Source organism: Mastigoproctus giganteus, chromosome 8 (genome assembly GCF_048544385.1).
Source record: "Mastigoproctus giganteus isolate SK-2022 chromosome 8, ASM4854438v1, whole genome shotgun sequence".
In the NCBI taxonomy this organism is placed as follows: Eukaryota; Metazoa; Arthropoda; class Arachnida; order Uropygi; family Thelyphonidae; genus Mastigoproctus; species Mastigoproctus giganteus.
Genome location: NC_143582.1, coordinates 79,803,785 through 79,875,873, shown reverse-complemented (window position 1 = coordinate 79,875,873; position 72,089 = coordinate 79,803,785). Strand labels below are relative to the sequence as shown.

At 38.2% G+C, this 72,089-nt stretch overlaps 1 protein-coding gene across 1 annotated transcript; it reads right to left on the bottom strand.

The window, feature by feature from the left end:
* Positions 1-35,505: 35,505 nt before the first annotated feature.
* Positions 35,506-71,325, bottom strand: LOC150081663 (UPAR/Ly6 domain-containing protein crok-like). Its single transcript, XM_090378797.1, has 3 exons — positions 71,081-71,325; positions 42,705-42,863; positions 35,506-38,925 (listed from the first exon to the last, which is right to left on the bottom strand). Exons 1-3 carry the CDS (start codon positions 71,148-71,150, stop codon positions 38,714-38,716), a joined length of 441 nt encoding a protein of 146 aa, XP_090234923.1. The 5' UTR covers positions 71,151-71,325; the 3' UTR covers positions 35,506-38,713.
* Positions 71,326-72,089: the final 764 nt, after the last annotated feature.

Genomic DNA, 72,089 nt, shown 5'->3' with positions numbered 1-72,089 from the left:
GCGCTTCAATTTGGTAACGTCAGATGGTCTCCTTACCTCCCTAGTTATCGATATTCTCCACTGACAAATTAAATGATTTTTTATGACATTGTCATTAATTGCTTTGAAGTCTGTAATAATTCCGGGTAACTTGTGGCATCCCAAAATATGAAGACCTACCTGATAAATAAGTTCCATTGCAGTCTGGGAACCCTCTTTTCATGCGTCCGACTCGTTCGAATCAAGTTGGTGTCGCAGAGAGAATAAGATGCACGTGTCCCTTGCAAGATGCTGCTTTCACTGTCCGCAGCCTGTTACATTTCGATTGACCTGTTTCAGATAGATTTGAAGTCTCAGTTGATATCGCACGCTTTTCGTCAGCCTGTATCAAATGGTTAACCACGCGTTACACGACAGAATGTCATTATAATTAGCGTGAATTCTTTGGGCATCCCATCGCTGTTGGTGTTATGGGCGACTGCCGATGTTTTATAATAAGGCAATTTCCAAGTTGCGAATAAATTTCATAATTTTCATTCTAGAGATGAATAACGGCATCGTTTTCAGCCAAAATATTTCTCTTTTCTTTAATCTCTTCAATTTCTCTTTCCTTTATTCTTAGACGGCTGCTAAGACAGCTTATGAAGGATGTCAATGATATACAGGAATTTTGCAACAATAAGAAGGTGATTAACCCATTGTGCAAAAGGAACAGTCATGCTACATCTTGGGTACTGCATATAGGTGTCTGGAAGCTTCATCCATCCTAAAATGAAGGATATGGATCTGTTAGAGCGGGTGCAGAGAAGAGCAACGAGATTAGTGAGAGAAACAAAAGGGTGTTCTTACCAAGAAAGGTCCCAGTTCTGCAAATTGCAGCGTCTGGAGACTAGGCACCTGCGAGAACTTCTGATTGAAGTGTTTAAGGCTTGAATGGATTGAATAAGCTCAATGCTGATGGGATCCTTCCTAAATTCAAATTAAGGAAGGATGGTTGCAGAAAGAGATATGCGGAAACTTGTCTTCAGCCAAAGGTGATTGACTGTTGGAACAAACGTACATCTGTTGTGGAAGTTTCAATAAACTTCCACAACAGATGTATTATTATCCTGTTGTGGAAGTTTATTCAAACTTCCACAACAGGATAATAATTCCTAATTTCGTTTAGGCACACCCAAAAAAATATAACTATATATCGTTATGATAAAGGTACCCAAGTAATAGCAACTAGTCAATTCTGTTTCTGATTGAGGCGTAAATTTCTCATAGAACTGTTCATTTTGGTCATCAATGCCGACCAAATAAGCAGCGCATATAAGAAATTTGATTTCATAAAACGGCCTTCTTCTTCTTCTTCTTCTTCTTCTTCTTTAAATAACCCTAATTTCACCAAAATTTTATTCACTGCTTTTGCCCCACATGGAATTTGTCAAGTCTGGTTCGTATACTTACATAGTTTAGTAAAATGGAAATAATACAGGTACGGATTATCAAATATCCCTTACAAGATGGCATCATACGGAACTGGAGAAGTAATCCAAATCCTGTGCAGATTTCTAAATCATTTGCTTAATATCTGTTATGGTGCAGATCTGAATTCATTGGGAATTTAAAAGTTCTCATTGTTCTATTTATAATGGTGTTAAAGTTTCTGTTAAATTCTTTCGTTTTTCTGGAGTAGTATTATTTTCAGTGCCATGGGAATATAAACTGGAAGTTTTGGCCGATAAGGTCTGAGTAATTTTATATGGTGAATTTTAAGACACTATCGAGAAGACGGTGGGTGGTGTTAACTTATCCGATAGCATTTGATAAAAATGAGTGAACCTGATGGTCGGCCATGCGTGCTATTTAATTTATGTGATATTTACAAAGGATAATGTGAGTTCAAAGGCTACTCGCATGGCAGCTGCTTGATCGTTTTTTATGAAGCAAGAAAATAATATTTTGATTTTGCGGAAGCGTCAGCTTTTCGAATATGTAGACCGTTGCCATCTCTCGCAGCTGCTTCAGCTTGATGCCTCTTGTAGCCAGTTTAACTAGGGCACGGTCTCATAAAGGGAAGTTTGGTAAGGTAATCGTCCGTGGCAAAACAGTAATATTTGATGCAGCAAGTACAGGACAAGATCTTATCGACTGTGATTGAATTCTGACGGAAGATGGTGCTGGTCGACTACCAGAACGTAGATTGATAATACACACACCTCTCTAGCTGTTTGTCTTATCGTGAAATTGAAATTCGACGCGTAGTGGGAAATATCTTAAAAGAGAAATTACATTAGATAAACATTTTTCTTTGCCCTTCTGCTGATCCAGGTCATCTTGGAATAATTATGCTTGTACTTGAAAAGTGAGCAGGTTGGTTTCCTTCTGCTTTCATTTGTTATTCTTAATTCATAATGAATTGTCTCTTTTACCGAAAACAATTGAATATGAATACGAACTGACTAGAATTATGACTACAAATGTTAATGCAGAAACGTGAAGAAAAGTCTAGTTACTTTAAAGATACTTCCAGAGCTATGGTAAGAATTAAGAAGCCCAAAGAAAGGGAAAAGAGGATCTCTTTTTGTTCAGTTTTTCCTTTCTTTTCTGTTTCAAAAGTTGCCATTGTAATAACCTATTCAGTTTCATGGCGTGAAGTGTTCTTGGTAAAAGAGACAATCCTGTCTGGATCTTACCAAGATGGATGAGAGTTGTGAAACGAGTAATGGAGAAGTGATGGAGCATGTAGCCTGCAACTTAACTACACTTAAATTAACCGCCACTACAATCAAAGTACTTGTGTTGTTGTTATTGTTGTTGTTGTTGTGTGTGCGTGTTTTAAGTCCAAGACGGCTAAGGCTATGAGGCCATGTCTTCTTCGTTCATTTTGCCTCCTTCCTGTACAAATAACCAGTGTTTCCCGGATATAAACGCATACACCTTCGCCGAGAACCAACCCATAAAAATTGCTGCCGTAATTTTTTATGGGCTTTCTCCACACGGTTTGGAAGAATGGAGATCGTAACTACCCCAAGCATTGGTAATACAATCACTCTTTCCAATTGGCAAGCATTGGAAAGAGTGATTGTTCCTTGAGCACCGCAGTCAAGGTCAGCGGAAATTGCTGCCATTTGAGAACGTAGTGCGAGCTGAACTGCACGTCTCTCATGTGTCTGTTGTGGAGGAACAATGGAACAAAGAGCAAACATCAAATTTTGTGTTCAGCTGATCAAAAGTGTGTAAGTGGCATGCTGCTCGATATGATACTGAAAGCTGCTCGTGGTGGCAACCAGCTGAAATTTTCATTTTCATTCACTAAAGTCGCAGCCTTCAAAGCTCAAGCTTTTAAAGCTAGACATTGAAGCCAAACTTTTGGTGATTACAGTAGTCATTTTCAAAATAACACCTGAAGAAGGAAGTCTGTTTTCCGCATCGTACTGATATGCAGCTATTCTAATTGTAGATATTTTATAACTAGAGAACCCAGCATGATACTCAGGCAAACGAACTGCGGCTGGCGATAAGCATATTCCCAAATAGCTGTGTCTGGTTGGGTAATGTCCACATAAACTGTTAATGTCCACGCAAACGATGTTAAATCTCAAAAATTTAGGAGGCGCTGGTATTCTGGGTATACAGAGAGATTTAAACAAAAATATTTTTATTCTGTCGTGCGTATTTAAAATTGCTAATTATGCGCATACTATAATTTTAATTCTGAAGGTACTTTTCCATGTGTATGAAAAGTATCATTGGTTGATGTTTTCAGTATATTTGAGAGACTCTTGAAACGTCATACCTTGTCCTTGGAATCGTCCACGGTGTCCGATGAACTTGCAGCTCTGATCTGGTCTAATCTGTTTCACCTCCCCCCCCTCTCCAAGGTTGGACTGGAGGTAGGGGGATACAGACCTGGTTTATTTCGGTCCAGTCCAGTCTCGCTAAGATTCTCAATAGACGCACCTTTCTAGTCCGACCCTACAACCACCATCTCTGACTCACATGTAGTTACTTGCAGAAAAATTCAACAGTATGCTATAAAATGGTGACACTGGATGATGAAATTTCTTTTTATTAGGAACATAATTATGAATATTTACACTGATGTGCGAAGATGGTCTAATTTTCAGTTCCATTTTGTAAAGGCCAAGACCTACTTCTCAGTATGGATTGTAAGACGGAAGTTGGTAGTATCGCTGTAAGCTTGGATTGGCCCCTAATTGTCATACTCTGGCTTGCGTACTTAAAGTAAGTTGACAGGTGATAGGTAATATTAGTAGAAAAGCAATGCTCAAAGCATACAACAGGTTAACGGGTTTTATTCACTAATGTTAGGATTGTTTGACGTGTCACTGTTATGGAAGGATTCCTGTGAAGACTCTAAATCTAGTTTATTGAAGCATTCAAATGTTTTACTCTTGTGGTACTCAGAGACGTTTGAACTCCACAGCTATCGTACTCTAAGGAAGCTAATGTACTTGTGTAACAGGTGACATAGAACAAACTGGGAAGAAATAAGGAAACAGTAAAATAATGGGAAATGTTTTCTATTACCCTCAGCGGTAGCACGGTGGGCATAAACACCGTTCTTCTCACACCGGGTGGAAAAGGAATGGGTTCGAATCCCATTAGTGACGCGAGGAACTTTTATGCGCTCTTTCACAACGTGGCTGAGTTAGTTAGGCTCAGCCAAAAGAGTTGAATGATTTCATCTTGTGCAACCAAGATTATGGTTGCACAATAGATGTGAGGAAGTTTGTCTTCAGCCAACTGATTGTTGATTGCTAATACTAACTCGAGTTTTTCGTCCAGCGAAGCGATCACGGTATACACTCAATTTACAGACACAATATACTGATGCCTCATAGCCTTAGTTGCTTTTGCGCTTAACACACACACACACACTCCTGTGTTGTGTGATTTGTTGAAATTGTGTTTCGTTATGGAATATAACGCCCACCCTGTTAGATAAGAAACAGTATTGTCGTTCATTAGAAAATAAACTGATTTTAATAATAAAATACAAAACCTTCAACATCTACTCGTAGCTAAAAAGTTTCTCAACGTTGCTCTTCGTGTTTCATATTTGATTCTCCTTAAGGAGATGCCCAGCTCAGAGTTACTTGCCTCATGTTCATATTCCAATTAGCCATGCTGCCACTATAATTACTTTGCTTTCAGCTTTATGTCTGTCAAGGGTGGGCGGATTAATTCCCCCATTTTTTAACGTTTAAATATTAGATACAGTTGTCGACCTAAATTCGTTTATAATAGCATTTAATAGTTAATACCGCATCTGATTGTGCTTTTAATGTTTCGTCATTTTGTATTGTTTATGTTTTACATTAAGCGTACACTATTGTCCAAAAGTTAAACCATAAGCATGTTTCTTTTTTTTTTATGTAGATGAGTGAGTAAATTTTTACATGACCTTTTATGGGTACACCTTGATGTTATTTAAAATAACATCAAGTTGCTATTCCGAATTAGGTCTTCTCTTCTGTAGAATGGATCAATAAATATTTGGAAGATTTGGAGCGTTAGGTGGTTATTGGTAGGATGATAGCAGAGCTTTAAACGTGTCAGGAACAGTAATTTCTGCTGGCTAGGGAACAGGAGAGTTGACTCGAAGGCTAGTTCAAGTGGACCAAGAGTTATAACGCCATTGGATGACCACTCCTATATGACCCATAAAGGTGAGACGCCATTGGGACATGCCAGTTAGCCAGATCCAACTGGTCTGGGGAGGCACCATGATCAATGATCGCACCTACCTCCACATGTTTGAGAGAGGCACCTTGAGTATTTAAAGGTATAATGAAATCGTTAAGCCAAGTGTGAAGCTTTTCAGAAAATCCTAAATTTATTTCCATGGGAACTCAGTTGGGCGATGAATGCCTTAAAAATGAGAATATTCTTCGGATGGAGTGCCCAACTTGATCTCTGAATCTGACTGAGCTGGAATCCTTCGTGCGCTACTCTTTTAAAGAAGTAGGGTTTCTTACCACGACGTAGTAACATCCGCCTTGTAAACAGCCCAAGAACTCGTTATGGAGATTGTTTGACTGTTGGGTCATAAATAGATAATACTTTCATTAACAAAATACTTTCATTTAAGTATTTACATACTTTTTTTGATATCTAGATTTTATGGTTGTAGTTTAACTTTTGGCACACTGTATATCTGTATTTTTATATTGTACTCTCCCTGTCTTATGTGGTGGGTTGGCAATAAAATAAAATATAAACACGAAATTGTAAACTATTTCCTAACAGTAAAATTTAGATATTGAAATAAAAATCTCATAAACTGCCGTTATGCGGAATTATAGAACGATTTTATCAAATGGGATTTTTAAACTTTCAGGAGGGGAGAGAATTTGCAAAGGATTAAATGTTTACTTTTGGGCTGTTTTTGTGTTAATGAACTAATGGAATAGAAAATGCCTTGGTTTTACATAGAAGGAAAGTTTTTTGAGTTTCTACGCATCAAATTATTTATGCTTTTCGTTCTTCTAACCTTGAAATAGGAGCATTACGCTTTGATGCAGTCAAATCACTAAGTGGCATATTTTTACATCTTTCTTTTGTCACGTAAGAAGTTAGGAATCAGACATTTGAGGACTTTTCGCTTGAGCTCATGAGCAATCCGAAAGATTGCGCATTGCTGTAGTTCGGGCACGTATTTCATCTATATACCATCCCTTTTTGTGGAATCAACGTGTGCCAAGTTATTTTTCAATCTCCCAAAAAACGTAAAAATTGCAAGACAAGTCTGGTGGATTGAAGTGGAAATCACTATTAGTCGCTTTTTTATCATCGACATACGTCTAGAACCCCCAATTGCTGTTGCCATAATCAGGGCAGCCGCAGTTGTCCCTTATTGAAGAACTCACTCGCCCCCAACGGTCTACGTCCCCCTCGTCCAGACATCCCACGATATTATTTGTTAACTCCAGCACCCCGTTTGCCCAAACTTCCTACAGCCCATGCATAATGAATAATGGACGTCGTCAGGGGGAGAGGGAAGGGATATTGTGGCCACTCAGTCCCTCCACAAAAAATTATCACTCGCATATCAGATATACGTACTTATTTCCTTTAACTTTCTCGACTCCTTCAGTGAAACTTCCTGGCGATGTGTCCTGCTGAATAGCGAGATATAGTGTACCACATTTTGCAAATTAAAACCAGCGGGGCGTTTAATTTGCGTCTACGGCAAATCAAAAGTTCCGCTAAACTATATACTTCAAAGCGCACCCTTAGTTTGAAGCTGCAAATGCGCATAGCAAGAGACAGGAGTAATTAAAGCAGCGCACTAATTATTCACTGAACGTGAGCTAAAAACAAGCGAAAGTTTCGCTTCAGTAACTGAATGAAGTAAAAATAAAGTCAGCCAGAGTGTGGGGGAGGCTGTCTATGAATTCCCCCACTCACGTGGCACTCCGTACGAAAATGAAAATAAAAGAATGGCAACTTCTATTATTTTCACTTATTTTTTCTTGTGCAGGATGCTGTCAGGACCAAAAGCCACCCAAACTGCGTGGTTACTTTTGATATACCGTGTGTGTCTGCTGTTAAGAAATGGGTTACACGGGTTTGTAACCTTTGATATCAACGTGTAATGAGCCTGGTGACGTACATTGTTTTCTTCTAGGGCTAAAGCATTGGGCATCAGATTCAGAAGGATATTCATTTACTCCCAAGGATACATAAAATCGTAACACTTGGAGAGTTCAGACCAAACAATTCCATGCTTAAATACTCCATTTTTATTTGATATTCAAATAATGTCGGATGTTTACAAGATGTGTACAAAATTAAAATGTTATTGTGTGAATAGGATATAAGATACACACCTGAAACCACGTCCAGGTGATAGAAGATATATTCGAGCTTTAATTGGAGGTTTTCGATGTGGGCATCTTCAAGTATTCTGCAGATGTCCCACCTAGAATCCAGTTTCTCCCATATTAGGCACAACAAATAATCTCTATCAACGTGGCCGATTGCTTCACAAATGGGTTGTTTAATTTCGATAATGGTTATTGGCGTGGGTGGAACATACACTTGGCCTTTCACAAGTCCCCACAGAGTAAAATCTAAAGGAGACGTTAGATCAGGGGATCGTGGAGGGAGGAGGACGACTCAAAATCGTTCCTCCTCTTTTAATCCACTTCCCAGGAAACACTGTGTCCATGTGTGCACTGACTTCTTTGTGGATATGCAACAGAGCTCTGTCTTGTTGGAAAATCAAGTCGCCATCATTACCATCCCGCTGCTGGGACATAAGTAAATTCTGTAATAGGTTCAGATGCTTGTGACGGTAGCTTCTCCAAAGAAGAATGGTCCGTATACTTTGTTGGGGTGAGTAAATTCTGCCATGTTAAAGATACCATGGACAGCAAGAGTGATCAATGAGAGAGTCCTGCAGAGAATTGGAAAAACCCGTGAATTGCTGAAGGAAATAAAGAAAAGAAAAACGGCATATCTTGAATACCTAATGAGGAACAACAAATTCTCAATTCCACGGCTAATTATTGAGGGGAGAATGGAAGGAAGAAGAAAGCCTGGGAGAAGACGTACATCATGGCTTGATAACATCAAGAATTGGAAAGGACTGAACACAGAGCAGCTGTTCAGAGCTACCAGAGACAGACATTTGCCGTGGTGGTCGCCGACATCCATTAGGAGATGGCACACAGAGAAGAAGATTATGCTTCCATCTACTGCGGTGCACACATTTTCGATTGGTGAATAAAAACTTGAAGATATCCCCTATCACTTGGAAGTGATATCAGGTTTGTATCGTATATGCTATTCACACGATAACATTAGTTTTGTGAAGCAAGTTTAGGGACATCTTGTATTTCGACTTTCATTAATTATTAGTTTAATTAATGTTACTGCATATTTTTCTGGTAACTTAAAAGTTTTTCAACGAAGACGTATTCTCATACGATGGCGTATCTTGCGCAATTGCGCAATACCTTTCCTACTCTTCAACAGCCTACTAAAAACCTAACATTAGGTAGCTTTATACAAATCTCAGTGACCTTGATCTCGTAGCCAGTCCGTACCATTTCGATTTGCTTTCACTGATTACTTTCTTTCCATTTCACATTACTTTTCGTTTTCTCGCTGTCAGTAAACAGCTGACATTGCCGAATGTATTTCTAAAAGAACTGAGCTCTGAAGCGAAAAACTCGATGCACGCGGAAATAGAGTATATCCTTGGAACTGGATCACAACTTTTGCTAGAATTTCTCTCCTTCCCACTTCTGGGCGGGGTAGAAGTTTGCCCAGTCTTAATAAAACTGGACCACGTGATGCGCTTCTTGTAAATGCTGAGTGATAACGCTGTGATTTTACAGTTGAAAGAGTTCGAATGAGTACTAATGTAAGACTGGTGTATTATTTTAAAATGCTTCGGTGAGTTTCTAAAATAGTATTTTATCTATTGAGAATGGTGCTAAATCCTGCTGAATTCAATAGGTGCCAGATTCACTTAGCTGAAAGAAAAGAACCCTAAGAAACAAAAACAGCCTTAAAGGAACTTGAAACGTGATCTTGATACATAATAAATTAACAACTGCTGATATTTTATTTGTCCAAAGAATCTCTACCAAATCTTAAGCACTTATCCCAGCTGTTGGCCAGTTTTTTATACCACTCTCATAAGTCTCTTTTGTTGCTCCTGGCTCCACTGTTTGATGGCTTACTGCACTTCGGCGTCCTGATGAATGATGGTATAAGCAGCCCTTGGTTGATATTCAGCACTCTGACCTCATCATCAACTGCCTTTCACCTATCTGGCCTGGAGACAGATGCGTGAACTTTTTCTGGGCGAGGGCAATTCTCCAGAATTTTTCTTCCTTCGCAATATCCGACTCACCTGTTCGTACAGTAGTATGTGTGACATACAATTATCAACATTGACCTTTTCCAAACCGGAGAGTTTCTGTTGCCCCACGTTGTAAGAAACTGAATAACACTGCGTTAGATTAGCACAGACGTGTGTGTATGTGTGTGTGTGTGTGTGTGTGTGTGTGTAAGCACAGAATGAACAGAAATATCCAATAATTATTTCTGTGAATAGGAAAGAACAATGGATAAAAAAACTTGGGCTTTTCATCCAGCAATCAAAAAATCGACCACAGAACACGCAATTTACAGACACTGACCGAGCAATACGGCCTTGGTCACTGATGCTCCTAACCGGCTCGTGGAGTCTCAGAAAAATCCCCAGTTTGGCCCTTCGACATAGAAGATTGAGTACCACTGCACCAGAGAAAGGTGTCTACTGTTAAGGGATTATTTTGATTCTGAATTCAAATATTTTACTGATGGTTAAAATATAGAAATTTAATGGTCGTAATCATTTTTAATTCACAATAGCTCTCTAACACAGTTGCTTAGCTAAGGGAATGATGCAATTGAAGGCCATTGTTGTGATTCCATAATGGTTGATCCGTGGAAGATGAATATTGTTGGGAAAGTTATTGTGGTTGCATACACATTGTCACATCACTATTCTTTCGGATAGTCCTGACTTAGTCCAGCACAGGAGATCGCCTTGGGAAGCTGTTAATTTTGTACAGCGCTTTAAAGAATTCTTCTGTTCAGTAAAACCCAACAGTGAAAATGCCAATCTGCCCAGGTTGCGACAAGCCAGTTTATTGGGGTAAGTTCGTTTGCTAGAGAGAAACCAAGATTCATTTCGCTTCGTTAATTATCCCCAAAATTGAATTACAAGGGAATATCTGTGGATAACCATTGAGACGTTTTTATTTTAAATAAGGATAATAACTATAAAAGGTGCTTCTGGACAAGCACGCGATAGTTTGTTTCGATTGTTTATTAATTTTTTAAACGATTAGTAATTTTTAATTTTATTTGGGAATGGATCTGTTTATATGTTGTTTAGACAATTTTCTATTCATCTTAAGATCCAGCACCACAGGTGTGAATTTCTTCATGTTGTTTGTGAAGACATTGGCCGCATATCAGAACTGTACATTAAAATAAGGTAGATACAACGTTTGATGTGGTTTATGATTCTGATTATGTTTATGGATGCTGTTTTCTCTTAGATTATTTATTTTATGTTTTAAATTAAATGAATTTATTCATTTTTTAAATTAAATTCTTTTATTTATGTAGTAATTTTTAGGATTTGTATGGCACCTGGGCGTAGCAGTGATTGAGCGATAAGTTTGAGCCAAGGATGATTACTAGTATGAATAAAATAAATAAATTCTGACACTAGTATGAATAAAATAAATAAATAAGTTATTATTTTAACTGCTCACAGACTTAACTTATATACCCGTAAGTGTATAATTTAAGTCTTAAAACCCGGAACTCAAGAAGGAAAAACCTTACTCCCTCGTCTGAGATCGGCTAACTGCAGCCTGGATTGAAGAAGACTTTAGGAATTTCTGAACGCAGACCTCTCCAAACGAGTGAAAAGTGGCGAAAGCACTATAGTTATCACGAAGGACACTCGTATGAGTACACACGAAACTCTAGAAAATGGGTAACCTTGAATTAAGATAGCTTAATTCAGAGTTACCCAATTCAGAAACAGAACAGCAAACTTTGGGTTCACCCTGCGAGATTTTATATCCGTTCCCTCTGTATTTAAACAACCACATCACACCATACCAACCGCCGGTCCTATTTGACTTTTTGCCTTCTTTACCACACTTAGTGGTGGCTACTTGACCACCATTAAGCGCTCCTATCAAAGCACGTAAGACCACGATGCAGTACACTTGGCGTCTGATCTATGCAATCTTAAAAGAGCTGCTGAAATATGAATGAGTTTTGGAACAGATAGTCACAAGCAACTTTCAAGCCAAAAAACAGCACATCCACTTGGGCCCTATTATCCATTGAATTCCGAATAGCATGTTGTTGGTACTGTACTGGTTGATCTTTTCTTGATAACTATATGTAAGTTGGTGGGGGGGGAGGTATTCTGGAAACAACGTTAACTGAGATTTGAGAGTATAGTGATTAAATTCTTCCAGATACTTGATTTTTGAAAAGCTTTCATCCAATATGCGGTATATTCTTCTTTTAGAATTCGTTGGAATTTTATGAAAATTAGGACTTCTCTGCATTGTTTGGTCTGATAGATTTGTCATCATGCTCACCGATTACCTTGAGGTTATCAGGGTACAGGTCACTTTGAATGAAGTATACGCCCGATGTCTTGTTGTTTTTAATTGCTTAATCGATAATCTGATTCCAAAAGCCTTCAATGAACATGGCCTTAATTTTATGCATGCACTGTTTGGACGTGCTCAACTGGGACACAAATAAATGCTTTCTCGCTTGTACTGTAGAAGTGTCTTAATTTTCTTGTAGTGTTATGGTTGCAGATTTCGAATTATCTTGCCCATTAGGATCATCTGTTCGAAGTGCTGGTGTTTTCCCTCTTACAGAAATGGGCTACACTTTTGCTTCTATGGTTCTCCTTGTTTCTAGGTTCGAGCGGTGTATTTTCAATATGCATATCTTTATCAACTAATTATATCCCTCCTTGCCTGGATTCCACCTAGCTCGTAATAGCTCATTCCTGGAACGTAATTTTCTTATTATTAACTCAGTCCTGGAACTTAATTGTCAAACTTTGTATAATGGAATATCTATAGGGCGTTCCGAAAGTTGTTGCTCACTTTACAATTCTTTAAATGTCGTGAGTAATGATATTTTAGTCTTATTTCACAAAACTCTAAATGGATGGATGGATGGTTCTTGCACTCAGAGATGTCATCATATTTCTAGAGAGCGGATAGCTATAAAACTCACAGAATACTCCAATTCCCTTACAACTATTATAAATTTGGGTTTGATCAGACTGCAGGAATATGACCAGGTGTCACTTATAATTTTAATGGGTGTGCCGCCTTTTTTTGGATGGTTTTTTCTCCTGTAAACTCAGATTTTTCATCCAGCAAACAGAAAATCCACAACAGAACACTCAATTTACAGACAGTAGCAATGTCCTTAGTCGCTGATGCTCCTAAAACACTCCAATACTGCATTGTACGTTATTCCCCATTTATATTATTTTATTTAATGTATTTTTATAAATGATATTTTATCCAATGTAATAGCACGAATGTTTGTTGTTATTTACTGACTCTGACAGTTATTTTCCGTGTTGAGCATGTTCTTGTAAACTGAATCGTTGTAAACTCTTCTGGCTCTGTTTTTAATCCCTAAACAAAGAAACTGGTGCTGCTATTTATTTATTTATTAACTCTGTTTCTTTTACAGCGGAAAGAGTAATGTCAATGGGCAAAGAGTGGCATCGTAGCTGCTTGCGTTGTGCAAAATGTAACAAAGTGTTAGCCCCCTGGGCAGTATGTGAGGTAAGACATTTCTGTTCTATCGCATACATCTTAAAAGGCAGGAAAGTGTATATCCGATTTTTTAAGATGCCAAGCAACTTAAATATTCATGCAGATCTTGTTGCATTTTTACATTTTTTTCTAGCATCGAGGAAGACCGTATTGCCACGTGCCGTGCTATAACTCCCTGTTTGGACCTAAAGGTAAGGTACTGAGTATAATAAAATAAAAGAGCATGTTCTTTTAAGTACATGCACTCTCTGAGTGCATCTACTTAAAATGCAGTACATTTTACTGCAATCAAAACCTTATCAGTGTTCCTAGACACCAACAGATTTCTTATTTCTTTGTTTCAGGATACATCAGGGTATTTTACAAATAGTCAGATAGAAGAATTAGGAAATTTCCAAAATTTTTGAATGGAGAATCTTCAGGACGTATTGTAAATAGCGCAAACTACGTTTAATGTATATAGGAAAGAATTTATAGGGAAGAAGAAACCATTTGTGAAGGACCATTTCCGATATTATGGGCATTGTGGAATCATTGCCTATTTCTGCTGATCTCTTGTGATGTTTAAATTTTCTGTTGTTCTTCTGAGCGTTAGTCATTGTTCAAATATAAATCTCACCCTTTTTTTAATAAAGATTTCCATTATACATCGTTTTATTTTCTTAATCACTATTTAAACCAAAACATCGTACTCAGTCACCTTTTATTTTGGACCAATTGTATTTCAACTTGTTTTAGTACCTTTACGAGCAACTCAAAGAATACAGATTAGCCAGATAAAGGACACGGACTTTATTCGAACTTTATATTTATGTAGTCAGTAAAGATTTTACGATTTCTGCGCGGGGCTATATTGAACCCAAAATATCTCAAGCAATCCTATCCGTTTGCGAACTGTCTTATTGATTCGTAAGGAGGTTGCCCCGCGGAGATTGTAAAAGAAATATACTGCCACCTTGGGAAAATGCTTTTGCCCAGGAAGACAATATTTAAACATGCCAGACTTAAGATAACTGAAATAGAATTATAAAAATAACGGCGAGGAGACTGTAAATTCCGGCAGAACCAGTCAGTTAAAATTTAAGATAAGAGCTGTTCAACAACCCCCACGCCCAAAGAATAATCTTTGATTCGTTTCAGCCAAACACTATTACACTGCTCGACAAAATTAACAGAACAAAATGTTTTAAATGAATATTTTATTGTGCACAGTGTCACCAAAGGCATATTTGATAAAATAGGCACCCCGGCATGCAAATTTCGAATATGCAATAGACATCGACCAACCTTACAGAGCTGCGCATCATGCAAATCATTCATGCCTGTAAAAATACGAGTTGTGATCGCATCACTTCCTCCCATTTTTGGCTTCCTCGATGGAATAGCCACATCTTCAATACTCAGGATGGCAAGTCATTGCCATTTAGAAGATTTTTTTTGAGATAGCTGGCCGTTGGACGACTTGAAGCCAGGCACTCGTAGGCGGAGGTGTCACGTTGCTTAATGTGTCACGCAGTGTCCTCTCGGAACGATGGAAGCAGTTTCAGCAGACAGGAACCAATACACGAAGACCTGCCAAGGTTGCCCTAAGGACTACGTCGACCAGAACAAACCATTATGTGGCTCTAACAGCAAAACGGAACCGTACGATCTCCTGTCATCAACTGTCTCTTGAGATTGCTGCGGCCACAGGTGAAAACATTTCCAACCGGACTGCGTTAGGAAGGCTCAATTCAAGTGGACTCTACGCAAGGAACCCAGTAGTTAGTTTGTATCCCATTAACCCCTCGGCGTATAGGGGAAACCCTGGAGGCCGCAGCAAAGTACAAAAATCACATTAACCCCAAACCACCTGAGAGCTCATCGAAACTGGTGACATGAATATGTGACTTGGAGCCTTGACAAATGGGATACAGTTCTGTGCTCTGATTAGTCCCGTTTTAGTCTACAAACAGATGCTAGACTTTATTTCATCTGAAAACAACGAGAAATGCACTACCATCCCTCTAACATCAGAAAAAGGGACACTTATGGTGAAGGCGGAATAATGAACAACGGTCTCACCCCTGTTCATGTTTTTGATAGGGGTACTGTAACTGCGCAGACGTACCTAGAACAGATCCTCGAACTCTATGTGCGACTTTTTAGGAGTGCGGCTAGTCCAGGTTTTCTTTTCATGCCCGACTACGCCACTGCATATAGAATTCAAGTGGTGGAGAAATATCTTGAAACTGAAGATATGCAACGACTGCCGTGGCCAACACGATCAGCAGACTTAAATCTGATCGACCATATGTATGACGCCTTTGGGCGTCGCATTGTACTCCGACAGCCAACTCCTCGGTCACTTGGTGAATTAAGGTTTGCGCTGGTGGAAAAAATGGGATTTGTTGCCACAGAATATTATAGGTACCCTTATATCGAGCATGCTTCACCGCTATCAGGCCTATTTAGCCAGGGGATTATACAGTACGCCGTACTGATGCCATGTAATCATATTTTCCAGCATGTACATGCTCGAAATATGATTATATGGAAAGTTCATCTTCTTATTATGGAAATGGGACTGCCACTTTCATTATTTACCCATCGTATACCCCTCCTCCAGATGCTGTGTTTGTAAATTACTTGTATTTATGGTTTATTCGTCAGTTTCAGGGATAAAAAGCCGAGTTTCTGACTTTTTTATCCCTGAAACCCAGAAAAAAGTATGAGAATCCAACTAAATATTTGTACCTTTTTCCAAGAAATCTGAATGACTGATAACCATATAGCGCAAGTTCAGAAGGACAGTGGATGAGACAGAACGTTTCTTTCAAGTAAAAGTTTCTATTTGCGATACAGAGTTGGGCGCTGTCGTGTCGGTAGGGGCGTGCCTTTCAAGTTCACAAATGCAAACCATTTTGTAATTAGAGCTTAGCAGAACATGAATTTTCGGAAGAGCTGTAACCAGAAAGTCTTTGATAAGGAAAAGCAAATGTACATCGTCGATTGGGGTGGTGCAAAGCACACCAAACCTGGACTGTTTAGAGTGTGTGTTTAGTGTGAAACGGCACCAGGGGTTTCCCTCATCTCCGCGAAGACAGCTTAGCGAAAGTTAACGCTACACGCTTGTCCATTCTGATGAATATCTTTGGGTAGGGTGAATGCCAGGAAAACACTGACTAGTTGAGTGTATTGTTCCAACCGTGAAGCGCAGGAGGTCGTATAAAGTCTGGAGGTATTTTTCGTTGTGTGGACTAGATCCACTGGTCGTAATTAATAGAAATATAAATTCTGTGTCCTACATTAATTTGGACAATTCTGTGTTGCCGTTCATCCTGGAAATTTTATGGAAGCGGCCCTTGTACCTTCCAACACGACAACATCTGGGTCGCATAGCATGGATTGAATCTAAGGGTCGAAGAAAATATCATCGGAACACTGCAATGGTTGGCACGGAGTCATGCCTTCAACCAATTGAACACATCTGGGGCGAAATGGAATGCAAAATTACAGTAAGGCCAAGACATTATTAATATTTTGAATAAATATATGTTTTGTTTATAACTACAGTGTCCCGTGCCTTGGTAAGAGCTGGTACGTTTCCGAGTCCAATGGTCGCAGTAGAACTTTCATCCATTCGTTCTTTGAAAATGTTCTGCTAGTCAGTCAGGATAATAAAAATTTAAGCAAATCAATTTTAACGAATAAAAAAGTGAAGAATCGTTCTCCGCGATATTTTCTTTGCCTGTAATTATGTTTGTGGTACAGTTTCAAAGAAGATATTTGGTTTTCTTGCTTTAACATTATAGATATTTGTTTCTCTCATTTTCTAAACTTCATCATCATTATCAGCAGCAGCAGTTTTCAATCGATTGCACGCTGAAGGCCTCTCCAGCAACTTTCCAGTTCCTTCTGTTTTGTGCAATGGCCATCCATTTACTACTCATGAACTCGTGAATTTCATCTGTCCATCTCCGTTATTGTCTTCTAGGTTTTCTTCTAGCTCCTCTTGGGTAATATTCTGTTATTTTCTTAGTCCATCTGTCATCATGTCTTCGAGCTATGTATCCTGCCCAAGTCCATTTCAGTTCTTTAGTTTTGATAAGAATGTCCTGTCCTTTACTTGAGTTTGCTACCTAATCCATGTGTTTCTCTTCTTATCTAACAGTCTGATTCCCAATATAATTCGTTCCATTCTTCGCTGTGTAGTTCTCAGCTTCTCTTCCATTCTTTTGGTGAGTGCCCAAGTTTCACTTCCATAAGTCATGGTGGGGAGTATACATTGGTTCATTATTTTACGTTTCAGACAAACTGGGATATTGCTCTTCAGTATGTGACTATATTTCCTGAATGCTATCCATCCAAAATTTATTCTTCTCTTTACTGCCAGCCATTTATCATTATTTCAGCTAATGACTTGTCCCAGATAAGTATATGACTCCACCTTTTCAATTACTGCTCCTTCAGTCATTATATCCCTTTCTGTGTCATACTTGTTCATCATTACTTTTGTTTTAGCCATATTCATCTTTAGTCCAAAATCCTTACTAACTCTGCATAACTGATTAAGATTTTCCTCTAATTCTTTGGAGTCATGGCTTATGATCACGATGTCATCTGCAAGTCGTAAATGGTTTAGGTACTCTCCATTCACATTGACTCCTTTCTGCGACCAGTCTAATCTTCTGAAAGCTTCCTCAGGGGCAGCAATAAACAGCTTCGGAGATATTGTGTCTCCTTGTCGAACTCTTTTCTCAATTTTAAATTTTCTACTGTCTTTGTCTAGCGTAATAAAGGAGCTAGCGTTCTCATATATTTTCTTCAAAATCATAATATATGGAGTATCTATGCCTTGTCTTTCCAGTGCCCGGAACATTGCCTTATGCTGTGTGGAGTCAAATGCCTTTTCATAATCCACAAATGCAGGGCATAATGGTGTTTTATATTCATTTGCTTTCTCCATTAGCTGTGATATTACGTGAAGGTGATCCATAGTTGAGAATCATGTCCTAAAGCTAGCTTGCTCTTTCGGTTGATTCTCATCAAGTGTTCTTTCTAATCTGTTAGTAATGACCCATGTGAACAACTTGTAGATGTGGGATAACAAACTAATTGGTGTATAATTTCCAATTTCTGATTTATCTCCTTTCTTATTCAGTAAAACTATGATTACATTATTCCGCTCCTTAGGCGTCATGCCTTTCCTAATGTATTTTGTGAAGAGTCTTGTCAGTTTCTGTATTATGTCTTTTCTTCCCAATTTTAACAACTCTACAGTAACTTCATCTTTGCCCGTGGCTTTCTGATTCTTCATTTTCTTCAATGCATGTTCTACCTCATCAGGAAGAATATAGGGTATGTCGTATGTGTTGCTACTTTGCAATCTATCTTCCCCACTGCTGGTATCATTCCCTCGCTCCTTGTATAATTCTCTATAGTAGTCTTCTGCTATTTGAATTATGCCTTTTCTGCTGTTTATAAGTACACCATCGCTATTCTTCAGTTTCAGTATCATTTGTCTTTCTGTATTACTGCTCATGGCTGCCGATTTAAATCCTTTGTTTTCCCTTAATGCTTGTTCTACTTTTCTTGTGTTAAATCTTCTTATGTCCTCTCTGAATCTCTTTCTAATGGCTTTGCATAACTGAGTATACTCAATTTTCTCCCTGTCAGTGTTTTTCTTGCTCTTCATTTGTCGTCTTCGGTTCATCATGACAAGTGTTTCTTGACTAATTTTTCTTCTTTGGATTTCTTTTTACCTATAGGTTTCGCGGATTTTATCACTTTCAGAAAATCGTTGTATTTCTCCTCGATATCTTGGTCGTGAAAGGTCTGCAGAAGCTCAAACTTGTTAAGTTCCAGTACATACTGCTTTTTCTTCTCTTCTGTTATTGCAAAGACCTTTGTATTATTTATTCGAATCAGTTTTTTCATTTCTTTCTTACATCTATATGGTGTACATCTTACTATTCTGTGATCACTTCCAATATTTACTTTGTTCAGTACGATAACATCGTTCACAATATCTTCTGTTAGTGAGGATGAAGTTGATTTCATTAGTTGTTAATCCATTTGAGCTCTTCCATGTCCACTTTCTGTTCACTTTCTTGAAAAAAGTGGTCATTATTGACATTCCTCGAGATACTGAAAATTCCACAAGGCAGAGTGTCTGATAACACACAGAATGCCTATTCCCGTCTAAGCCTCTTTCTATGCTTTAAGTTCTAAACTTATCGCCAAGTAAATGTCATCGCAGGATCATCAGACCAAACATGTTTCACAGTGTGATCACTTAAAGATAAAACCTTTTCAATTACTACAAACAAATCGGATAAATCACTGAATCGATGGAACCAGCTCAATTATTTATAAATTCGTTTTATAATAATTTTTCGATAATTTCTATTATATACAATAAATTCGTTTTATTCGTGATTTTTTTTCACCACAAGGGGGCCATCTGGTGTGAAAATTTACTGAGCTATTTGAAGTTTAGTTATGGCCGCATGTGGAAGTTTCTGTGCGTGTGATTTAAAATGTACGTGACTTTAGAAATGCAGTGTAAATACTTTTGTTTGTTAACTTATCAGTTTTACAAGATGTTGAGAGTCGAAGAAAATTGTCATTCATTGCATAATTGAGTATTTGCCACGAACTATGGGACTCATGCAGAATTCGTCCACTTCTGTATTTGTGGTATGATTAAAACAGCGGGGGGTGGGCTGCTCGCATTAGTACTGAAAGGTTAGATTCATTTCCACCGGTGCCGTTTTAAATGCGCTGCTGTTGGCAAAACCATTTTGTCGTATGTTCAGGTAGGTTGATGGATTCTTGTGAACTTGACATCTTTAAATATTAACCCTTAATTATATTAATAGATAGTATTTAATTATTAAGTTGTTTTACGAAGCGCGTGGACCAGTTGAAAGGGGTGTGGTATTTCAAACCACATTTTTCACACGTAATGTAGGGGATGGAATGTCTGCCTAGTTTTATTTTCTGCATTTGATACGCAAGCGCTAATTACGAATAATTTTGATTATCCCTGTTGTACTTTAAAACATCTGTCATATTTAGGATTTCTATTATGATGGCATCATGATCTAAAGATTAATAATTAACAATAGCTTGACAATTTTACTATATTATATTTGTCTCCCACTAGTTCTGTTAATCATGATTGACAACTGTTGGCAATCAAATCATCCTTACTGACAACTACCTGAAATCAAACTTTACCGGACAAACCTTTTTCTTTAATTTTAGATACCTAACCATATTTAAGAGCATAAAGTTTCTTAAACGTATTATTAAAAAATAACCAGCAATTATCCTGTTTTAGGTAACTTAATTAATTATTTAATATTCTTTAACTTTAAGATACTTTAATAAGGTTTGGTATTTAACAGATCATAAACAGGGCCGGTTGAAGGTGTGTGTGGTACGTGCGTTGCACACGAGTCGAATTTAATATGGGGGGGGGGGTGCGCTAGACCTAGTCCTCGGCTGCAGCCCTTAGCTGATAATACATGTATGGTGTTCATTTTCAAGTAATTTAATAAATAATTTAAGTGCTGTATATGGTTTGTAGTAAAAATGTAATTTTAATCTTCTTCCTTACACACAAACGTGAAAGAAGTATACAAATTTTTAGTTGGAGAATTGGGGAGCTTAAAAATGTCTTTGTTTATTAAATAGCAAACTTAGTTTGCTCATTGCTAAGTACAGAAATAGACTGACCGACATGTACAATAACTTTGTTAATGGTTCCTTAAATCTAAAATAGATGGCAGCACTATGTAGAAAAATTTGAAAATGCAAACGCTTGCTTTTCCCTTTGGCGATTAGTTTTCCTTCAGTTTTAATGGCTGAAAGCGAATATCACTTTTAATTACGCACCGCATTATACTATTATCTTTTTATGAGCAGTAGTAGTTTGAGCATGCGCCTTAGTTTAATCTATCATTTGCTTATTTTCTTGGCTCACTTCGAATTCGTATTAGTATTGGCAAAATTGTGCAGAGAAGCAAAGCTTTTCAGCATCAGCTAAAAATAAAAATGAATGAAATTTTGCCCATTTCTTCTAACAATTTGACCATTAAATATGAGGGGAGTTTGAAAAGTCTGTGGCCCGAGTATGAAGGGTTTATTTCAGGAGTCTAATAACATGTTAATTTTCAACATAGGCCCCTTTGGAGTCGGTACAGTTTTGTCACCGATGCTGCAATGCGTTGATTCCAGGTGCGAAGAAAGTTTTCTCTTTGGCCTCCAGGAATGCATCCACTACAGCAATGACGTCACGTTAGGTGGGGAAGTGGATGCCAGCCAGGTTTTATTATTATTATTTTTTTTTTTTTCAAATTAGGAAATGTGTTAAAGTACGCTGATGCTAGACTGGTGAATAGAGGTTTGACTTAAGATTTACAGACTTGAGGGGTGCGTTGACCTGGTCGAACACGACTCCTCTGTTGAGTTTCCTCCGCGTTCGTCTAATGTTTTCACACAAACGCCTCACAAGGACTACGCAATATACACTGTGACTGTCTGGTCTTTCTGAGTAGCAACACTCCGTATCTCAAAAAACCGATGCCATCACCTTGGCAGCAGAATCAATCGACTTGGCTTATTTTTGAGCAGAGAAGGGCTGCGTTTCCACTCGTTGGATTGTTCATGTTTCTCTGACTGAGAGTGATGGACCCACATGTTATCAATGATCACAAACTTTGCTGGATCTGCTTAAAAACGATGCAAATATTCACTTGACTTGGCAATTCCCGTGCGTTTTTGAACAACTGATTCAGATGAGCTATCCAAATGAACTGGACCGTCACTCTTCGATTACTAATCACTAGTGATTAGTTGGGCATTGCAAGTCTTCCACAGTGTGGGTCATCTTCCAGGCTCTCGTTTAAAATGTATTGCACACTTTACATTAAGTAGAGAAAATTTTAACACAGTTTCCACTACTCTTTCATACTCAGGCCACGAAGTTTTCAATTCCCTCTCTTATATTCAAATTGTAGACTTCCGCAACACTGGGTGGAAGTTTATTCAGTCAGTCATAACTCTGCCTGAAGGCATATTCCTGCACATCTGCTCTGCAACTTTTACAATTGAAATATTTATCGCCTTGTGTGTGTCAGTCATGAAGACAATTCTTGAACAGCTTTACTAATCTGTTTCTCTTTATTACACCCTTTCCAATATATCTTCCCTAAGATGAGGGGTTCAAAACCTGTGTTCCAGATGTTGCCCTAACCGTTGCTTTATACCCTGGGATTATCTCTTTGTTTCTATATGTCATTAGAGTCCCATGCGATGTTCTAGCAGCTTGTCGACAATGCTCTAAAAAAACTTTATGTCGGATTATACAATGGCAGCTATCTCCTTTTCCTTATCAATTACCTTAAATTCACCCATAATCCAAATGGCATTTTTCCGGGATTATTCAATCTAAATGCAGCACTTTACATTGATCTTCGTTAAGCCTTAATTGCCATTTTCAGTCCATCTTCTTAGTTTATCTGGATATCCTGGAAACGGCATGCGCTGATTAATGTTACTGACCATCTTTGGAACATCAGAAAATCCGGACATTACACTCTGGTTAATAAATATTAAAGACGGTGAGGGATCCAACACCGACCGTTGTAGTAATCCACCCATCACAATTAATTCATGACGCGCGCTGGTTGGAGAAATGAATGGGCAACGTGGGAACCCGTTGTTTCTTCTTTTTTGTTATAAATCATGAATTACAGACTTCCGATTGCGGATTAACCGGGGACAAAAAAAAATTGATTTAAGTGTCTTAAAAAAAATCAGCAACAGCATTTATTTTTGAATTTAAATGTTTTTAAAAAATACGGTTACACAAACCTTTAATCAACCACTGGGAGTCCACTGTACAATTCTGTTCTTTAGGGATTCCTTCAATCCTTAGGCGCGTGCGCGTACAAACAGTTACGTGTTCATTATTCATCAGTTAGCGAGTGTTAAGCATACTTTGAGTGCGGTTGTTCAGTAAGTAGACCCATATTTTGTTTGCGTTTATTTCAAAAGTTTTAAAGTTACCAATCATCATATTAAAAAGCAAACGAATTGTTCTTTCAATACAACAAAAATTTGAACTCATCAGTAAACAAGAAAAAGATGCTTAGAACATATGAATATACTGTATGTATGTATACAATTTGTTGTTTTTTAATTAAAATGTATATTGTTCAAAATCCCGATTTTTTTTTTGTTTATTTTGCAGTTATCTGGGAAATCGATTATCCTTGGAAATTGATTTCCCTTCATCCCCAGTTAATCGGTAGTCTACTCTAAATTAATATTCGTTAATGAGCTTGAAATGTGACGCACTGCATCATTAACTAATCTGTTTAATATTAGTATTGGAAAACGATGCAAGGAAGCAGGCTTATACAGAATCTGCCAAAAAAATAAATAAGTAATAAACTAAAATAAAGTACCAACCTCATCTGTCCAACCCGTCTAATAATTTGCGTAATTCCTTAAATTTATTCAAACTATCTACTTCCACAACACCAGATTGAAGTTTGTTCCAACGATCAATCCCTCTCTGGCTGAAAGCATCCTACAACCACCCTTTTATAATCCATATCCCCTCATGTGCGTTGTCTTTTGAGCGAGAGGAAGGATGCCATCGGCATTTAGTTTACTCGATCATTTGAAGTGTTAAACACTTCAACGGAGTCTCCTGGAGACTCCAGACGCAGCAAATTTGCGGTACTTTTTGTTTCCTACCTCCTAACTAGTCTGTAATTTGTTCCTGATGCCACATTGTTCCAATTTATGCAGCAATCATGTGGTACAGTTCAAAAGCTCTATCAAAATCTACGTTCAGGATGCCAGAATTATTCTTTTCATGCAGTTCCTTTGTGACAACCCCACAGTAGCTAATTAGATTGTCAAGGCATGGCCATCCACTGGCAGATCTATACTGTAATTGCCTTAAGTCCCATTTCCGATCAAGATGAACTTACAGCGCTTTATCTCTTGACTCCATTATCTTCCCTGGTACAGAAGTAGAATTTAGAGGTCTGTAGTTACCCATCACCCTTTGAACCATCCTTATGAATAGGAGAGACATTTGCACATTTCTAATCGTTTAGGACTTCTGAATCCATAGTTTCTCTCAATATTCTAACTTAAGGTTTGATTATCTCTTTTTTGTGCTTATTTTATATAAATGGTAGAATCCACCGGCTCTGGTTTCCACCATTACTCTAACACACGTTAGTTGTGAGTGTTCGAGTGGCAGTCTGTTTGCAGTTTCGCAATTATTTTCTTAAATATCAACCTTCAAGCGAAATATTTTTCATTAAGGTAAGTGAATACTGAAATTGAAAGAGCGTTTGAGTGATGTAAGGCTTGAGACGTCAGTGACTGCGTCCATCTATAAATAGTACTGGAAATGCAAAAAGTGAACTTGGAGAGGACACCTGTATTCCCAAAAAGGTTTCACTTCCATATTGGCTCGTTTTTGTTGTTTTTCTTATTAATTAACTGATACAATCAAGATCAAATTATAATGGGTAAAATGGATCGAGTAATAACTGTTTTTTGTGTTGTAAAAAGTAATATGATAATTTGTACAAAGGAAAGTAACTGATGTTACGTTGTTGGATGCTACCATTCGTAACATCCAACAACGAATGTTACCAGTTTATATGCAGGCTAAAGTGCCCTTACTAAACGAAAATATAGCGAAGGTTAGACAAGATCCTAAAATGGTATTTTGGCTAATTTTCATCTCCCTCTAAGATTAGTTTTTATAAAAGAGTTAACCATTGAGGAATAGATAAAATAAAAGGAAATTCAGTCGTATGGAGTCCCCAGAGAATGTTAACTTAAATGAGCAAGAAAAGGGGGAGAAATGTAGGAACTGAATTTTAGCTTAAAAAGATAATCAAAGAAAGCTTCATCAAAGACAATTCATCTGAGAAGTATAGATAACTATCTCAGCAAATGATTGCGAAAATAATTTTGGATCCTGTGGACTTAATTATGAATGTTTAAGTTCATTTATAAAAGAGGAACTGGACTCAATGCCACTTTTGTTGTATTTAATAAAATTTGTGTTGGTAGAACAAACGGTCATAAAAAAACTGAAATTTGGCAAATACGAGGGTGCTATAAAAAAGCTCGTACCCTGACCTAGATAAAACATCAGTTGGAAGATGCCGTTTCTAATATAAGCTGTCTACATTTCAATAACTACCATGTGAAATGTCATTCCCGTAGGTGATCGTACACCAGAGATGGAGCCCGGAATCTGAGAAAGGACGCTATGGTTGACAAAGTGGAGTATCGAGCAGTGATCAAGTTCCTGCATTTGCAGGGTAAGACAGCTCAGAAAATTTACGAAGAAATGAAAGCTGTGTATGGGCAGAATTGTCCATCCTATGAAACTGTAAAAAAAGCGGAAACGGGAGTTCCAGTGCGGAAGTACAAGTGTCTTTGAGGAGCCAAGAGAAGGAAGGTCATCAACGTCCACAAACAGCGAGACGGTTGCAAGGGTTGAGCAGCTGGTGCTGAGTGACAGACGTGTGACAATTCATTTCATCGCAAATGCAGTCGCAATTAGTTATGTGTCTGCCCACAGCATTTTACATGACCATCTTCACGTGTCTAAGGTCTCCGCACGATGGGTTCCAAGATTGCTGATGCCTTTGCAGAAGAAATGTCGAATGCATTGTTCTTGCCGACTGTTGGATTTGTGTAATGCGGATGTTGAGAACTTTTTTATCGGTTGATGACAAATGACGAATGCTGGGTGTACCATTGCGTGGATGCCGCTTTGTTTCGTCTCAGGAAGTCATCAACGAAGTGGAATCGTGGTTTCAGGCAAAAAGTTCGGACGTTTATGATCAAGGCATTAAACAACTGGTCCATAGATGGGAGAAATGTGTTACTATACATGGAGTGTGCAAAGAAAAGGATTAAAGTTTCTGTGAAGTTTCACATTTCTAGGGCTATTATTTCTAGGTAAGGGTACGAACGTTTTGATACACCCTCGTTTGTGTAACCTGGCATGAGTAAATTAAAAGTGAGTTTAAATTTACTTTAATATGAATGATCCAGTTAAAGTTTTTAATTCGTTTTTTAATACCAATTTAATGTGACTGATCCAAATACAACTGCGTTATATTTGGATCAGTGACATTAGCAGCAGTGTTTTGATTCGGTATTTTCGAAAAACGGTAGATAATTTTGAGAATCGTTGTGAATAAGAAAAAAAAGTATAATAATTAGTTCTTCGTGCATCATAAAGAGCGCATATAATTCGTCCGTGCTCGCGAGAAGCAATTATTTAATTAAAAAAGACGTTAGTTAGAACTCAGCAGCGTTGAAAAGGTACGATTAATTACATTCGTTCCTTGCTGAATGCTCCATCCTCACCGCTGTGCACGCTATCAAAGGATCATTTCAATGCTAACATCGTGACTAATGTTTAAGGACCTGTGGTGCCTTTTGATTTTACTAAATCTCAGCGAAAAGAGGGAAAATACTAATGCTCCTTGATGTCTCCTAAAACCGATGTATTTCATTAATGTTACTTCTGAATTTTAGAGTGGCAGCCCATTGATAAAGCTAACGAAGAGTGGTGCAAACTAATCCAAAATTAATTCCATTGTTAAAACAGATGTGTGAAATTTGGATTCCCTAAAGGGCCCTTAATGTGTGTCCCCTACGCTATGTTCTGGTTGATAAATTTTGCTTTTTTTCTGCTGCGGTTGATCTTTTATGGTTTTTAACTGAATTACCATCCTTCATACCAATTGTTGTTCAAAGCATTTTCTCTAGGAAAAGCATTCTTTTTCCCGAATGAATTTTTACATACCGAACTCGTTTCGTATTGTGTTAGACGCTTTTAGTTTAAGAAGTGGCTAAATAATTTGAAGGTTTTATGATCAAGAGATAGTGATAATATCATCATTTCATACAAAAAAAAGTCAGACCCTTGTTCAGTCTATAGTTGAACTGGTTGATATTATTGAACTATTCTGGGATCCTTACAAGGTTACTTTTTTACGATTTGATAATGTGTCTGGGTGCACGAGGTAGTCTTCGGTAAGTTTACTTTGGAGAAAGAAAATAACAGGACATGCACGTTTTATGAATTAACCTGAAATACCGCGAAGTCCCATGTCGTTCCATGCCTAAAGTTCCACACCAGTCCTGCCAACCAAAAAGGACTGACATGATACGTCTATATATACATGTATAGAAGATACTTCTATATATATCTACTCCCAGAGCATACTAAAGAAAACAGAGCTGAGCTTTTGACGTGGCTTGCCTCAAACATGAGCACGAATACAGATACAATAGTATTGGGGGACCTCAATATGCCGCTACCAAAACATCACGAGGCAAAAAGTGAATTGGATGGTACAATGCAAGCCTTAAATATGAGCCAACTGAAAACACCAGCAACAAGAGGAACTCAGTGCCTGGACTTGATTTACTATAACACTTCAGATATAAGGTTGAAGGAGAACATTATGAAATTCGCGTCAGATCACCGACCACTCACATTTGAAGCCACATTAAGAAGGCAACGAGACATCCGGCAATCTGGTTGGCATTCGAAAAGTATAACAAAGGTAATCTTCTCAACAAAATATATTAAAAATGATGTAATTCTAAAACACCATACCGAATACAACTGGCAAAACCTATACCTTTTGAGCACCGATACCGCCTTAACAACACTCTCGCAATCACTTTTACATATAGCGCAAGAAGGAGCTTCTAAGGAAGTAAGCGTCAGAGAGGGCAAACCCTTGGTTCAGCCCACAGTTAAAAATAATTTTCAAAAATAAACAAAAACTGTACAGGAAATGGGAAGGAACAGGGCATCCAGAGGATCACATCCGGTACAAGCATGAAAGAGCACGTTTCATGAAGGCTGAGAAACAGGCACACCTTGAAATGATTATAACAAAATTAAAAAAGGGCAAAAGAATTGCCAAAAAAAAAGCTACTTGCATAAAATGACTGAGAAAACTTTTAAGGATTGGGCTGTAGCTAAATTCGGAACACCCCACAATGAAAATCAAGTTAACAGTGAAGATAACATTAACAAAATGTAGGATGTAATCAAGAAAATTAAAGACATTATCAACACTAATCAAATTGTGACTAACAACGAAGAATTGAAGGAAATCAGTATCAGCAGAGACAACTTAAAAAGAGCAATCAACAGTCTCCCAAATAAAGCTACAATCGAGCGAGACAAATTCCCACTTTTTATGATTAAAATATGTAGCTGTTTCATCATCGATATATTATTACATCTATTTCAGAGAATAATGGTGGGAGAGGATTTCCCGAAGCTGTGGAAAAGCTATTACGTAAAACCTATCCCCAAAATAAAAAACCCTAAATCTGTAAAAGACTTCAGACCAATCGCTGTTGGATGCTCTTTACAAAAAAAAATCTTCTTCGAAAAAACAATCCTGGACATCATTATCCAGCATTGCTTCAAACACAGACCTGAATACCTGCACTCAATACTTCCTCAGAGATCGACCATCACCAACCTCATGGAAACACTACTAAGGATCCAGCAAGCGCTAAATAACAAGCAGCAACTGGATGTTGTTTTTCTAGATGTGGCAGCCGCATTCGACAACATATCCATCCCAGCTTAATAGTTATTCTGAGGGACTGCTTCCTCATTACGGGAAATGTCCTCCATTTTTTAACGAACTCTTCTGCGCAGACAAATCACAATAACAAACGGGAATGTGTGCGCTACGTACCAAGTCGATAAAGGAGTCCCACAAGGCAGTGTATTGTCCGCCACACTCTTTGCCATAGCCCTCGAACCCTTCTTAGCTCAAAACAGGAAGCAATTCATCACATATGCGGACGATATTAAATTTCTTATTACCTCAGAAGACCAGAAATCTGCCAACTACTGCAACCAAGTGGCCAACGCCAAAATAAAAGAACTACAAAAATACCTAGACTCTATCGGGCTACACCTAAATGAAGACAAGCTGCGCAAATGACCTTCACAAATAAAATAAATCCAAACAAAATAAAAATATACGGGAACGACATCCTTGTCCAAAAGGTTCAGTCACACGTTCATCTTGGACTCAAGTGGGACGAAGGACTGAACTTCCTTCCGCACTATGCTTACATCCGTAGGAAAACATACGCGGCGCTCTGGACAACCAGGCAGGAGCTAACCGGTATTAGAAACCCCAATTTAATGATTCAGTATATCAATAGATGTGTTATCCCTATTCCTCTATATGCGTCACAAATCTGGTCTTCAGCTCCCGAAAGCACTATCAAGGCTTTTCTAGAAATAGAATACTGGCTCTTGAGATAGCTGAGCAGAATTTCAGCTAAGCCTTTTACCATCTCAAGAGGTATACTATACTCTAATTTAGAAGTCACGCCCTGGAGACAAACGACCACTACAAAGAATATAATGGCACTTGCTCAGATCTTATCGGGACGGCTGGATTCTCCGAAAGCCCGAGAGTGGATAGTAACACCCAGAGAAAAACAAAGACGAATTGCAGGTAAGGAACAGCAACTCAAGCCCGCATTTACGCAATTGGATAGTCTGGGAAGATTCTTTCCAGCAAACACTCTAAAGCTGTTTAAAATCCTAAAAATCAACCCTGAAAAACTCTGCATATAGAAAAGAAATTCTCGAAAACTGCTACCTGCAGATACAGATGTAAGAAAAAAATAAACAGCACTAAGAACCTCCAGGAATCCCAACCTCATCTGGAAACACTCTCCTGAATATGTCTTACCTACTCCACTCTACTCCCACAGAAGAAACAGACTGCTGAAAAACAGTAAAAATGAACTTTTATGCTTTTTTATTTTGTATTATATTGTATTGTATTCTGTATCCTGTTCTGCTGCGAATATCCGTGCTAATGTAAATATGGTGATGTTATGCTTTAAACGCAGCAGTATAAAATCTTTCTCGTTTATTTATTGATTACAATTAATTAATTACAAGTTATTAATGTATTGTATAATTCTGATAATAAGTACTACATGTATTGTATAATTTAGTAACGAGTGTTACGTATAATGTAAAATTGTATATAATATTATTCTCTGTTGCATAATAGAATATGTATCTAACCCCCTAGTCAATGGCTGTAACCGAGTGCATACCTCAAAGGCCTAAAAGGCCTTTGAGGTATGCAAGTAACGAAGGCTGTATCTAACTATGTCTTGGACAAATGGGTTGATATGGAAGTTATTACGATTTCACTAATTATAGACAGTGAGAGGTTGAAAGCCAAGTTAGATGAGTTACAACTAAGATCAAATTTATTTGATGGCATAGTTAAGGGGCAGCCATTTCCTGTTGGAGGGAACGATCAACAGACGTATGCAGATAAGGTAAGAGGTTTCTCAGAATATGGAGATACAGAGGAAATTAATGAAGATCCCATAGAAATGTGAACTGGGAGACTACTGTGGATAATGAGAAAAAGAAAGGTGGTGGAAATTTTAAAAGAAGGCAGCAAAATAAAGTGATTTTAAGAGCAGGTTCAATTTACGTCCAGTCAGGAAATGAAAGAGGCTGTGCTGAACACATTTAAGCAAGATTTCACAGATATTAAAATACGCAATTTGAGAACAATTCGGAATAAAGGTGTGATTATAGAAACAAAGGGTGGAGGATTTCGAAAAAATTAAGAATTCTGAAACGCTAGTTTCTAAAGGGGTTTTGTACGACAAGCCTAAGTTGAATAATCCTACAATACTTATATACGGCATTTCTAAGGAAGAGTTTATTAACGACATATCTTAAGAACTTTAAAGAATACAGTTATGATGAGGTGGAAGTGCAACAGGAAGTTAATTTTCGCTTTAGTACTGTGAATGACTAAACTAACTAATTTGGTAGTGGGAATGACACCGAAGTTATTAAAGTGTCTAATGAACAGTGATAGAGTATTCTTAGGGTATAATTCCCAGAAATTTAGGATGTTTACTGTTGATTTTGTTTCCACAGGATGTGGCTGTAGATGATACAGAGGAACATACAGAGATGAGGCAATTAAATCTTATTTATGTGGGAACCAGTGAAGACTACTTGTTCACTGAATTAGACTTAAAAATATGTCAAAATATTAACATTAATAAGACACGAGGATTAGATTTAATAGAGAATGATGCAATTTTGAAAATGATAGAGATTTTCCCACAATTTTTATTAAATGCTTTTAATAAATGTTATCTGGAAGGTGGCCCTGATAAAATTGTCATCTAAGCCAGGCAAGATGGCTACTGACCCAAGGGGGTGCAGGCCGATTTCCCTGCTTCCAAGTTTAGCCAAAGTTTATGAAAGATTGCTGTTATTAAGATTAACTGATTGTTGCCCCAAATTGGGTTTCAACTGCTTTATCAGTAAGGTTTTAAGAAAAAAAGTTCAGCAGAGGATGCTATTAAAGATCTGGTAGATTATATCAACCAGTAAGTAAGGAAGTATGATTTGGTGCTAAAAATAGATTTCTAGGATGCCTTTGATAGTGCGTGGCATCGGAGAATAATTTGCTCCCTAAGACAATTTCAGTGACCTCATTTGCTGTATAAATCCCTTCTCAGTTATCTTACTGGTAGGAAGGTCGTGGTCAGGTCACAGCATATGGTATATTTTAAATTTGTAAGTCTTGGATGTCCCCAGGGCTCTGTCCTGGGCCCCCCATGTTTTCGAACTTTGTTTTTATTTGTGGCTAAATGAGTTAATACCAAAACGTCATAGAGTTGCATATGCTGATGACCTGGTTATGTGTCTACCTGGAAGTTCCAGGCGAAAATTACAAGACAATGCTACATCTCCCATGAATAGTTTATTTCAATGGGCTTGTAAACATAAGCTGAAAATATCCAGTAAGAAAATTGTGACGATGCTTTTTAAGGGTAAACTTAATATTGAAAAAACTTCCCCCCATAGTTTTAATTGGGAGAAATTGGATTCCAATGGTCAGTACTACCAAACATCTAAGTATAATTAAAAATAATAGACTAGCATTTTTGCCTCGTTTAAAACTTAAGTGATAAAGTTAAGACTACTTCTTCTGCAATCATTCGTATAACAAGAACTGAATGGGGTTTGAGAAAGAAGACTTTATTGTTATACCACAAGGCAGTCTTTCTTCCAATTGTAGTGTATGGTGCAAATATCTGGTATCCCAAAATTGTCAATGTAAAATTCAAGCAAAAATTACTGTCAATTCAAAGACAAATGATTTTGTCATTTTTTAAAATCCGTAGAACTGTCTGCTAACCCCATGCTGGTTCTGTCGGGCTTCATACCACTTGATTTATATGTGGCATATACAGCTTTTTTGCTTGCTATAATTTACGGAAAAGTACTTCACTTAATTTTATGGGAATTATAACTAATGGAAAAGCTTTGCACCAGGCAGCAGCTGCCCAGGTTTTGGCTGCTTTCTGGTAGCAAAGTGGTTTGTCACTAACATCAGAACATCCCACTACATGTCAATATTCCTACAGGTCACTTTGCACAGGTTCTGCACTAGAATAGTATATACAGGTAAACATAAGGAGATAGACATAAGTCTGGGAACCACCTTAGACATGAACACATATACCCACCGGCGGTTTTTTGGAGACCATGTTGCATTTTCCCCCCAGACAGAAACAAGATCTTCCAAGATGAGAATACGCCATCATCGTGCCCGCGCTGTGCACCAGTGGTTCAAGGGAAAGGGTGAAGATATCACCCATCTTGATTGGTCTCCAAATTCGTCTGATCTCTATTCAGTTGAACACCTGTGGGATGTTTTGGAACGGGAAGTGAGGCGTATGGACACATTATCTTCCGACACTATGGAAAGCCTTGCATGCAGCATGGCTACAGATCCCACGGACGTATTCAGACATCTAGTGGAGGTGTACAGCGGCTGTTATTCGTGTCCAACACGGTATTAATTATATGGCCTTAATTCATTGATCACTCAGTGTACTTGTTTAATATTAACATATCAGATATGAAATGTCGCTTAGTCATAGAGGGTGCAGTACTTTCAAAGGTACAATGTGCGTTTGTAAAATCTAACGATTCTCCACTCAGATCTCATTTTTTTATTAAAAGCAGTGAGTTCAATAAGTACATCTCTGCTGTAAAATGCGATTATATACACAATGATGACATTATGCTGGACAAAACTGGCCACCGCTATAACTTATCTTTAGAACTCCTCAGAGAAAGCTATCATCTTAATATAAGTTTGCAATACCGTATGCAAGTTAGCATTACAAAGATATGAAATAGTCTGATAAGGTGTTTGAGAATACAGCATGAATATCTTCACTAGGTTTTAAAGTCTTGGCTTTATAAAGCTGTAATTTATATTGTTTTATTGTATAATTAAAAACAATTTATCTTATTTTTTTTTACTCTTTTGTTTTCATCTTCACTTGGTTTAATATTTTACTATTGTATTATTGTTAAATGTATGACTGCACTTTCTATTTCTGCACTGTAAATCGATCATCTGTTGTGTATACTTTAATTGAAATAAAATAAAGATAGGCATAACATAGAGCTCTCTGTTTAATTTTCTCAGCTGCCCAAAAGATACCCTCGTAGGTAGCACAGTTGGTAGAATCGCCGTCCTCCCAACACTGGGTGGAAAAGACCTTAGTTTGAGTCCTATCAATAACAGGAGGAATTTTTATTGGCGTTTTTCACAACGTGGTTGAGTTGGTCGGTCTCAGGCGAGGGTATCATGTTTTTTCTTCCTGAAACTTGGGTTTTTCGTCCATAAAACCGACCACAAAACACACAATTTAGAGACAATATACACAGAGCAAATATGGCTTTAGTCGTTGATGCTCCTAAAATCCAACAAAACAACAACCTCAAAAGATATTCCTCTTCGTGAGAGGCAAGCAGCTCCACGTCATCTGTAGTATCAAACTCAGTCACTTCAATTTGTTTGTCACTTCAAGTATAAGTACTAAGTACTATAGGTTTTTACAGTGTTCTTTGAATTTCCTCTATGGATTTCTTTAACTTCGGAAACCTTCAAGATAATCTAGCCACTCCTTGAGTTACCTCCACCACGCATGTTTGAAGGACAACTAACTACACGCTAATGAGGGCTATCAGGGACATTCACATTATTGAACTCCTTGTAGATGTTTTCGTACATTTCAACAAGACGGTGGTGTTAGATGGAAGAAGAAAGTTGCGAAACTGATATTCTGCAGGGAGACGGAAAGACATTTAATAATTAAATGCATTTAAGAACCTCCACCGTTCATGATTGCACGTAACGTGTAAGTTGCAGTTGTCTTATCATCAGATTTCTAGCTTCCACTACGTTGTCTTCCATTTTGGACGATCACAACATGCTTTTTCCCGTAATTGATGTGTGTATATTTTATTGGTTGGTTTTACCAAAGAACAGCTGTAAAATAGGTGTAACAATTTGGAAAATAGACTACATCGAATTGAATCTTTTGGACGCTGTTAGAATACAATACATATTAGCTGAACCAGAATGACTAAGAAATCCTGACCCTCTGAATTTGTTTATCGATAATACATCGTTTTAAAATAAGTTACGAAAAGCATACGACTTTCTTGAAAAATACCAACCTGTGACCACTTTGGCAAAGTCTGTCCTAAAATGCGAATGTTTAGTGAAGTACGTTAGAATTTTGTAAGTTGTAATTTGAACCCGGACCTTGCCAGATTCAAGTTTCAGTACCGTCGGTGATAAAGAGAAAATGTGAATTAGAAAAACTCTGCCTGGGACCTGCTAAAGCAAGGCTGAGAACAGTTGTTATCAGCTGATTTTGTTCCCAGGCGGAGTTTTCCCCCTGAGATTTCCAAGCGTATTTTTATTCCTCAGATAATCAACAAGCTGTAGAACTCCAGTATTTTATTGTGATATTCTGACGTGGCCTGAGTTTCCTTGTTGCTAAATATAAACCAATTTATTGGACAGCGCTATATTTGTACCCGCTGTTGTGAGATAAGCTCATAATTTCTTTCATCTATTCTTTATTATCTGCAGGACAGATGACGTAGCAGTCCAACCCTATAAACAATTGTGATAATTAGGACATAAGTCGTAATATTGTGTGTTGTTAGTCAAATAACACATCACTGCATAAGTTTTATAGAATAAAATTTGTTTGCATTTCATCTAAATTCTTTACAAAACAAATTCCGAAAAGCATCACCATCAGGAGACATTCTCAAACAACCAATTAAACTAGTCCTTAGGCTGTACACACAAAAAGTCGTGGGTGAAACATAGCTACAAACAAACGTATTCACACAATTTCTAATCATTACACAAATATAATTACAAGTACTGAATATGATGATTTGCGTATAGTTAACAGTCTGCTGAAAACATCAACCATATCACTGAATTAAACATCCAAAACGCTGCTTCTTGATTTCAATAATAAATAAATATACATAGAACGTGTGTGTGTGTGTGTTGTGTTTAACGTAATGAAGTTCACTTACTCCAAGTAAAATTTGATGCCTGAGGATGGAAACAAAACAAGACGTTACACTGGCTTAAGGATATGCTTATACTGATGCCTTTTCACTGAAATATTTGTATACTTCACCTTATTTGCTGTAAATTTATTGTCTTTGATACGATGCTGATTTTACGAGATTTTTTTTATCTTTAACTAGAGTAAATGAGATTATTGAAGGGGGAACAAAAGGATGCTCTTATCAGGAAAGGCTCTTTCTGCAAATTGCAACATCTGACGACTAGTCATCTGTAAGGAGATCTGACTCAGGTTTTTAAAGCTTTGGTTGGATTGAGAAACCTTAATGCTGGTCGAATCTTTTCTCTTCTCAAACTACACACATGAGGAAGCACAAATTCAAATTGAGGAAGGATGGTTGATTGTTGGAACGCACTTCCATCTGGTGCTATGAAAGTGGGTAGAAATTTGAATAAATTCAAGGAAGAACTCGACAAACTATTAGATGGGATGGACACGAGTGGTTTAGGAGTAATATCATTTTAGCACTACAGTAATTTCAAGGAACCATGTATACTCCAATGAATTACGTGGATTTGTTATATTGTGGAACAAGCTTCAATAACTCCTTTCGATTTAAGAACAAAATGAAGTGGCCTCTAAGCTTAAAAATTTTCCAAAATATCAAATATATACGAGTATTTGATACCTTGTTTGAGACATGCTAGATGTGGATGCATTTCATTTTAGAGTGTATTAGCTGTTTTGAATGTTTTGTTAAAACTTGACCTTTGCATTTTTCCAATTCTTATGCATTTTAGTTAGTTTAGTTACAGCAACATAATTGAGTATAAGATCTCAAAGTATTTAGAGGTCCTCCTGTATTTGTTTTCCATCCACAGGCAATGACTTTGCACAGAGCCCGTTATACGCTATGACTAGGAATTTCTCAATTACAATTCCTTATATTTGGATATTTTATGGCAAAAGGTGGCGCTATCTTTTAGTATGAAACCATTGCAAGATTTCTAAACAAAAATCACGGGATATAATTTTATTACAAAGAACAGTTTAACGGATTTAACGCTACAAGCAGGAAATGGAATAAATTATCGAAGTCAACTGAGCGCCTGCTAAGATAAACGGAATTTTGTACAGAGGAATATTTCTTGATGCGTATATTTTTCCTTTGGACAATCGTTTCCATGTGTTCCTTACTTCGCTCTCGAATGGAACTTCTCCGAAAGTTTATATTTTATCCAGAAATAGGAATCAAAACCCATTTTGAGAATATTCTACAAATGGTCACATTTTCTGTACATCGACTAGAATAGAATTTTATCCAAGTTTCTGTAGGAACCGCAAAGGATATGATGCGTAGGGAATTTATACGTTTAAATATAATATTAGTACTGTACATATTCAAGATGGCAGAAGAGTTTCTTTTTTTTCTAGTACTAAATTACCGCGCTTCCCTCCTACAGCATTACGATGGCAGTGGACTGTTCAAAAAACTAAAACCTATGACTTGTTTTCCCTCTGATAAAACTTTGCCATTAGGATATCTTAAAGGTTGGTTTCTGAGTATATATTTGATTTAATGCATTTGATCAAAAATGGTTCGTTAATCAAATTTATTCGAAACATTTTACTTAACAAGAATTGACTCAAGGGTTTCTCCATCTAAAAAAAGAAATTCAAATATTTGGCATGAGATACTAAATTAGGATTTTTGTTAAATACCCACATTTAAAATTTATAATAGTATCTTAAAAGAGTTTAAGCGTGTTCATCCTCAACTCCTTTGGGCCATGATAGGAATTCAATTGCGATATCCGCTGGGTTGATGCTTGAGAATATTGCTAAGAACTTCCAGCTGTTTTTTTTTTTCAAAAGTGAGAAATCTTTGTCTTGTTCTCAGTAACTTTGTTTTTTTTTTAAATACAACCAGACCGGGAATGTTAAAAATCGGGTGGTTCTAAGTTGGGAAAATGATGGGTAATCTCATTCAGCTCTTGAACCATAGAACATTTCTATTAATAACGAAATTTTTAAACCATGATCATTTTCGAGCAAAATATCAATCTCAATTTGACCACAGCTCTCGGCAAAGATAAAGCTGATGGTACAATTGAATTCCCATTCACAAAACGAATTCCAAATAAGTGGTATCTGTTAGGAGTAGAGTAAGGAAAAGCGCTAAATATATTACATTTATAATTTCTCTGTATTGTGATAAAATAGAAAATATCCTAAGGACTCTGTCTACTCCGAAGGCATATAGTAAAAACAACTCCTGCAACAAAACTTAATTTACTTTTTTTATGCCTTATTTGACATAAAGGCGTTATTTCTACCTTGGGAAGGAAGGCTTTTATCACAAGTCTCACACGGTCTGGAGGCACTGGGTATGTCCAAAAGCCTTCGTGCAAAAAAAGAAAATATTACTGCGCATGTCGTAATTTGTTATTACATTCCTACGTTAGCTTACGTCTATTTAGCACTAGTTTAGCAGATGGAATTGTCATGGATGTTTTCATAACTTTGGCAACAAATACTGCGATAATTAAATATTCAAACAGTTACCACAATACTATTTTAGTGATTTAAACTGAAAACCAGTTTCTTTTTCTATAGAGTCGTTGGGGTTTTTTGCATCTAATTGTAAGCAGCCAAAAAAAGTCAAGAAGAAGGGTAAGGAAAATGATGGCCATTTGTTCTTACCTCACTTCTTGGTCGACTTTAACAGAATTAAAGAAAAAACTACAACCGTGTAGTACGAAGTGTCATGAATATTTTTTCCCGCGAACTCTGACGAAGGTGGAACTCAATGAAACACAGCAATGTTGTCCAATAACACACGTCACTTCTCAAGATTTAATGACGATCAACATAGCTAGCAATATTCCTAAGGGCAGCCAGCTTGCACGAACACTCGGAGGAGCAAGGTTGCAACCATTTCCTGAGCAGTGACAATACTGCACGAAGACCTGGAAGGTACCGGCACGTTTGATGCATTCCAAGCCATCTTTCCCCTCGGTGATCCACCCGCAGCTTCGAATATACCGATAGTCATGGTCCACTGGAAGAAATCAAAAATATATACGTGAAACAGAAAAACTTTCAAAATTGTATTCATAAACTTACACTATCAGTTACTGGAGTTTTATAGATAAACCGTTACTGAATCTGCAGATCTATTCTGGTGGAGGATAGATCTGTGGATGCACCACACTTAAAATCCATTATATTCACTTATGATTGATGGACCATTTTCATTGTCGAGATACCAAATGAAATAAAAGGCTTCTTTACAAGAGGTGAGTTATCTTTGTAAAGAAGATTTTTATCTCCCTTGGATGATTAATTGTAAACTCCTCTGACCGAGTGTCGTGCTTGAGTATAAACAGAAAGATTGCCTCCAAGAAAAAGGGCTGTATGTTACAGAGTTGTTACCATGCCATGCCAGGATAGGTGGTGCCTTTCTTTTGTTTTTGATTATGGTGAAGTGAATCCATCAGCGCCAATCAAATATCCATCCGTCAGTGTTCCAGCGCCGATATTCTTGCCACATCGAGAGCCGTGTGTTGCGATGCATAGCTTCTTCACCACATCCGAACGAAGTACGAGCTTTATGAAGAAACCTGTATATCAAGTATAGATAATCGATGCTTGATCGAGCTTGATAATCGATGCATCTTAGTCCACAGTTTCAGTAGGAATTGAATTGAATAGAAAGTATGAGAGCTAAGTAAGGTAACAGATCGAATACTTCAGCTGAAGGGCATTTTGCAAAATGCCCTTCAAATGTCGTATTACATCTGATCATCTAGATGTGAACTGATCTAATTTGCCTTATCAGATCTGATCATTTTACCTCATCCTACAATCAAAGAACGACTACACCCACTTTTTTATGTACTGGCACAATATGGCCCAACGGGGCCCTTGTGCCAAAACCCCCAAATGCAATAACAACACACACACATTTTTCAGCTGATTAAGCAACTTCTCTGTATACGATAGTGTATACCTGCTGTTCTATTATTTGGTTTTTTTTTGGGGGGGGGTTTATTCTTGGCAAAATTTTGACAATAAAAGATACCTATACGTTATATTATAGTAATATACACCGTGCTGCCACTTTATTAGGTACACCCCTGCTTTGCACACAAATGGTTTGTCCCACAATGTTGCAAGTAACGTGACCACAGTTGTGTATATAAATGCAGCAGAACAACCTTTCTAATATCAGTTAAGCATACAAACCGTAGCAAGAATGAGGAAAAAGAGTGATTTAACAGACTTCGAACGTGGCATGGCAGTAGGTGCAAGACGTGCTGGACAAGGCATTTCTGAAACGGGTTCTGAAATTTTCACGCACCACAGTTTCAATGGTGTATCGAGAATGGTGCAACGAACAGAAAACATCCTTTCAACGGCACTCCTGTGGAAGAAAATCGCTCGTTGATGAGAGAGGTCAGAGGAGGATGGCTAGAATTGTGCAAGCAAATAGACGGGCCACAATGTCGCACATCACGTCAGAATACAACCTTGATGAGCAGAACAAAATATCGCAACGGACCACTAGTCGCACTTTGTCGCGAATGGGCTGCAACAGCCGATGGCCACATCGCGTACCTTTATTATCAACGAAGAACAAGAGAGAACGCCTCCTGTGCGCACAGCAACACCAGCACTGGACTATCGAGGATTGGAAAACAGTTGCTTGGTCTGACATATCGAAGTTCCTGGTGCATCATGTTGATGGAAGGCTCAAAATTTGGCGAAAACAACGTGAATCCATGGACCCGTCATATTTGACGATTACTGTGCAAGGTGGTGTGGTGAATGTTTTCTTGGCACATGTTGGGTCCATTGATACCCACAGATTCACGTCTGAATGCCACATCGTACCTGAACATCGTTGCTGACCAAGTGCATCCGTTCATGTTGACAGTTTATCCTCAGTCAGATGGTTACTTCCAGCAAGATAATGCGCCGGCGCACAAAGTCCGAATCACTATGGAATAGTTCCAGGAACATGACAATGACTTTTCTTTGCTGAAGTGGCCCGCTCAGTCCGCGGATCTCAATCCTATTGAACATCTTTGGGATGAGCTGGAAAGGGCTGTTCGCTGCAGGCCTACACCTCCGTCAAATCTCAAGGAACTGCGTGACACACTCATGTCTGCATGGTACTCCATTCCTGCACAACGTTTTCAGCATCTTGTTCAATCCATGCCTAGACGAATTCAGGCTGTTTTGAAGGCTAAAGGAGACTCAACACGCTACTAGGTAGGTGTACATAATAAAGTGGCAGCACAGTGTATTACAGGACCAAATATCCAGAATATAGTTTGAGGACAGCCAAAAGCAGGATTTTTTTCCCCACTGACCAGGACAGTCCCTCAGTAACAGATGACTGTCTTCAGTTAAACTCGCCCTCTGGGTAGCACAGTTGGTAGACTCGCCGTTCTCCCCACACCGGGTTGAAAAGACATGAATTCGAATCCCGTCGATGACGCGAGGAATCTTTATGGGCGTTTTTCAACGTGGCTGAGGTCGGTCTCCAGCGGGAGTATCATTTCTTCCGGAAACTCGGGTTTTTCATCCAGCAAACAGAAAATCGATCTCCGAACACAATTTACAGACAATATACACGGAGCAATATGGCCTTAGTCGCTGATGCTCCTTAAACCCTATTACAATAACCACAACCATCCGTTAAACGCTGTCCTGTATTTTTGGTACTGTATGTTAATTTAACAGACTCCTGAAACTACAGAAAAAGAGACTGAAATAAGTCCCGTATCGCGTAGCTGTATGTTTTCTTTTTAATATTTTATAAATTCTAATTAAATCTTTTAGTTCAGAACATAGTGTAGTGTTTTCATATCTCAAAGATAACAGTTGTTTTCTGGAGAAATTCTTGAGAAGATTTATTTTTCTCGTTACGGAGCTGTTCTTCTTTCTTGACATTAAAGGACTAAACCAAAATTAGGAAAAATTAAGAAAAAATATAAATTACCTCTAAAGTAATATAAAGGTATATTTAACTTTAACTTACTTTGAAGTAGTTATCCAATGTCTGCTGTATTATTTTATGGGATTGAACTAACAGAAAATCATCAGCATCTGCGAGCCATGTATATTTGAACAGTCATGTGTAAAAAAATTTTTAATTTGGACATCAATTCAAACAAGACCGAAAAAATCAAGGCTGTTTCGGACTGGATGCAATAGGATGAGGTGCTCTTGCTCAAACGCCACAGTTCCAATGTTGTTCCTTATGACTTTCACCTTTTTGGCCTTTGAAAAGACATCATTCAGGAAAATGACAGCATTCATGACACGATGGAGCAAAGTGCTTGACTGTAATAGGCTGTTCAAGGCAAAACTTGCATTTAAAGTCGCCCATTGTACTTGTGGGTTATAAATGGCCAGTAAAACATTCAAGTTTCTTCCAATATCATTATATTACCAACAAAGTACCATAGTCACTGTACTTAGAGTGGTACTGCATATAAAAAAACAGAGTTGACTTCATTCATTGGAAGTTTACTGCTTTATCCCGTGTATTCTTTGGTCGGTTTGAAAGACCCAAATTTCCAGGAGTTGTTTGAAAGACCCAAATTTCCAAGAGAGTCAAAACGCTCGCTTAGATCGATTAATTCGGCCATTGTGCGAAACAAAAGCCCATAAAAGTTCCTCCAAGGGGAAAAACAGGCAACCGACTTTAAAATACACTCAGTTCGCAGACATCCTCTTGTATTAATTCAGAATATGATTCGGTGACTTAAAAATCAATTTTAAATTTAATTTATAGCTTTAAAGGAAATAATTTAAAATCATTTTTACCTTTTTGGATGATCTTCCTACAGATGGTAGCTTCGGTATTTGGATAATGGGCTAGGTAACGCTGTTTGCAGTCTGTATATGCAATTGTGTAGTTCTGGAAGGGATCCGCACAATTACGGTCATAATGGGAATTGCACTCCCAGCACATAATAGCTGCACCTACAAAAATAAATTGCATCAATATAGAAACATTTCTTAATATTTATATCGGTTATTAATTTATGAAATAATAACCTACAGCGAAAATTAAAGTTTAAAAATATTTCTTTACGTCTGGTGGATGGCGTGACAGTTGATTGGCGCTGGTGTCAGCTGCTATTATTGGTGTAACGCGCCAGTGATAGTGAATGACTCGCTTTCTTAAGATATTAAAATGCGGGTGGCTAATTTGGATAAAGGAGAAGGCGACTGTGTATGGCTTTGATGCCATATGCATACAAATGAGCAGATATAGTGAAGCAAAAGTGCCAACATCGCTGTGAAACGTGTCCAAGAACAGCAGCTGTTTTTTCGGGTGGAACTTGGTCAGACCTTTTTGGGCTCGCTGTAGTTCTTAAGGGAATTAAGGTATATATCTAACCAAAGGGCTGGTTCTTTGGGTAGGGGTGAAGCGAGGTAGTGCACTCGGGCCTCACACTGAAAAGAGTCCCAAATCCCAACAGAACGGGACCTCAATCCAGAAAAAGGATTCTTCTTCTTTGCTGTCCATTTCTACAAATTTAATTAGCACTCGGCCCTGTGCAACCGTAATAGTTTCTCTTCCTCCCACCAACTGATTATATACCATCTATGTAATGGGTTAAGTTGCGTACAATTTGAACTAGTTTTTGACTGGCAGCATGCCAACTTTGGAATGAAACAGAAGATTAATCTTTCCATTGATATCGGCCATCGTTTTAGACTTCCTGAGCTGTCAATTCGTTTTGCATCTACAAGTTAACTCCTTCACCATCATCGCACCCAAATCAAGGATTTGGAATGTCGCCCAGTTTAAGTTCTCAGTAGCCAAGTTGAAAGTGAAGGGTGAATGCGGCACATTGAATATATGATCAATATCGGCGATTTGAAACGAACAAGGTCAACTTTTTTCCTCCCGTCTTTCCGTTATGTTGAAGTTGACGCCTGCTAATTTCACGGGGTGACCTCCATTGCGATCACGTGACGTCCTTGTACGGGAAGTAGGCTAAACGGAGCGCGAGGCTACGGAGAAGTGTATGTGTGGCCTTTTCCATGCTAGACGCCCGGCTGATATCGATTGGTCGCGTCGTCAGGCCCCTCCGCTTGCAGGAGACATTTCACTGAACACTGTTGCGGTAGCGAAAAGGTCAGGGGTCACGAGGACGTCATAGGAAGAGTGTGGGAGTTTGAATAATTCATGGTGAACGGGACCGATTCAAGGTGGGTTGTTTAAGGTTTGGAACTCTTCGCGGCACGGTGAAAGAGTAGATACGAGTTTAAATCGTCATTGGTAGAAGTAAAAAGCGTCTTCTCTGTGTAATTTTCAAGGATCAAATGCAGATTATTGATAGAAGAGGAAATAAGCCAGACATTAATGATGAGATCCAAACTGTTCGTCTCTAAATCTTCTTACTGGAGCGCTTTTAGACAAAACGCATGTTTTTCATCCGTTCTCCGCTTTCTTCTCAAAATAGTAAGAAAATTTCAGTAAAAATGAATAAACATCCGTTTTATATTAGTATGTACACGTCAGTTATTTTAAATAAAATTTTACAACCTTTCTATGAAATAGATTATAAAGATAAATAATATTCATAAATTCAACTAATAACAGTTATGCAAATACACCTTTCTGCTAATTGGCAACTGTTTGTAACGATGCTTTAAACATCAACAGGTTAGATCCTGCTATGTAGAATCAGAGGCAGTGATCAGCGCGAGGGTGCATAAGTACACGTGCTTTGAGTGACCGGGATTCAAACCCGTGACTGTTAAAAGCGATGCCGTTTCTTGTATTCTCTCTTTTTTTGTGTACTCCTCTGACTGTGTGGGCTTCCAGAAGCATAAACAGAAAGATTAATAGACTTACTTAACTGTAGCTGTGCGTGTGTCATCAAAAAGTTGTGCAATGAAAAACAAATAAATAGTATTTAGTGTTGCTAAGTGCGGTACAGGTAGTAGAGAGAACTAAAAACAATATTACTCATCCTTGCCACATGGAGTATTACATTTAGGAAAATATGATGAAAAGTGCAGCAGTGTCTATTTCCAGATCAAGACAAAGAACAAGAATAATTAGTTACACAACGACAGATGGAACAAACTTCCAGCAACGTCAATTAGAGGTGGAATCTTCCAAAGACACTTCTGCTGCTGTTTTAGATCCTGGAAATCACGAATGGAGCGCTGCATAGACGTGGCTGAAGAGTACTTTGAAGGGGATAAACATTGAAATTGTTTTATTTAAAATAAGTGATTAAAAAAATATTTCTCGTTTTTTTTTTTTTTTCAGCTGCACCTTATATTCTGTTTGAGTATTAGATCTCAGCTTATTATCAAAATAGACGCCGAGGTCTTTATGGCTAGTAACGACTGGGATGAGAGTGCCTAAAGCTGATGGTTGAATCTCTGTTGATTGCTGTTTGAGTGAATTAATTATTACTGCAGATTTATTTGGGTTAAGATTTAACCTGAAATTCTGCAAGAAAATTGAAAGTGCGACCAAACTTTCAATGATTGAAGAAGCTGTTGCCATTGGATTTTCTGTAGGTGGGATTAAGGTAAGCAACTTTATATTATCGGCATGTACTGCAACGTCACATAAAAAGGAAAAGTGTGGCTGAGAATCGGAGGCCAGAAAGGACCCCACCTGTGATCTTCTGGGTGTAGTGGGATTCTTCATTGTGAAGTGGACATTTCTATTCTTCAATAAAGAGGTGAAGAAAGCCAGCAGATGGTCTTTAATCCTGTGATATACTTCCACTTTTCTAAAGTGTGTTTTTGCTAAGATTACACAGACCTTTCCATAGACTTGTACGTTCAGGTCTAACTCCGTTATCTACATTCTACCGCAAAATGGTCTTGGTGAGCACACCTCCTAATCGTCAAGGCGACATTGCTTGTCGCATTTCCGCCATGCTTCAAAAGTCCACATGGCAGAAGTTCCCAAAACTGCGGAAGTTCCGGCATCCTGGATTTTTCTTTACTGGTGTTTACGGCGTCATTACAACGTCTAACCTCATACGGCAAAAAATCTCATTTCCTTCTCTGACGCGGATGGGCAATCAAGCTGTAATCGATGATTTCTTCAATGCCGTTTGGGAATGTCGCATTGGATTCACAAGTGATTCGGATAGTTTTCGTGTCACAAGACACTCAAACTATCTGAATCATTTTTCGATTCTGAAAGCATCCACTGATTAGGTGCTTTCAGAATTTTGCTTGAGGACTTCGAATTCACTTTTGCAACAACTTCTGTTTTTTTTTTCCATTTCACTTTGATCCATTTATTGGAATATTTTTTGTCGTGTTCCTGGAACCACACATAGATAGAGCCCTTTCACGCTTTTCTTATTTATGGCTTGCTTTTTTCTTGCGATTAAATGAAATACTCCCATCTTTCGAATTGATTTTTACTCCATTTAGACGGTGTCCAGTGTTTAGATAGCACTCATCGATGGAAGTTAATTAAACTTCGAACATGTCAACAATTTACTGTAACTTTCCCATTCGATGCTTTTATCTTTTGAAATACTCTTTGAGCACTTTTCCTGTAATCTATGTTTGGAACAAACAAGTATAAGGTGGTTTCCCACGTGAGTAGACAAAGAAGAAAATCGAATTTGAATGGTATTGAAAGAATTACGTAGGCGTTTTAAAATATTGAAAAGCTTAAATTTAAACTTAAAAGCTTAAATTTTTTTGGGTACTGACAGGACCAAAAGAATTCGACGTTTTTCAGGAAAAATCTTCGTGAGAATGTCTTAATGATCACAAATAATTAAAAATTCAAGAAAACTTAAAATGTATTTAAAAGTGCTTATAGTTGGGATTTGAAGTCCTTCTACCGAAATTTCAGAAAAACATTATCGCAACAGTTCTGTTCGCCTGTCATCATTTCAGAAATATTTCTTAAGCTCAAATTGGAAATAAATTCTGAGCACAGTGCCATGTCACCTCTAATGATTCTTCGCGCAGCTGGCTAACTGTTGTTGAAAGGGCCGGAGGCGGTTTCTTTTAAAATGCTGTTTTGATTTATGGACATTATTCCTGCAACAGAAAAGAAATCTCGTAATTTTGGGTTTATTCTGGCAGAGGACAGAGGGCGCTTCTTTTGTGAGTGTGGATGCTTCATTTCCAGCTGACATTGCATTGTTCCGGAAATTCCTGCAAAACAGTGAGTTAATTTATAATCCGCTTAATTTTTTAGAGAAATTTTTATTAATGATCAGATTATATGCTAATTTTGCAGTGTTGGTGAATAAGATCAGAACCCTTTCTATTCAGTTGGACAGAACTATGCGGGAAAGGATTAACAGCATCCGAAAGAGAAATGAAAATGTTGCAACCGATACTTACACTCGTGAGCCAAACATTATGACCACCTGCCTCCACGAGCGGTCCTACAACACCTAAGAGTGACGTGCCCGCCGTTCCTGAACATTGGACGACTGCAAACGAGTCGCCTGGGCTGACGAATCAAGGTTCCAGTTCCATCATTCCAAGGGACGATGCGTATTCAATTACGACCAGGTGAATAGTTACAACCAGACTGCACAGTTGGACGAAAACAGGGCGTCGGCGTGGTATCATGGTTTGGGGGATGCTCTCATGGACATCCTTGGGACTCCCTCATTCCCATTGAACACACCCTCACCGTCAAATCTTACATCAGCATTGATTAGAACTAAGTTTTGCTCTACCTGGTGACAGTGTGTCCAGATGGCACTGGACTCTTTCAACAAGACAATGCCCAGTGTCTCAAGACCCGCTTTGTGCAGAATGGTTTTGTGTACTTCCCTGGCCGACAGATTCTTCCGACATCAAACCCATCGAACATAAGTGGATGTGATCGAACGCAGCATTCGCCATTCCACGCCAATGGCCTCGCTCCGTTGCCGAACTCCGAGGCCGTTCTGTCCAGTTGTTTCGGGATACCTGAGCACACCTTCCGCGTTCTTGTGGAGTGGGTATCATGCCGGGTGCAAGCGGTTATCGTGGCAAAAGTCGGTCCAACACGGTATTAAGCAGGTGATCGTAATATTTTGGTTCATGAGTGTATATAGAATTCACTTTAAGCCTCTGAATTGAGAAATTATATTTTTTTGTTCAGGCGATCTACCATGATTTGTTCCGTATTATTGGACACATTCCTTTAGGATTATATTAAATACTTAGTGGGAGCGTGTACTGTGAGAAATGGAATTCGAAAACACTTTACTCTCCAAAAAAGTACACGGACTCCTATTTTCATAGTATGTTGGACCTTTTCGAATAATCAGTAACTTAGAGCTGCACGGAAGGCCACGCATGTTAATTTATGTGAACCAATGAATGGACAATTTCTGAATTTAAAAATCCATCTGAATTTGCTTAAAATGAAACAAAATTATTTATAGATGTCAGTCCATGTTGTGTAATTTATCTATAAATTATTGTATAGTCTACCATTAGAATGTACATCTTCTAGCTCAGAGGTAGCTAACCTGCGACAACATGCTGGCCTGTGGCCCATCTCTCAATTTGGGAAAATATAACATAAAATTATAGAGCCGACTTTAAAAATCGAAAATGAAGATAAAACACATACTGCTTAATCCATCCGTTGATATGATCACACACACATCCACGGATGGGCTCTGTGGAAATACGCACTTATAAACACATGTATCATGTGAGGAGTACGTACGTATATATACGATTTTCATGTGGTTTTCCTATGTTACTCACGTACTTGTATTGGAAAGTTATTTCAAATAACCTGTCCGAGATTTTTGTTAATTATTTCATACTTCGCAGTCAGGTATTAAATAATACTAAGCCAAACACTGAACAAATGTGAAAAAGATTCAACTGCCTCCTAAAGGACGTGGGAATGGACGATTGAAGTACTGCGTATGCCTGTACGTTTTATATAAAACTTCTTCGTTTTGAAAAATTGTTTTTTAATTCTTTCATTATTTCAAGAACTTATTTAATTTCATCCGCTTAGCTAGCATGAAATTCATTTACACAACCAGCAAAAATATTATGAACTGCTGGTTTACGAATTTGAAAGTGGATCAGTCGATATTTGTCTTGAGTGACACATCTTTGAAATAATATATGGCACATCAGAGAAAAAGGTTGGCTTCCCCCCTGCTCTAGCTGACTGCCTGTACTGTCGAACCATATTTGGTTCTGTTTTGATTGATTGTCCGGCTACTTTTTGAAGAGTAGTGTATTACTTTAGGCCTATACATTGGCCATAATACATTACAACCAGTAACGCCTAGTACAGTGTAAATGATATTTCTACTGCGCTAATTAAATTGAAATTATAGTTCAAGGTCTGAATTAGAAACCATTGGAGACCGGAACGAATTTTTGTACTTGGGCGATTTCAGGAGGGTGGGGAAGGGAGTAGCACTTTTCCTCCAGTTATTTACAGTTTTTCATACATGGTATCATAAGACCTGACGCATTATGACCAAAATGTCCTCCCAACAGCGAACCGACCACTTCCGTTTTATCATGCTACAGAATAACAGCTTTGGCACTAATTGTTCCCTTGACGATTAAATTGTCTTTTGAAGAGGATCAACAGAACATAAAAGAGGAAAAATTTCGTGGCTTATGTAGTGTTTTCAGGCATGGAAAATCTGATTTCTAAGAAGCCGGGATGTCGAAAAATAAACGTATTGTTTTTTTTCTAATGTTGAACTTTGATAAGCGATTTTCTGTCCATACAAGTCCGTCAAAGATGGGTCAGTACGAGTCCTCCTCATCAAGATTATAAGCAAAAAGAGTTGAACAAAATATTCGTCTTTAAGATTTGTTATCCTTGTAAATAGACACTTGGCTACGGATTCCATTAGCCTCCATCCACCGGGTTGTGATGTCACATAATTGCCAAGAAATCAGTATCAAATCGTATCTGTTACCCGTCAACGTCTTATCTACTGACTGCGGTCCACCCCATTATCGCAGGTTACTTGCGTTCTGATTTCCAGGATTGCAGACAAGGCTGGAATTCGTCCATAGTCAGACAGCAGTTGATCCTCACAAATGCAGTCGTGTATCGATTGCATCACACGACCTATTTCTCGGGGATATTTTTAGACTGGACTTGCATATGAAGCAATCCAATACTTTCCTTTTCACTTCGTGTCAAATAAACTCTTGTTCTAATGAAACTAAAGAAGGAACAACAGAAGGAGATGGGTAGATAGATAGATATACATTTTAATACATTTTAAAGATATAAAAATCTCTCTACATTCTATTTAATATATTAAAATAAAGGAGAAAACACATCTGAACATTGAGACAGTATCGAACACAGTGCATCATATTTTTATAGTTTCTTTATACTCACCTTTTTCTCCCGATAACAATATCTATCTACACCTTATATCAAGTTATTAAAAAGTCATAAAAGTATCATAACAGTACATAAAGGCATTTGGACAGCGAAGGGTGATGTTTATGTTATGTTACGAAGAGATATTGCGTTTATGTAGTTTCTGTTTATTACAAAAAACATTACGAAGACTCTTCAACAGAAAGTAATGAAGATTTAGCCCCTTCCAGAGCTACAAATTGTCTTTACTGACGGAAGGTAGTTGAAGTGGTGCTGGCGCCCTTTCTTAGGATTGTGGATAAAGTTAGCCTTCTGGTGGAACTTGAGTAGGTGACCAGTGGTGACCTATAAAAGAAGCTTTTTGCTTCTTTTATATCAGCCTTATTTTTTGGAGATGAGGTGTCCATATTCGAAAGCTTCCAGAGTTTAAGATAGCTGCGTTCTACCCTCCTTTGAAGGACTTTTCGTGGTCAAGACTGATTAGTTCCAGGGTCTTTCTGTTGATGTTTTCAGCTGAAAGGTGGTCACGGATTATATGAATGTTGTTGCAGTGTATCGATCTTTCTGGTACAAAGTATGTTTGGTGGTGAACGATGACATCAGAAAGGTGGGTTTCAGTCAGTTGGTGATGGCTTTGGGAATAATTTTTCAAACTTTTCTTTAAAGATATTGGACACCAGTTTCTCTTCTTTGAAATTAGTCGTGCGAGAGAGGGTGTGATCGATTTTGGTAGTTCATGGGATTGCCAAAATCGGTCACATCCTCTCTTTTTAAGCATTTGTAGGATTAGCATTCCGAGTTGGTCTCAAAAAGCATTGGAAGAATTCAAAAGTCAGTCCATCAATTCTTTTATGGTCACTAATATTTCCCAGCGGCATTGAACTAAGAGATGTTTTTTTTTTATTCCAGTTAGGATTTCATCAGTTGCCTTTGTAGAAGTTTCTGTGATATATTCCTTGACAGTATCTTATTTCATAGAAAATTTCCTTCTGGTCTTTAGTGATGTTTCCACCTTACAACTAAATGGCAAAGGGCGGTTGCTTTGTGACGTCTGCATTCTCGGGAGAAACACTTGATACGGGCATACACTTAATGTGAGTGTATCTTGATATCGATAGGGTGCCTTTTGCAGAATATTCAAAGTGAACTTGTTGACTTTCTGCTCAAGTTGAAAGAGGCTGGCATGCTTTTGACTTTTTTTTTTTTTTTTTTGCGAATCTTTCATTTGGCTTTTAAACCTGGGCCACCACGTGTTCGTGGGCTCAATCTGTCTCTGGATCGAGCGAGATTAGATATTAGGGCGTGTAACTTTATAGTATATTCTGTGTCTTGCAGAAAACTTGTTGAACATCCAATAGGCACCCCCACTTTTAGGCTGGGTTGAGGACGAGGATAGTTTACGAGAGCGGTCTGGTATTAAGATGGAATCTATGAATGCAACTAGACAGGTACTATTTACCAGGGGATAATAGTATCTGTCTAGTTGGTTGTAACAGGGTTTAGGAGCATCAACGATTTAGACTATATTATGTCTGTGTATAATATGTCTGTAAATTGCGTGTGTTCTGTGGTCGATTTGCCTGTTTGCTGGACGAAAAACTCTGGTTTCCGGGGGAAAAAAAAAGGGAAAAAAAAACATGTATTCCTCTCTGAGACTAATTGGTAAAGGAGTCTTCTGGCTGCTGTATTGGCTGACTACCGGGCGTAAGATTTTTCCTCTGGGCGCTCATTTTTGTCTACTATAGCTTGCAAGTTGTTGATCAGCGTTGGGCGATGTTCAGCACACTGCGCTCTGTCCATCTGTGGGTCTAATGTACAATTGAGATCTTCAGCTGGTATGATGTGTTCTTGATCTATTGAACAAAGATGGTCCAGTATGAAGTCCGTGTTTCGTATGGCAATGTGTCCTGCTGTGGTATTCAAAAATATACAGTTTTCATCTGGAACGTCTCCAGAAGGACGGTAGTGCACAGACAGCTATCTATACTGTCAACTTGAGCCTACATCTTAAGCTACGTCTGGAAAGACATAGGCCAACATCTAATCCCCTTAGACTGGGAAATAGTAGAATACATATTTATGGATTGCCTATTCACCAGGATTTCTAGTTATTTTTTCGTTTATAAAAGTTTACAATAATTTTTAACTGGGTATTTTTCATACTTGGTGACATAGATTTTCTGGTGTTACAGATTTATTTATTTGACACTTCCTCGTTCATTTCACAAATATACATGGTCTCAGTTCTAATCTCAGTGATGTCCATTTCCACTTACAGTCTGCTAAACCTCACGTACTTTTTCTGACAGAATCTCAGTTATCAGATGATTCAACCACTGCTCATCTCAGTTGTCCGAATTATTCGCTCTGTGATACCGTTCACTTCAAAGGTGGTACGTGTGCATATGTCTGTTCCGATATTCCCTGTCAGAGAATTATTAATTTGGAATCGCCTCTTTTCGATCTTTACTGGCTTAAAATCTCTACTATATTCTGTCAAATTCATTTGTTGCCTCTATCGTTCTCCACTCCACCAATCACTTCGAACTCTTTGACTTCCTCTCTTTGACACTTGAATTTCTCCAGTCCAACTTTCCTGATGGTGAGGTAATTCTCCTTGGTGATTTTAATGTTTCCAACTCCAGCTGGCTTCCGCTTTCTAGTCACACGGACCAAGCTGGTCGAGATGCTGAGGGTTTTGCAATTACTTAATGACTTCGAACAGATTGTTCATTTGCCTATCAGAATACTAGACAATAATAACCACACAGCCAACACGCTTGATCTTTCTCACAAACAACAACCCTTCTAAGTACACGGTCTAGGTGAGTGGGATCACAACTCACACCTCAGATCACAACTTGATGCTGGTCTCTTCTCCATTGGAGCCGTTCTCTAGTGGCTATTCTTAATCGTGTTTTTTAGCATTTCGAGAATGCAAAATGGGATAATCTGCGATATTTATTTCCTTGGTGAGATTACTGTTTCAAATCTTCTGACGTCAACGTTTGCTCAGATCGTGTCAATGAAATTATTCTTGTAGGGATGAAATCTTTTATTCCACACTCTACCTTAAAATCTCGTCCTTTATTTAGACCATGTTTTTACAATAAATGTGGCCAGGCTGTTCAAGAGAAGAATGAGTTATTGCAATCGCTTCATCCAAATGTCTATGTTCATTTTCTGCCTACACTAAAGCCCGCAACAATTGTAAAGCTGTTATTAATCAGTCCAAACATGATTTCTAACAGACTAAGGGTAGAAAACTAACTTTTCTTGCTTCTTGTCTAAATGGTAGCCGAGCATTCTGGTCTCTTTCCAAAGCTATTGGCCGCAATTTTTGCCCATCTCTGTTCCCACCTCTGTCAAAACCAGATAGTTCTATTGCCACTTCAGCCAAAGATAAAGCTAATCTGCTAACATCCTATTTTTCTTCGTGTATTGATGATCTTGGTAAATCACCTCTCTCAATTCTCAGTACATTCCATTCAATACTTCCTATGGTCCTCCGTCAAAAGGATGTCAGAAGGATTTTGATGAATCTTGATACTAAGAAAGCTCCAGATCATGATAATATTTATCCACTTGTTCTCAAAACGTGTGCCCCTGAATTTACTCCTGTTCTGTGTCACCTGTTTTCACTTTCTTATTCCAAAGGTGTTTTTCCTTTTGCTTGGAAATTTGCTCCAGCCAGTTCCTAAAAGGGGTGACAAATCCCTTCCACCCAGTAATCTTCCCATTGCGATTACTTCTTCTCTTTGTAAAATAATGGAGAAACCAATTAACCGCCAACTCTTAAACTAGAAACCTTCCATCTGATCAACCATCGCCAGTATGGATTCCGGCAGTGTCCATCCACTGGTGATATACTGCCTTTTGTTACCCATCTATGGACAAATTCAGTGGAAAAGTTTGGTGAAACTCAAGCAGTTTATCGACATTTCAAAAGCATTTTGATCGTGTGTGGCATAAAGATCATCTTAAGAGTTTCCCAACTTGTTTTTTGTAGTTCGGTATCCAGTTTTCTCTCTGACCGCTCACTCTGGGTGATGGTAGATGGCCCTCTGTCTTTTAACTTTTCCACTAATGCTGGTGTTCCCCAAGGTTCAATTCTTTCTCCCATCCTTTCCCTTTTGTATTTTAATGACCTTCCATTGCCTGGAAATTATATCCATAGTTTTGCTGATGATAGCACATTGCATTCCAGTTTCCAGTTTGAGAAACCTTGCCCTGCTCAATCAGCTTCAACTTCTCGAAAATCTGCTACCAATTCCTTAAATGCCGATCTTCAGGTAATTCTCCGGTGGGGCAAAGACAACTTAGTTGATTTCAACGCTTCTAAAACTCAGTCTTGTCTTATATCTCGCAAAAAGGATTCTTCTTCTCCTATGCTTATCTTTAGTGACACTCCGATTTCTAGGCAAAATGATATATCTCTTTTGGGGATAACCCTGACTTCTAATCTCTCTTGGCACAAGCACATTACAAATATTGCTTCCTCTGCATCTAAAAAACTTGGTTTTCTCTTTCGCTCTTGGCGAAAGAGAAAACCAAGCGGCTGCTCACTCAGTATAAATCGCAAATCCGTCCTACCATGGAATATTGTTCCCACATCTGGGGCGGTGCCCTCAAATCCTCTCTCATACATCCAGATTCTGTTCAAAGGAGGACAGTTAGGTTAATTAACGACCCATCTCTAACAGTCTCTCTCTCTCCACTCTCTGTCTCATAGACGTACTGTTTCTGCTGCATGCCTTTTCTACAGATACTTCAATCAATGGGCACTGTTCTTCTGAATTGGCTTCTATAATTCCCGCTCTCTCTCTTTCAAAGCAGTCCGAACACGTGCCGCCACCAGCCAACATCCATTTACTGTCCAACTTCAAACCCACAGAACCAACTTTTCATCTTCCTCATTTATTCATTCAACTTCCGTTTTCTGGAACAACCTTCCTTCATACGTATTTCATGAAAATTACAATCTATAGAAGTTCAAGTATAATATGAACAAATATCTTCTTTCATCTTCTCATGCACGATACTAAGTACTACAGGTTCTAATACCTCTCGTGTTTGTGGTTTTCATAAAAAAAAATTCCTCTATCTTGTTCTTGTTAGTGAGTTTATCTTTTTCTACCGATGTGCCTGTCGTCTTGTTGTATTTTATGATCTTAGATGTGAATTGTCTTGAGAGTTGATTCCATGAGGTTGTTTTTGTTTCTTCTAGCATACTTTATTGAGACCATTTATTCTTGTCTCTTGGGGTTAAGTGACGTTTAGTGTAAGAATCGTATAAATCAGTTGTTTCTTCTATGCCCAGATGATAAATAAGATACAGAAGAAACAACTCTGTTCACTTTTTGTACCCGACCTGACCTAGAGTATGCCTTATGAATTTCAGTATCGATTCCTGAATATTTAAAGATATTCGGACAATTTTTTCCTAAGGCAGAATGGCCCTCTTCGTGGCAGCGAAAACGCTGAGATTAAGGGATGATGGCGGAAGGTGTATGTGATTCTTTTAAGTCAGCGTTCGTGAATTTAGGGATGCCGTTTTCTACATTGTTATTGGTGAAGTGCATAAGTGCTTGTATGGGGAAACTTTATATGCAAAAATTCCAGTTTCGTGGTTTCTTCTAAGGAGCTGATGAGGAATCTCAGGTGAGACGTTTGATATGGTTTCTTTTGTCCGTGTTAAGGCAATCTTTGCTGCTTCCAAGTGATGGGGCCAAAGTCTATTCCTTTTTTGCAAGATCGTTGGTGATCATTAAATAGACTGAAATACACCTGCACGGTTCCTGCTACACGGGAAGCATGGATAATGACTTTTGATGACCTGCTGCTTCTAAATACTGTTCTAGCGTTATGATAAAATTAGTATTCGACTTTCCCAGGAAGTGGTAACGGCTGCTTCGTTGATTGCCAGAGATCATTCGCTGGTGTGTTTACTGGCAGATGTTGACTAAGTCAACATCTGCCAGTAAACACACTAAGTGCATAAGTGTTAACGGGCCTTTTAAGGTGTGGTCCTCTGTTATTGTTATACGGTGTTCGAGCCAAGGTCCAGTTTGCTTCTCACTGGCTGTCGATGGTTCCATTTATACGGTTTATAATCTTTCGTTGACCATAGTTGTGGGCTATTTGTTTGGAATGTTCAGTTAGAGAACTTTGTACCATTTAGAGTAGCGTTAACTTATTTTCTCTTTAATTCCAGGTATAAAATAACGAATAAACTAAGCAATGATAGAACCAGAATTTCTATAAGGTATGAAGCTGTGAGCTTCTGTGATGGCTGTGCACAGATGGTGAAGGTCAACGCGAGTGACAGGAAATATTGAAGTCAAAACTATTAAACAATATCCTATGGTCGGACGAATTTGTTTTATTATGTGGGAGGATCTGTCAATAGACACAGTAGCCATTGTGCCTGTTGATAGATGAACTGGGCTTGCACGATTCCAGTGTGAATTCCTTTTCAAATACTTGAAAAGAACTAAAGTCATTCGAAAGTTACTGTGCTGTGCAGAATTACTTCTGGCAGAGTTATCGGACCATTCATTTCGATGACTCTGCGATACGATGATTGGTAAAAGATATAAATAAATGTTCTGTTTATACTCTGGAGGACTACATAGGATCAAAGGAGTTTACATGACAAAGAACGAAATAACATTACCCTTGTGTTGTTCTATACGTATTGTCCTTACTCTGTATTGGCATGCTGAACATCAAGAATCCCTTGACGAGCTACAGGCATTTGTTTTCCTTGTAAAAAATGATCAAATTCACAGAAATTTCTCTTTTTATGAAAGATAGGGGCCCCGCATCACTTACTGATGCGCGAAATTGGCTAGATATCATTTATTTTTTCTAACAGCCGGGTGTCCCAGCGTCACTCCAGTCGAACTATTCTTGTGGGGCTGGAGAAGGAAAATATTGAAAGTAAAATAAAAAAACCGACTGTTAATGTGGTGGAAGACAGTACCTGAGAAGTCATTGGAACTATTCCCCAAGATTTACTTTAACGATGTAGCCAACCGATTACATAAAGCTTGTTAAAATCGTGGTGGACACGATTTGAACGTAATTTCAGCCACATTCCTTCGAAAGTTCCACTTTCCAGTAATGGTAAAATAAAGACATGGTAATCCTTATAAGATTTAGAATGAAACAATACAGGACTGCACTCGTCGTTAGTCTACCTACTTTTTTGAATTTTTCTAAATTTAAGTTTAATTTTTACAAAGTCCCTCGTGAGCGGCTCAATAGCTACCATCGCCGTACTTTTTCCAGTGTGATAAAAGGATTGGGTTCGAATCTCATCAACACTGGGAGAGATTTTTCATGGGCTATTTTCACCATTCATTTTTTTAAGTTCTCTACAAAACAGACAAACTAACTTGTAGAACTTGCACTTTATAGAAACAAACCGACGCCTCATAACCTTAATTACTTTGGCGCAAAACAACAATGATATTGGTCAAAGCTAAGGTCCTGTTGTAATGTTATAAGTCGCCAAGTAGTTCTGCTTAATAAAACGTAACCCCTAATTCATATTAGTGCTTCCATTTTATTTTCTCTCCATAACTATAAATATTAAAACAAAACATTGAAATCAAAGCATTTTCTAATAGAGAGGGGTCTCTTGTCGAAGTAGTATCTTCACTTCAGTGTCCAGTTGATACCAATGTTTTTTGATCTGTTCAGTCAATCTATTATTTAAGGATTTTTATATTAATAATGCCATTGTTTATAATAACAAATTTATAATATTATTAGAACAACACTTCTGATACACCTTGGCAAAGATACTAAGAGATCAGTCAAGGTCTGGAACGTAACAAAAATTCTCGATGTGATGTTGAATGAAACAAAACAATAAAATAAAACTAAAAATGTCGAGAAATGCGATTTAATTCGAATTTTGCACTTTGGCCTTTCAGAGTAAACTCCCAACAATTGCATTTAGAGAAGTTTCCGCTTTTAGGATAAAATTCAATGCACGTTGCAGGAAATTATTTTGGATCCTGCTTAAGAGACATTTTGGAGAGGTTCACTCGCACAGATCTCCTTGTTTACTTGATTCACTTAGTTAGCGACGTGCTCTTGAAATTTCCGTCTAAAGAGCAACATTATCTTCGAGGATACCTAATAAACAGAGTCACGTACCTTTTTGAAACTCGCCTTTAGCGATAACGTCAGCCTACCAGTTTTCCAACGCCAAATCTAAGGGTCGTTATATTCGACGGGAACAAAACACACCTACAAATGTGTCGAAATATTAATAAAGGGACACGAATTCAACTGGAATTATATTCTTAATTAATTTATATCTACAACAGTAGTCACAAAATTATGCTTAATGCATTTATTATCTTCACCACGTCCGTCTGTCCATCCGCATGGAACAACTCGACTCCTAGTGGACAAAATTTTATATTTGGACCTTTAATATATTTATCAAACCGTTCATTAGTATCGAACCAATAGAAATCCAGCAATTACAATTTTTTTTTCATACGTATCACGTAGTTTATCTATATTATTATTACTATTTCCTAATTCCCCTGAAATGCAGTGCATTGACTTGTCAATACTACTTTAATTAGTTACCTATACAGTACCTAATTGTAGGGTCCCCTTACACTCACTAATTCTTGCCTAAGCGCCACACATGGCTTGGCTTTTATGTAGTCAGCGTGCCTTCCAAAGGTTAAACCTTCTTCCCACGTAAGGCCCAGGTCTGTGTGGGAGTAAACTTTCTTCACTAGGAAAGAAACTTTCTTTCTTTACCGCCTATTTGGATGTCAGTGTTGTTTTTCTTTTTTGCTTCCACCAGTTGAGGGTTTTCGTTGGGTTAAACTCCAAAGCAACTGAGGTTAAATAATTCTGAAACGACTGTCTTTGGAGATTTGCATATTTCTGCCTTGTAGGAAATCTACTTAGCATCTTTAGAGATTGTGAAAAATTTTATTTCGTCTGTATAAGAAGTGTAGTCCGAAGATAGGGCCAAAAAAGAGGTTCAGAGCCGCTGTAAATAGGGTCACTGAGAGAACCCCTGAGGTATCCTTCTATCAGTGATTCCTGGAGATGTTTATAGGTGGCGAAGAGGCGCCTAGGCCTACCTAATGATCTCCTTAACGACCTTCAGTACTTTTCCTTCTGTGTTAAAGTATCTTCTGAGTATACGTATTAGAGCAGATAAAGCCAAGCTATCATAGGCTGCTTTTATATCCAGGAATAGGATGTCCAGCTGCGTTTTCAGCAAGGTATCGAGCAAGTTGGTGGTTGTAGATCTTTCCTGGACTATCGTATGTAAATGGAGAGGCCTTTGACCAAAGCAGTGCCAAGATTGGACTGTATTGCCTTTTCAAAATTCTTTAAGAGGGTGCAGGAGATGGCTATTGGACGGAAGTTCTTGGGTACCTTAGGGTTCTTCGATTTGGGCACTGGCTTTACATAATAATGATTCAATATCTTTGGTATGGTTGCGTCATCAAAGAATCTACACCGAATAAACAGTTGTGTATACATTATATACAAAACAGTTCACCACTGAACAATCGAACATCCTCCGAATAATCTTTTTTTCTTGATTTCCTGCGTTGTCAGGCCATCGTCTCTACGTGACCCCTGGTATTTAAGAAAAGAGGCAGATCTCTAAGGCTTTTATACCATCCTCGCGAAAAGACATCGAGACACTTTATGGATAGTTGTCAGAATAATCTTTGGAATGCAAGCGTCTTAAACTCTTATCTCTGCTAAAAGTGAAATGCGGGGTACTTTAGGAATAAGTTACTGGGTGGACGTAATTTATGTGTATTTTACTTTAGGCTGGCGAAAGGGCGAATAACTCATGACTCTGTGTAAAACAGCAGCCGTCAGCAAGTCTGGATTGCTTTAAGAGCAACACTATCTCAAATAGCAAGTGCTCAGTTCGCTTAAAGTTCTTTAGCGATATGTTCTTGCGGCTTCTGAAAGAGCCAAAAGAACGACATTATCTCTAAGTGCACGCAAACACACCCCAAATGTCTTAAATAGGCATTTGTTTTTATGATGGTTGGTAATTTACTTCCTATGAAAAGAAAAAATCATATAATTGCAGTATCGGGGACTGTAGGAAGTGTTTATGGCATTCATGATCTGTGCGGGTTGCTGATTTTGTTTTGGGAAAAATAATAACAGTCTCATAAATTAAATAAACAAAAAATAGCATCGTATACTAATCTAACCTAATCCACCACTCCAACTAATCGCCGAGTTGAAGGCGTTGTAAATTGTGTCCCCGATATTAGAAGTCTGCTGAAAAATTTGTGGTTGCTAATGCACCGGAAAGATTCAAACAACGTCTTCTATAGCACGCAGTGAAATCTTCTTCTCTGTGATTCTTCTTGTAGACTGCAATGTTGTGGCTCCTTGGGGACAGTTATGTTTATATCAAGAAAAACACGCGTTACGTCACCATTTATTTTGAAAACTTTGTTCGTATCGAAGATAATTCGAACTGCTATTTGTCTTATGGGCGTGCCGTCTCGCTTCGTGAATTGCAGATATGAGTTTCCTTAATGTTTTGTGGTGACGTCAATAAAGAAATGCGAAACCAAAGTCGAATATCCGGATGGGGTGGGGTGAAACGAGAAAGCACGCGAAATGAGATTTTTAAGTGCGGCTTCAATAAAGGAAAAATAGCTGGGTCATTAGTAAAGACGAAGGCTTAAGTCCTTAAATCGAAAATGGGCCGACCTTCCAGGCTAATGAATCCCTTGTGAACAGCTCTATTGAAAACCAGAAGTTGAAAATCTCTTACTAGCAGAAGCTTTGAAAGAATGTCGTAAATTTCTAAAGTTATTCAAATGTTCCACTACTGCAAAGATTGAGGGTTCTGTGAGACAGAGTACTGTTTGGTTGGAGTCTCTAGTTCTGAAATCCATCACCGTATACAACAGGCGCTGTTCAACATTCCCGAGATTTCAATTGTGAATGATGCGAAAGGTTTTCTTTCATTTAAGTAAAATGAAAAACCTCATGTTTTATTAATGGACTACTTTGTTCAGGGATAAATAAGCGATTAATTTCTCCTGGGATTGGTGTTCACCAAAATCCTTACTTTGAATAATTTATCGCAATCCAATGTGTCGCTTTCTCCATCGAGGAGTAAGAACACATTCAGAATATCGGTTGCGAATACAGTTCCGAATTTGTTGAATCTGGTTGGTTACAACCGGATTCTCTTCTTTCTAAACAAGAGATGGATACCCGAGGACAGAATCTAAGGTCTTAAATTATAAACACGAACAAGGAGAATTCGCATCAGGAAATATTCCTTCTCCCTCAGGGTGGAATGTTGTTGTACGCTGCATTGAGTTCGCTGTATGAATATGAATCTCCAGAGTGCCACAGTACAGTGATAGCAGAATATTTCGAGAATATTGTTTTGTCTTTAGCTATTTCAATGTGTCACGCACGATATTTATGCCCTTTAATGAACAATTGCCCTTTTGGAATTTTACACTTGTCTACGGTAAAACTGGGGAATGAATCATCGCTCGTGCCGACTTTTATAGGTCACGTTTACGTATATAGCAAGCGCCATTTGTTACACAAGGGAGTTCAGGTGAGGAGAATTAAGCTTCATTATTAATTGGTGCGCCTCTGTCGCACGAGAGCGTTTTCTTAACTGACTTCACAATGAATAATCGTGCAAAAAATGTCTTTCGGGTTTTAATATTCCAGTTTCGAAAAGTACCTTTATTGGGGGGGGGACTACGTATTACGTCATGAATACAGAAGATAAACAACGCGTTACGAGTGACGTTATTCACTAATGGTACATTTATATTCTCTTGACGTACTCAGTAATGGAGGTCCTAGTCGTTTCCAGCTGTAGAATGTTTTCCGAAAGAAATTTCCCCTCAGTGTTGAGTTAGTTGGGCTCAATTTTCTCCTCAGAGAGAAACCTCCGATAATTGTTGGCTTTTCTCTGAGGAGAAAATTGAGCCCAACAATTATCGGAGGTTTTCTTCAGGGTTGGATCCAACCATAAACCTTAGTTATAACTATCAGTGATGGACCAAGAGAATATGGTGGGAAAAGCAGCTCAAATCTATAGAAATTCAACGAAAAATGAACAGTGCTGCTGTTTCTGCAATTTAAAATGGCGTCAGCGACGTATTTGAGTGGATGAGATCACCTAAAGTTCACTGTTCTCCCCACCACCGATAGCTTTCCCTTGCCTTAGTCACCACCACAGGAAATGAAACAAACCGAGGTGATGAATGGAAGTGGGGAATCTTTTACGTCAGTATGATAACAGCTGTCTTCTCAACCTTGAAGCAAGCGCTTTCCAGCCCAGCATTGAACGAATTTAAGTATCTGTTGAGTGCAGGACATCGGGCTGTTGTGTAAACGAATAAAGCATTTCAAGGAAGTTTGGTTTTTCTTTTTTTTTTACTTTCGAATGTCCTTTTTAGATTAGAATATGAATATTTAATGGTAGATATATGTCCTATCCGCGAGCGATTTAACAAAAATGATTATCTTCAATAATTGCGATTGACAACTTCCGTTGCACTTAGCTGGACAATTACAGTGAACAGTACCAACGGATAAAACTGGATGAAAATTTTTTCTAATTCACTTTTATTGCTTGGTGTTTATCAGCCTCAATGGAATACACGTTACAGGACCCAACAGGACTTTATTGATGTAATATCAGCAAAAATACTTCTTCAGAAGTGTCTTTATTAAAGGAAATTCTGCAATTTATTGAAAAGCGGTACACTTTTGACAGTCTGATGACTTTGATTCAAAATTTGCTCTTCATTACATTTTATCACATGACATTTTTACACATCAACCAAAGCGAGGTTAAAAATAATCCCAAAAGTTCTCACAAAGACATTGGACATATAGAATGATCACTCGATGCCAGTGTTGATGAGGAAGAAGGCAGGAGCTTTTTCGGAAAAGGGAGAAAAAAGTGAGAGAGTTTTAAAATCCTGCATTTATAAGAAAGTCATTTTTCCTTGGAGACTTGTGCACCTCTGTAGTCGTATGCATCAATAAAGAACTTCGCACTGATCAAAAGAGGAGGATCGCCTCCTCTTGTTTCAGATACTCCACGATTTGACAGTAGAAATGTCTGTGAAAAGTCAGAATCATCCTTCTGATTCTGTTTATATTCGTAATCGACTTCCAAAGTGAGGGGATGAAAGATTTTAAAACCGTTCGTATAAAAAATCGTCCAGCTGTCTCGAATATGATTGAAATTAGACTAACAGATATCTCACAATTATTATTTCTTTGTCTGTCCGTCCGTCTGCATGTAATAATTCGACTCCAAGGGATGGATTTTAATGAAATTTTATATTTAGATCTTACAACAATATTTGTCGAGATCTCCCAAATTTCATTAAAATCGGACCAATAGAAATCCTGCAATTATTATTTATTTTTTGCTGGTTCTATTATTTCTAGAAAACAGTTGTCTTTAAGGGAATATTCATAAATTGCGTAAAAGCACTGCTAGGTCAAATAACAATTTACGATGCCTTAACAGGATGGATCTGGCTGTTTCGTTATATTAATAATGGGAAGTGGGGATGTTTAAAAAGTTAAAGAGATCGTGTTACGTAACTTATGAGATGGCGTTCTTACATCGGATTTCTTTTACTTACTTATAGATCTAAACCTTTTTCATGATAGAAAATTCAGCTTAAATTGCAGCATCACACTAAAGCAATCCATCAACCAGATAATCAGTTACACGTAGTCCTGTGAAACACTTTCCTGCCCAAAGAAAGATCAAAGTCATGCTGGTTTATAAGCGCCATAGTTCTTTTAAAGAAAGAGTTCTTGGATATCTGTAATCTTGATCTACCGATATGGAAGGTAATCTTCTGTCTCGTAGCTGCTGCCGGTGCATGAAAGTTAATATGGCATAGGAAGATAACTTGATACAGAAGCTTAAGGTCTAGGACAAGTTCGCCGTGCTTCCAAAGATTGCAGCTTGAAGTAGGAAGGTTTATGCAATGGACAATCGATACTAGTACCACACCTAACGGGAGTTCACTCGCGCAATATATAACACGGCCCTGCTATACAGGAAATTTCTGAAATCCCATCTTAGTACTGCCAAGATGAACATAGCAGAAGACTCTTATAGGGATTTTGTTTATTATTGGATACCCACATTTATTTTTAAACTAGCACTTTTATTTTCATAGTGGGGACCATGAAAATCACATTCCCTCCTAAGAAAATTTTATCGAGATTTTGAAGAAATGTAAACGAAAACTTCATTGAACACACGATGCTATGAACTTTATGATAGCCAAAGGGAGAGGATCAGGACAAAGATCAGCAAGGTCCAATATGTAGTTCAAAAACTTAGAGAAACATTTAGATTCAAGGAAATACCATTAAAGAATGAGACGGTGTTTCTAATTAAAATGTAATGTCATTGTACGGACATTATGCTTATAAAACGTCTAAAGATAAATAAAAATATTTGTGGCCCTTAGAAAGATGGCGAAATTGCTGGTAAGATAGAATGGAAGAGAACAAATCAAGAAATTCAACTTTAATCTCGGGTCTATTCCGTGAACCAATATTAACAAACCAGTTGGCTTGTTAATATTGAACTAAATGTCTCTTTATTATAGATCCGCTCTGCTAAAAGAAAGTGAGATACAGAGTGAAATCTAACCTGGAACTAAAAGAAAGGAGTGTCCATGCGGTACGTGAAATGTGAAGGAGGTTGCAGCAAGAAAGAACATGGAAAGGAGGACTTAAAAGCGTGGAGGCAGTCAAGCGAAGTGGAAATCCGTTATTGGTTCCTGCGATCCATTAGGAGCATTGAGAAACAAATTGTAATTGGAGAAGTGCAGGACATGAATAACTGTGCTCACAAGATTCAAGTTGATGATGTTAAATCCGGTGAGTGGTGTTAAATTTCTTCTTGTCACGCATATTGTTCCAAATCTTTCCAGTTTTAAAGCAAAAGTTAATGCGCATGCTTTGTTCTGTACCCTCGGACATGCTAGAAAGATCCTCCTTGACGAGGACCTTATGGTGAGGTCTGGGTTCGAATCCTGTTGGAGACCCAAGGAACTCCTAAAGGTCCTTCAATCAGGGTTGTAGTTAGTGTCAGGCGGAGGGAATAAGGTTCCCCCCCCCACGAGTTGTTCAGGGTTTTCCAGCCTGAAAGTTTATTTTAATCAGTTCTAGGGCAAGTGTTGTTCATTCTGTATTTCGACATGAACTAAAACTTTGGTTCTTGAACTTTTGGGGCTCCGTTTGCACGTGTCTTCATTTATTTCTCATTTTGCGATCTTATTAATTGTTTTTACGTGTTTGTACCCCCCCACTGCTCACGAAGCTTCCGAAAAACCAGATAAACATTGACAGGTCGTGTTTCCAAAGACTTCTGTTTCGTGCTTTTCTCCAACCCTTTTAGACGCCATTCAGACTGCCGTTCGGCAGCATGTACAACCTGCAAACGCCACCTTTTACCGTAGTATCCGTGACGCCACAAAGTAACCAGCTGATGTGTTGGCGTCCGTCAGAGACAATTGATCGCCCGGTCGAAACGATGACATACAGCGGAACCAATATGGCAGGTTGAGCGCAGAGCGCATCTATCGGTAACTCGAAGGACAGCCGTAGCCATGGAAACGCACCCTTCTCCGTTCCGCAAATAGTGCGGCGAGCGCCGTGCATGCGGAATGAGATTGTCAAGGTTAGTTCCGTTTGTGCTGGCGAGAGTGATACGAAAGGTGGAGTGAAATCATTAATTTAATTCAATTTCTTAATGATATTGCACGTGCCCTCCATCAGTTTACAAAGAAATAATCCGGTTATGAAATTGCTGATTGATCGATGTGGTATCTCATGAACTTCTCTGTCGCGTGCTGTTTTTTTTTTTTTTTTTTTCAGAAATCAAACTAAGAAAGAGACGGTCGACAAGAACAAGATTAAATAATCCACCTAATATTTGCATTTCATCCCGTGTCACATTAATCACGCGCAAGAATTTCATGCGCTGATCTTTGTCCTTCACAGTGTATTCACTGGTCAGTACGTAGGTTGTGAGGGATGAAAAACTCGGACTAATTCTTGAAGAGCCCTACTTTCCCCGATTGAAGAGGCTTCTGAAGAATCCTTCGGTCTCAGACCGAATCAGAATCGCGCAGATGAATCCACAGTGCTCTGACAGAAGTGAAGTACTTCTCAACAGATATCTTATACATGTGGAACCAAATATCCGATCGCGATCGACTGGTCGATTGCGAGGCACTGAAAATAAAAATATAATTTTCTGGAGAACACCGATGCCAGAAATTTAATTATTATACGGATTAATATTATTTATTTTTGACAACTGGGCGCATGTTCTATTCTTAGAATGGTGCAAATGTCTTCAATTATCCTTTTAAAAGTTTTTGAGTACTTGGTTAAAACTTCTGCAAATTATTTTCAGGTACCGTATTTATTACAGAGTATATTTTGGGCCGCATTAATTGGGCACATTTAACCAATTTTTTATGCCAACTAAATACTATTAAAATTGTTCGACGGATGGCTCATCGTTCCCAAAAAATTAGAAACCTTTATTCAATATCTAGTAGGGCCAACTCTTGTAGGAATTACAGCCCGCATACGTCGTGACATGGATTCCAAAGGTGTCTGTGGGAGTTTAGCACCAGATTTGATCAATCCATCTGGATAATTGGCAACGGTGTATTGTGGGTGGTAAAGAACTGCAAAGCCAAGCTGCAATTTCCGACACATCCCAGAATTCTCAATTGGACACATCTGGTGAAGCGCGTGACCAGAGTAGATATTGGAAATCTCGAGAGTGTTCCTCGAACCATTCAGATACAATCTTTGCACGGTGGATAATTGCATTGAAAAAATCCACCTCAATCAGGGTAAAAATGAAACATTGAAGGGCGAAGGTGGTTAGATGAGACAGAAGAATATTCATTGCGGGTAAGAAGATTATCTTCGTGCCAGTAAGATATATCCCATGCCATAATACCACCTCCAGCCGCTCGAGTGGTAGACATAAGACAGTCTGGCTGCATGACTTCATGAGATTCATCCACACTTTCATCCTACCATTAGCAAAATAGTATAATTCGATATTCGTGAGACTACATGAACTTTCATAGTCCAATCTTTCCGTTTTTTACACAAAGAAGTGGCTTTTGTATAGGTACACGGCCACCCCGAGATTCTTCAACTCCTGCCACATAGTTCGGTTGGAAATGGGTCTTTTTTTTGCCTAAATTGAATTTTTCAGTTTTTTTCCTGCACACTGGACCTTCTATTCTGACGGACAATCCGCTTTAAATTTCTGTGGTCTCGTTCTTGGAGTCCAACTTTCTGCGCATTTCTTCCTTTTGGAAGAAATACGCAGGTCTTTTGACACACCAGTGATTTTCTTTGTTTCCTCAGTTGTGACTCTTGCTAAACGTGCTCCAATAACACCTGAAAATCCGAAAGATCGCACGTCTTCCCATGTCCGGATCGATTAAGAAACCCCAAGAATGCGAACAGTTTTATGATACCAAAGAACTTGTTATCATATCATGTGACACATTTGCATACCGCACATTTAATTATCTGTTGACGAGAATTGCAAAGGGTTTCTAATTTTTTGGCCAGTGAATGTATATTCCAGTATTACTGCACGCTATATATTATAGCTGTTCGCAATTACAGTAACAGTTATATGAAGTTATTTCGTTTAGAGAATCTGAGTTCGATTCCCATTTGAGACTGGAAGAATTCTTTGGGCCTCTTCAATAGGGATTGTAGTTAGTAAACTAACGTAGCCATATTGAACACACTACTGGACTCAACCGCATACAGAAAGGAAGCGAACTTATCCTGGTAATAAAAAAATTTAAGGTAGAATTAATTATGGCATGACTACTTTAATCCGCTGCTTGACTACTTTAATCTTGTACGTTGAGACCTATCGATTTCGGCGTGTCCATCTGTCTGTAACATATAACAACTCGACTCTAATTAAATGGATGTTCCATAATTTTTATGTTTGCCTCTTCTACAAAGGGTTATCGAGCTGTCCCAATAATTAAATTCCCAGCAAATGTTCTAGTGATCTCTGAAAATACAAAACGCAATTCAGATAATCTCTACAGGACCTAAGCACGTGTCCGACTATATTGGGTCTTTGTGTATTCTGAAGAAGACCTTTCAGAACTGTCTGTAAATTGCGCGTGTTCTGAGGTTCATTTTTCTGCTTTGTTGGACGAAAAAACCGAGTTTCCGGGAGAAAAAACCATGCTGCCCTTATTTGAGACCGACTAACTCAGCCATGTTGTGAAAAAGGTCCATAAAAATTTCTCACGTCATCGACAGAACTCGAACTCAGATCTTTTCAACCCAATTTGGAGAGGACGGCGATCCTACCAACTGTGCTGCCCACGAGGGCCTGTATTCAAGCAGCTACACATTCCTTATCCTTTGGGGGACCCCTTGGAAGCTTCTTCAAGCCCACGTTACGCGCCGCAGTGAAAATGCTATACTACTCAGCAAATACTACTGCTGCTATTACAATGAAACTCCCTTCTGACATTACATGCTCTGTTTCCATAGTTACTTCAGTACAGGCTTGTATCGTGTATGAAGTATAAATCTATCATTTATATCGCAAATTTTAAAATTTTTGACTCAAAAGAAAAAAACAAAAGTTGTGAAGTTCGCTATTAATTTGATCACGTACACCAAAGAACTCATTTACTTCTTACTAAACTGCCCGTTTCCTCGCCTCAATAGTGAATCTTACATTATCACTGTACACTCAGTTGTGCGTATCAAATATAAAATAATTGTATTAATAGATATAGATATAAATTAATACAAAATGGATTCCTTGTGAAGACCTTTTCGAGTGATATACTGTGCAATGCAATTTCATATAACATACATTCGCTCTAAACTTATATTCAACAACGATTTTGATAATGTTCTAATACATTATGAAATCACTGTACATGTAATTGTTTGGACATACTCTATTACATTATCAACATACATGTAATTACGTATACATACATTAACATGATCACCGTATATTTAATTGTGAGTAACACTAGAGCACTATCACAGTACACGTAATTGTTTAACATACACTAATACATTATTACCGCACATGCAATTGTATGTACACATACACCAGCGTATTAGCATAGTATATTTAATTATGTGAACGCATACTAGTACATTATAACCGTGCATTTAATTGTATGTACATACACTAACGCATCATCACCGTACATTTAATTGCACACACACACTAGTACATTATTACTGTACATTTTAACTCTGTGTACGTACACTAGCACATTATCACCATATATTTAATTTTGTGTACATGTACTAGTACATTATTACGTACATATAATTGTGAATAACACTAGAGCACTATCACCGTGCATTTAATTCTGTGTACATGCACTAATACATTATCACCTTACATTTAATTGTGTATACATACACTAATACATTATGAAATCAGTGTACTAACGCATCATCATCGTACATTTAATTGTGTATATACACACTAGTACATTTAACTCCGTGTACATACACTAACGCATCATCACCGTACACTTAATTGTGTATATACACACTAGTACATTTAACTCTGTGCACATACACCAGTACATTATCACGTGCACGTAATTGTGTGTACATACACTAGTACATTATCACGTGCACGTAATTGTGTGTACATACACTAGTACATTATCACGTACACGTAATTGTATACATACACTAGTACTTTATCACGTACACGTAATTGTATACATACACTAGTACATTATCAGGTACACGTAATTGTGTGTACATATACTATTTCATTATCACGTACGTGTAATTGTGTGTACTAGTACATTATCACGTACGTGTGATTATGTGTACAAGTCAGAGATACTACTAGAATTATCGGCAGACTTACAATTGTGTGTCCAACAAAGTGTAAGTTGAGTCAGCTTTCAGAAGTAATTAAATGCATGAAACTTAAATGCCCACGTTGTCGTTCTATTAGTGCAGCGTTAGAGTAAAAGGGTGTCCCAATAGATTACAGTACGTTTATAAACTATTAAAAATTAGTAAAATTTACACATTATTATTCCAGACCTCCTCTTTTTATAAAAAATTATCCCCTAAAAAAGCAGAATATCCCTTTTTAAAAAGGAACTTTATACAATAGCGTAACAATATGTCTAGAAGAGCTCAACTTAGAAGACCTATATGCAAGCATGTGTACTTCGCTAACCAGGTATAATGCACGCGAATTTCATCCTATTCGTACTATCCAGGCACGTACGATTCGGCAGGAGTGCCCACAAGCCGTGCACTATTGGGAACACTAGGTCAAAGCACTTTGCACCCACTAACGACACCTTAAATTCATTATGCGTAAAGTTTTGGCTCATCTGGTGTTCGGCCCAAGTTTCTGAAGGTAAGATAAAGATTAGGTCTGCCCAATTTTGGGAAAAGTTTACTTCTCGAACAGTGCGAATAACTCGGTGGAAAATTTCTACAAGGGCAAGGCCACAAATTGTAGTTGGTGTATCGCCAATGAGATGGTAAAGTGGTAGAAAAGCGCGAATGTATTTCTTCTGGTTTGCGAAGAAACCTTTTAAGTGCAAGAAATTCAGCACTCCCCGGAAGATGTTTATTGATTAGCAGTGAGCAGCTACTATAAGGGCGAGACCGTGCAAAAATGAACCCCTCTGATATCCAACCATCGTACACTTCGGGTATAAATCTTAAGGGGGAAAAAAAACGAGTGCAGAACCACGACTTGCGCACTTACCTTGCTGTACGAGAGCCGTCAGTATCGCTATTCCACCAGCGGTCAGTGTGAGATAACTGTTTGCCACCATGATCAGGGGATTGCACAGGAAAACTGCACTTTGTGGGTGCGGAAGAGAAACAGACTCGTGTGGTGACACCGGAAGTGAGCTTAAAACCCCAAATTCAGTCGCCCAGCACCTTCATGGTTCCGTGTGTCGGGTACTCGTGGAACAGTAAGTCCGCAAAATGCCGGCTCCGATGCAGCACTAAACGACAGCAGAGCACGCGCACTGTGCGACGGTGAGGGGGGGATTTTCGCGTGCTACCGCTGACGTCACGGCCCTAGCGGGGACGGTTTGTTTAGTGCGGATATCATCAGATATCGATTGTTGCGTCACCGCTCAAGTTGTGGTTGCTTTCAGTTTGCGGAAAGGGAACGCGTGTTCAGGTGCTACGAAGGGGAGAGGAGGATTCGAGTTGGTGGGTGATGATGATAGTGCCCGTCATTATTTACTGAAATCGAGAAAAAGGTGGCGTTGTGCAATGAGAGTACACTTTGGTTGCTCCTGCTGCCACTTCCTCGCATTGCCTGAGTGTCGTGCAGAGGACCGATCATACACAGTAGATGACATTCGGTTGAGTATATGATCGATTTGGATCCGCTTTAATTTCGTTTGCTTCGGTTTGTCTATTTTTGTTTCATCCACTCTTCTTTAATAATTCGCCTTAAACTGGTTTTCAATAAACAAAACTCCCCAAAAAGAATTTCAAAATTTTCCGTACTCTCTGTGAAATTGTTGACGGACTAAGCAAATATTACAGTCCTGTCCCTACTGGCTTCAAGGTTTAACAGGCAAAGGAGATTCATACACTTTCTTTCGTGAAGCCTTCCAAGAAGCCCCGGAAAAAAATCACCGCGATAGACTTTGTACTTAATGCAGTTAACAAGCTTTCCTTTTTGGAGATCGTTTTCCATTCACTCAACGGGTCCAGGAACGAAAAGAAGCAGTTGTAGAAAATATAAGAAA

What these genes read in the sequence shown, in the direction of transcription:
- LOC150081663 (XM_090378797.1), bottom strand. Translation starts at nt 71,150, where the DNA reads ATGGTGGCAAACAGTTATCTCACACTGACCGCTGGTGGAATAGCGATA. An exon ending in GACGGCTCTCGTACAGCAAG is followed by an intron (nt 42,864 to 71,080) that starts GTAAGTGCGCAA and finishes TTATTTTTGTAG; the next exon opens with GTGCAGCTATTATGTGCTGG. An exon ending in TAGGAAGATCATCCAAAAAG is followed by an intron (nt 38,926 to 42,704) that starts GTAAAAATGATT and finishes GATTTCTTCCAG; the next exon opens with TGGACCATGACTATCGGTAT.